The sequence below is a fragment of the Schistocerca piceifrons genome, chromosome 2 (genome assembly GCF_021461385.2).
Source record: "Schistocerca piceifrons isolate TAMUIC-IGC-003096 chromosome 2, iqSchPice1.1, whole genome shotgun sequence".
NCBI classification, from domain to species: domain Eukaryota; kingdom Metazoa; phylum Arthropoda; class Insecta; order Orthoptera; family Acrididae; genus Schistocerca; species Schistocerca piceifrons.
Genome location: NC_060139.1, coordinates 49,816,128 through 49,888,216, shown reverse-complemented (window position 1 = coordinate 49,888,216; position 72,089 = coordinate 49,816,128).

The following is a 72,089-nucleotide window of genomic DNA, read 5'->3' as shown; positions in this document are numbered from 1 at the left end:
TAAAGGTATGTTCTCAAAAACTATTATGATCATTATTGAACAGCCCTCGTAGTAATGGATGATCGTTCTCCGTTGTTGTTGTTGTGGTCTTCAGTTGTGAGACTGGTTTGATGCAGATCTCCATTCTACTCTATCCTGTGCAAGCTTCTTCATCTCCCAGTACCTACTGCAGCTTACATCCTTCTGAATCTGCTTAGTGTATTCATCTCTTGGTCTCCCTCTACAATTTTTACACTCCAAGCTGCCCTCCAATACTAAATTGGTGATCCCTGCATGCCTCAGAACATGTCCAACCAACCGATCCCTTCTTCTAGTCAAGTTGTGCCACAAACTCCTCTTCTCCCCAATCCTATTCAATACCTGTCTTCAATACTGTAGACTTAGAGAAAGCTTTTGACAATGTTGACTGGAATACTCTCTTCCAAATTCTGAAGGTTGCAGGTGTAAAATACAGCGAGCGAAAGGCCATTTACAATTTGTACAGAAACCAGATAGCAGTTATAAGAGTCGAGGAGCATGAAAGGGAAGCAGTGGTTGGGAAGGGAGTGAGACGGGGTTGTACCCCTCCCCGATGTTATTCAGTCTGTGTATTGAGCAAGCAGTAAAGGAAACAAAAGAAAAATTTGGAGTAGGTATTACAATCCGTGGATATGAAATAAAAACTTTAAGGTTCGCCGATGACATTGCGATTCTGTCAGAGGACTTGGAGGAGCAGTTGAACGGAATGGACAATGTCCTGAAGGGAGGATATAAGATGAACATCAACAAAAGCAAAACGAGGATAACGGAATGTAGTCGAATTAAGTCGGGTGATGCTGAGGGAATTAGATTAGGAAATGAGACACTTAAAGTAGTAAAGGAGTTTTGCTATTTGAGGAGCAAAATAACTGATGATGGTCGAAGCAGAGACGATATAAAATGTAGACTGGCAATGGCAAGGAAAGCGTTTCTGGAGAAGAGAAATTTGTTAACATCGAGTATAGATTTAAGTGTCAGGAAGTAATTTCTGAGAGTATTTGTATGGAGTGTAGCCATGTATGGAAGTGAAACATGGACGATAAATAGTTTGGACAAGCAGAGAATAGAAGCTTTCGAAATGTGGTACTACAGAAGAATGCTGAAGATTAGATGGATAGATCGTTGTCCAAGAAGTGGATAATTACGTACGTGGAAGATCACCCGCAGATTATAAAAAAAGCAGTTATGAACAGATTTTGAGTAAGTCCGCACAGTATGACCGTGTAGTTCATAAGTAGAACCAGGAATATTCAAGGGAGGATAAGGAGCATTTGTTACAGTAACTGGAGTTTGCGCGTTTCAGGGATGCGTGGCAGTGACTTACTACGATATGGACGTCAAATTGCGCGCGCCGTTGATTACAGTGATTTGGAGGGAAGCACTGGATGGTTATATAACGCCCATCACTGCTACAGAATTGGAAAACGTAAGATAACGGAATTTCAAACAAAGCGTCAATCTAACGTGGCACATCCAACTTATCCCGCCGTTCAGTAAGGAATTTATTTTCAACTACCACCAGTCAAGATTAGAGGGGGAAGTACATATGAAAGGAAAACTGGAAATTAGAGGTACCAAGAGTGTTGTGTTTGGATCAACTAACACCAATACATTAACGTATTCGTACAAAATATGCTCACTGTTAATATGGAAGGTAATTTGTCTGAAAAGTTATTTATTGTGCTGCAAGAAGTTGGAGGTGCTCTACTATTCTTTTTCGTGTGCGTGATCTAGCAAGGGCAGCAGGGAATATTTAAACACTGGAAGAAATAGTGGTAAAATGGGGGTAAGCACCGCTTTTGTCCAACAGCTGGTCAAAATAACTTGTTTTGCTTGACTGCTGATCTGCGTATAAAAATCATACTGCTTTAGAGCACACTGTCTCTTCCCTGAAAGGTATGTGGCATTGCAGTGCATACCACCTGAAACCGCCAGACAAAATCAGGCTATAGACGTTTGTTTTTAATACGCTTACAAAAGGTATCATCGCAGTATCTGCAGCTACGCCTTAAACAGTTTTACAATAAGTTCCACGACAGCCTATTTTGCTTTCGGTTGCATCCCATCACATTCCATCAGTCCTCATTACTCCGACACACCTATGTGATTCTATTTACATTTTTTAAGAGTGGATACCCAGCTGAACCGCCTGCCCGGTTTGTAACTCCCAAGGAGTTCGCCTTCAGTCATGATGGTGCGAATCCCGCCATTTTTCATTCGGTGTTCATGCTGCAAGTTGCTTTGAACATTTCTTGAATGTCGACTTTGTCCATTTTGTGAAGTGCAATACATACATCCCATAGAAGGTTGTTCTCTGCACCTCGTGGACACTCATTTTCTGTCGCTCTCCTTCATTAGCAGCCTATATTTTTCCTGTCATAATTGTTAACACAACAGTTTCAAACGAGCTGTACTAAAGACTGAATTTGAGACCTCGCACTTCAAGTGGTTCCTTGGCAGTTCCTTATCATACTGCTAACCAAGTGGTCCGCATCATGTTGTTTTAGAATGTATAACAGTGTGGTATGGCAGTGTGAACCGGGGACTTCTACATGTACTATGACCACTGACATCTATTTGTAAACAAACAAAAATGTACATGACGTGATTTACTTTCCTGAGGTGGTAATCAAACCTTTGTTACCGCTCGTTCACTTCATAGAAACTGGGTGTGTCATTTACATGTTTTCTGTGTTTCTGCTACTAGCGGTTTAAGGAACTGAGGTCTTCTTAACTTTCTACACTTCTTCGTAGCACGGTAAAAGTACGTTATTCGGATTTTCGGAAAGTATCAATAGGACAAAGAGGAGACATGAAGCAAATCATATCAATTTCGCGTCCGCCACGCACGACCTGTGAGAATTTTTGGGCGCATTGTCGTAAGAGGAAAAGCATAGAGGAACATGATACATATTGCAGAAAAGTCATTATGAATTATGAGAATTCTCAGAATAAAATTATGCCTAAAAAAAAAATTCCCAGAAATCTATATAGTAATATTCTTACCATACCTGCAGGAAAAAAAAAGTGTTCTCGCAGATAATTTAATCGGCTTCTCGAAGGTTTCTGCTTTATACAACGTATAACACTCTTTCCTCTAACAGAACTGTTAGTCCTGTCACGGGAATAGCCAAATATAACACTACTAGATACTGCTAAGCTAGGATTAGACCTATCGTGCTTGATGGAAAGGTGTTGGACTGTTTTCTTTTCTCGAAACATTCCTATCGAAAGGAAACAGGGAAACAGTTGTAATTCAAACGGTAATCGAAAAAAGGTTCTATTAGTAGTTATGTAAACCGCAATTACGTACAAGGAATCGGTCGCCAGCCTAAGAAGGCAAAATTGTGCCAAGTACTAGCACCGTTGACAAGCAAGATAAGTACTAAGACGGACTTAATCTGATACTGAAATTCTGGTTTACTGGTGAGATACAAAGCCGTAGCTCCATTTAGCAAATAATGTACCAGTGGTTTGACATGAATTACACAGGAGGATTATTAATACGTTTAGCCAACAAACGGCTCTCAGTAACACTTACTTTCTGTACTTTAAAGCGAGAAGCTAATGGTCGTTATAGGTAAATGATTACTAATAATGGAGCACTACTAACCTGGGAAAGAGTTGTTTGTCCGTTTAATTATTGGAAATCACTATCATTGAAATATTTTTCATGTAATTACGTTCTCTGTTCCTGTTATATTTGTATTCTCAAGGCACATTCATTTCCTTAGACTATGTAGCTTAAATGAAATATTTGGTGCCTGGATTTAGTATACGGTGTGATTATAATTAAACTTTACGTATTCAACACGTTATAACACGGAAGCTAATTACCGTACGAGTACCAAAACTGGTAGTATTAATGTCCAGAATATGAGTTGCATGATTTCAATGCGCTACAGTGCCCCATCCGGTTCCAACTAAGGGCACCACGTGCCGTGATCAGTCAACGCGATCCATAGTCTCACATTCCTGACCAGTCGCAGTGGACTTATTGACGTGTCAACAGGAGCTTGGAGAAAAGGATCAAGGCATTATTTATTTGTGAATGTCTGTATCAAAACAACAGTAATGCTGCAACTGCAGTTCGAGAATATCTGCGGCTGAAAGATTATTGAAGGGTCCTCTTTCTCCACCTGCTGTGTGGAGCATGATGAAGGAGTTCGAATAAACTGGAGAACTGGGCGTCGCTCCGGGAAGAGGCCGACGACGGGTTGCAACACAAGTGGTTGATGAAAAGGGTGTTGCTATGGCAGAAAACGCTGCACGCAATTCCCGATCGTCACGCAATGCGCGTGCTGTGTCACGACAATTGATCATCCCATGATCCACTGTACGTAAAGTGCTGCGAACCATTCTCAAATGGTACGTCTACAAGATCCGTGTCGTACAGATACTTGCATCACAGGACGCACAACGACGTGTTGGCTGCGCCCTTAACTTTCTCGCAAGAATTGAAGCTGACGACGGCCTGTCCTGGACGACCCTATGGACAGACAGAGTTCATTTTTCTGTGACGGGTGAGGTGAAAACGCAAAATAGCCGAGAGTGGGGATCTTCACCTCCAGTCACTGTGCATGAAGTTCCTCTGTAAAATGAACGTGTTGCTTCACGGGTACGATCATCATTGGCCCATTCTTATCTGAGCAGGTTGGCGCTCAAAAACCAAAGACGTGCAGTGTGACTATCCAGCGTTACTGCAATATGCTTCCGCAGCATGTCATACCTGCCACACAGGAGAGAGACACATTGGTCTCAACAGTTTTCGCGCAGAATGGGACCCGACGGCACGTCGCTCGTGAAATTCACCTGCTTCACCAAAACAATTTGGAAACGATCGAATTATCAGCCGATCGTTTCCCAATGCCTGGACGATCATCTGATCTCGCTCCTTGTGATATCTGGTTGTGGGGCTAGCAGAAGGACAGGGGAAGGCCAGGGTGGCCGAGTAGTTCTAGGCGCTTCAGTGTGGAACCGCGCGACCGCTACGGCTGCAGGTTCGAATCCAGCCTCGGGTCTGGATGTGTGCGATGTCCTTAGGTTAGTTAGGTTTAAGTAGTTCGAAGTTATAGGGGACTGATGACCTCAGATGTTTAATCCCATAGTGCTCCGAGTCGTTTGAAGGACAGGGTCTGCTAGGGGAACACTCACGCATGTGCTGAAATGAAGCGTAGCATATCAAGAGAGAAAGCCAGCACACCTACGGACATGTTTCGTTCTGCTGTGCGCTTCAGTTCCTTCTGGACACTGATGGACGCCATATTGAGCTCCTTTTGTAGCAGTAGTGGTACTGGCATGTAATGGTGTGATGTACCGTAGCAGCATATTGAAAATGTTTTAACTGAATTGATTCCACATTATTTCTCTTCCTCATGTCCTTAATATTAATACTACCAAGTCTGGTACTAGTACGGTAACTAGTTTCCGTGTTATAACGTGTCAAATAGACAAAGGTTAGTTATAACCACCAGGTACTAAGAATAGGTGTAGCCAGTTTCTTTTATAGCACACACATGTTAAGAGAACTGGCACGTACTCTAATTAATGCTGATATTATAATACAAAACTTAAATCTGGCTCAACAATTAGCAGGGGGGCCCAAAACCTAATCTGTCAGTAGACTCGGGTCAAGACTGAATATTTTAGTTAAACACCATATGAGAAACACTATTAACTGTACACACATGAAATTATGAACACTGTTACTTCCGAACCTGCACAATAATTAAAGCTCATGCTGGCCCTCCAAGTATGCTAGCCAGTAACTATCATGGATCAACATCGTTTTTGCATGTGACTTTAATTCTGTACTGAGATTTCAATGAGAAAGCTCTTTAAACTGAATACTTTAATTCTTGTCTTAGTAATTGTTCTTTGATCAGGCTTTAACTATAATTTTAAAAGAATACTTGGAGAACTTCTTGTGCTCACTAAATAATAACGAAATTTTCTGCTCCACGAAGCTTATTAACTGTCGTGAAAGTTTACTGAAATGACGTCTCAGCCCAGTAAAATAGGAGAGTCAGAAATATCGTAGCACTTGGAATAGGACACTGTCTACATAAATGACTAATGGCAAATACTGGAGCTCAACACAAAGTTTAAAGGACACAAACTTATTATTGAAAAGGAAATGACATAAATGGTCCATGCAATTATACAGTATCCATCGGATTGTTTGAGATGAAGATGATGGCAGTGCCGATCTCTTGTGGTTTTTTTTAAAAAAAAAAAAAAAAAAAAAAAAAAAAAAGGCAGTAAAAGTATCCGTGGCTTTTGCTGTGTAATAAGCTCAGAAAATTTTCTTCTTAGCGTCGGGTTTTCGTAGTACAAAGCTAATAAAAGTATGCCATGAATAATAAGCCAAATTACTACACATCCGAGGCTGTATTATGTGATGTTACTGCTCTTCTTGCCCTGTTCAGTTCAGAATATGCGAACGCTGCCTGCTAGTCACCGACCGACTCTTGCCACAAAGGAGTCTTCCACTTCGACTGGCATATCCACATTTTCTATTCCCGCCAAGCCAGTTCCGTTGCGGAGGGTCTTCCCTCAATGTTTTACATAATTACAAACATACATGCCCTATGAATGAACGAGTATTTCAAGTAAAGTTTTAACATTTCCATTCTTTCACATGTAATGCTTTTGAAATTACACCCAAAGATTAATTATATGGCCTAAATAATTAGTAAAACATTTACATAGATGTTACATAGAAGTGCACGGTTATACAGTAGACCATTCAATAAAAACAGACAAAGAAGTTACATAAGACAATTATAGATAATATCGACAGTAGTGTTACAAATATTCCTATCGTTAGTTTCGGCTGAATCAACGCTTAGTTTTCTTTAGATATACTACGCCACTAGATAATTCCATAATACAACCAGGTGTAAAAATAATTCCATAATACAACCAGGTGTAAAAATATGTGAAATGAGGCAGTCCTCTTGTTTTTAAGGCAACAAAATGAGGGATGCTTCTAACGGCCATTAGCGCTAAACCGAGTTCCTCGGTAACTTTATCTGACTGTTTTCTACATCAACGTCATACTCCGCAAACCACCTAATGGCGGAGGGTACTTTTGTACCACTAACTGTGCCTTCCGACCCTGTTTCAGTCGCGGTTAGCGCCGGGAAGGAATGATTGTCGGTAAGCCTCTGTACTGGCTCTAATTTTTCGAATTTTCTCCTGTTGGTCATTATGCGAGACTTTTGTGGAGGGAAGTGATGCGTTGTCTGACTCTTCCGGAAAAAGAGTTCTTTCGAAATTTCAGTAGTATATCTCTCCGTGATGCACAACGCCTCTCTTGTAGCGTCTGCCAGCGGAGTTTGTTTAGCATCTCCGTAAACGCTCTAGCGCCGGATAAACGACCCGTGACGAAACGCACCGCTCTTCGTTTGATCTTCTCTACCCTTCAATCAATCCTACCTGGTAGGGATCAAAGATAGATGAACAGAACTCAAAAATCGTTCGAACAGACGCCTTATAGACCACTTCCTTCGTGGATGAGTTACATTTGCTTAAGATTCTCGCTATGAATCCTAGTCTGGCATTTGTTTTTCGCACTATTTATGTGGTCATTCCACTTAAGGTCGCTCTGGAGTTATTCACAGATATTTTACGATGGACACTTTTCCAGCGGGTTGTCATCAATAGTACAGCTGTACAATAGTAGACCTGCCCTATGTATGCGAAATATGTTACATTTATTTACGTTCAGGGAAGACTGCCAGAGCCTGCGCTTTATCAGGTCTCTGGAGGACATGCTGCAAATCGTTTCTATCTTCTGGCGTTGCTACTTTGTTATACACAACTGCATCATCTGCGAACAGCTTTAAAGAGTATCCGACGCTTTCTACTAGAACATAAGTAACGGTCATATCACACTTCCTTGAGGTCCTCTTGAAATTACCGTTACGTTTGTCAATTTTGTTCCGTTATGAGCGACGTTCTGAGCTCTAATTGCAAGGAAGTCTTGAATCCAGTCCCAAATCTGCAACAATACAGGAAAAGCTTGAATTTTTTTCACTAAATGCCTTCCTGAGGTCAAGGAACACGGCATCAATCTGAGCGCCCTTACCTACTACGCTGTGCATCTCATGGAGGAAGAGAGCGAGCTGATTTTCGCACGATCTCTGTCCGCGGTATCTACATGTTGATTTTTATAGTGGAGACTTTCATTCTCCAAAAGCGTCATAAATCTTGAGCATACAACATGTTCCATATTTCTCCAACAGACTGAAATTAACGATACATGTGGAAAACCTGGAATGACGTGCTCTTTCGTCCAGTCGCTAGGTACCCTTCGATGCTCAAGCGATCAACGATGAACTAGTGCTAGAAGGGGGAGCAAGTTCTTCCGAATAACCTTTGTAGAATCTTATAGGTATCCATCTGGCCCAGAACCCTTTCCACTACTAAACAACTGTAGTAGTTATTTGTCATTTCGACGTTCGTACGACGATTTAAAGGAGGGACGGTGTAACGATTTTCCGCTGTGAGAAAATTTCGGAAGACCGAATTCAGTATTACGCCCTTTCTCTGGTATCATCTGTTTCGGTGCCCTTGTGGTCCCTACTGAATAAATAGGAGACAATGATCTACTTACTGATTTTGGATACGACGAAAACCTCTTAGGGCTTTTACTCAGATCGGTTGACGAAGTTTTCAATTCAACTTATACTCATTTCTGCTTCTTTCAGCTTTTGTTTGTCGGTTAGGTTTTTACTTCTCTTGAATCCGTAATGAAGTTCTCTTTGTTTACGTAGCAGTTTTCTGACACGGCTATTAAACCATGGTGGATCTCTCCCATCACTTAAAAACTTACTCGGTTCATACTTGTCTAGGGCTTACTTGACTATGCCTTTGAATTTTTTTCCATTTGTTCTCCACATCTTCGTCCTCAGCACTGAGTATTTGATGCTCAGCTACTCTGAAATTTGCATCCCGTCACTCAAGATAAGGAAAAATATCTTCTTACCTTCCTGATCATTTTTTGCAAGACTCGTTGCCATAGACGCTATCACAGCCATACGATCACTGATACCTTCCTCTAACTCATTCGGTTAGTTCAAGGCTTTTTGTTGTCAGACGGTCTACGACGTTACCCTCACGTGTTGGTTCTCTAACTATCTGTATTTAACTTGTTACCAAACTAGGACCCCAAAGGGATTAACACATACTGTGAATTTTATCCATAGTGGATGTTGTTTCACATAGTATGTGACCATTTACCAGGCCTAGCAGGTCATTTATGTTTGTTTGAAATCCCATGATAAGACGCGTTGGGAGATTAAGACTTGAAAAGTTATGGGCCAGTTATACGCCTGTTTGTCTATTACCTGACATCCCTCCAGTAAGATTGAGTTTGGATCATGGATTAATATCCTCGTTTCATCAACAAACATGACTGTTTGTTAACAGTCCTTTAAAGTCATTAGCTCATTTACGTAGGTTAAGCACGATACCGATCATAACACCCCCCTTCCGTCTAATGTTCCCTCACTCTACGTTAGTTTAATGACCATGGGACACCGTCTGTCAGTTAGGTCTACCTTATGTAATGATGGTTAGGCTTCATGACTGGAAGAGAGATGCCATCCATACTTTAATGGTTCCAGCGAGAATTCTGCGACACATATCAAAAGGTCAGAAAATACACTAACACAATTTGTTTCTTAGCCCTGGCAGGATTTCATTTGTGAGGTTTTGTGTGGCTTTCTCAGTAGATAACCCTCGAAGGGAGACAAAATAACAGCCAGTTAACAAGTCCTGCGGTTAAATGAGTTAGTATTCCATCATAGCTGAATTTCTCAAACAATTTATAAAGACTAAAACTATTGAAACTGATTAATAAGTTGAGACAGGTTGTTTATCCTCAGTTTCATAGGTTGTAATGCTCTTATGAAGGAAATTGAGATTAATATATTGATTAATACAATAGTTTAAGGACTAATTCCAATAATTCAGTGCAGGATTTACACATTCTGGAAGAAACACCACTACAGCCAACACAATAGCGTTTAGGAGGGCGATGGAATTTCTAACCTCCTTTGACGTAGTATTTTTTAATGTCTGTAGTTCCTGCTGCGATTGCACAAATAAATACAATGCGTCTTTAATTAGTTGTTAATAGTATTACTCGAGATACATCCAGCAAAATGAATGCTGTTTGCTGTTTTGACACAGGCCTACGCGTTTCTCTACTATTTGTTTACGAAGCGTGCTTACTTGCCTGTAATACATGTATGTTGCGTGTATACTGTAAAATGCGTTTTATAGTGTTTCCTGGACGTTGCTATATTACAAATGTTTCATTATTGTCTCACTGTTCGGTAAGAAACAAGTTTTTAGAGAGCAAATTTCGATGAGTTAGATCACCGTTTGGTTCTATGTACGAAGTTTTGAGTTAGTACCAAAAGACGTCGGGGTTAAATTGGGCCTTGCTATCCTCCGTACATCAGGGTGACCGACTTTTGGCTTCTGTGAAAAGGCTTCATTTAACTGCTTCACTTCCGCAACGTTTTTATTACAAACGTGTGTTAGCGGTGTGTGTTTACTGGTCATAGTGTGCCAACTGTCGCTGTGTGGTTCACGGTCGCCTTTTGTTTGCGTTGCTGTGTATACATGCAGTTTCGTATTCATTTGTTTGTTGGTGCGTGAAAAGGGAATTTGAAATGTAGTAATAGAATTTTTTTGTATTGTGTGTTTGTGCTCTTTTCATTGGCATGGATGTGTTAATTAGTGGAAAATGTTCCTCCTGTGTGCAATTTCCCAGTGGAACAGGGAGTGCATCAATGAAACCAAAGGAGGCTCTTCCACTGTCCTTGTGGTGGATCGAAAGGTATAGATGTATATTTAGATGTATATGCAAATGATAAATCAAGTGGCCATACTGAATGGCAATTCCACAAAACACGAACAACTTTGCTGACCCGTTTCAGGAGGATTGAAAACAGACACCATTTACGGCGTGTCTGACCTTAGGGACGGGGTCTGTTACTATCACAGACAGAGTCTGAATACACGGCTGGTATATTTGAAATGAACAGCAAAGTTTCTCCAGAGTCTTTGAAATGAACAGCAATGTCCCTCCGGAGGCATCTGACCACATTTTGTATGAGACCCTGTGGAATGATCCATTCTAAATAGTGCTGGAACAACTTTCAACAATGACAATTTCAGTCCACATTTTGCAGGATATTCTCAAATCTTTTCACTGTAGCTGTATAGACAAGCCCTCCCAGACCTTCTCTGACTTAGATATTTTTTCGGCTGTGGAAGCTCCTTTGAAACATTTCGACAGTTTATCATCGCAACCACCGTTCGTAAACGTAAATTGACTTTTGTAGCAGCAGACCAGTGGGTTTGACAACGTAAGCCACGTTTTATATTTTGAAGGTCGCATCATAGAGGAGCACGAATCGCCACTTTATGGATCTTAGCCATCATTTCTGCCAACATCTGCATTTCTGACCTATGAAATGACTCAGTTCCCGCCCCATTGTTCACTACCAGGATTTTTTCGACGTTAAACAACGTATTTAGCGAATTCACCATGGTCAAATACTCGTAGTTAACGATGCTGAAATGTTTGTCTTCATTGTCTGACAATGTAACCGCTAGAATTTTGTAAGGAAACTGTGCAAACATTTTAGGCTTTAAGATGAAAGTCATCGAAAATAATGTTACAATAAATGGTCTCAGAAAAAGCAAGTGTACTTAAAAGTAAGTAGCCTATAAATTTTCTCTTAGTGAGTCATTAAATAAATGTTGCTAGGATCTTGTTGTATTGCGGTGACTCGATTTTACACATTTCGCTGATCGAATACAACTTTTCTCTGACAAGAGTTACTGAGCCCCGAGTAAGAGGTTTCCACCAGAAGGGTCATTGGAGGTGGTCAACGATAATCGAATCCGGTATCGCCACAGTGTGATTTCCACTACACCACTGATGTACAGTTCTGTTCTACTCAGCCGGCGGGTTCTCCTCCGTATATTGGCAAAAATGCACTCCTTGGTAATGATCTACCTCGCTATGGATCATTTAGGGGGCGGTGTATGAACGTTTCTGATTTCATTTACCTGCATTTACGGCGTGCGGTAGTGAGGTAATGAGACAGTGGTAGTGTTTCAGTCTCTCGCCGTCTGATAATTTAACAACTTCATTAGCACTAGAACAGACGCAGAAATGACATTCACTTCTCATTAATGCAATCCGTGCCTTTGCGTTTCCGTTAAATGGCTATTGAATAGCGCTGTTCGTGTCCCCATTCATCACAGTGTAATTTTCCTAATCTGATCAGAGCAGCCAGAGAAGCGATATCTGACAGCGGTGTGATAATTTGATGAAAGGCTTCGAAATGGAATTTCTCCGCTCTCTGACGCACTCACCGGATATACATGCTATTGTTCTGGGGGATGGCTTGCCAGTAGAGAGATAGGACAGCCCAGCGAAAAGAGATGCATTCATTGGCACCTTCACAATCCACCATCATTTGAGCCTCACGCATTTCTGCTACAGAGGATAGGCATAACTGGAGTTTAACGTCATTTCTGATAAAACTCTGAGATTTATGTGGGTTTATTAGAGATGGCATTAGTACGCTCATGTTGAGGTAAAACAGAATACCTTGAACCACTAGACGTACGACGTTCATATTCACAGGACCTGTACATTAGTATATTCTGCAGATATTATTAGCATCTGAATCAAGACGGCCCTCGGATTCGAGGTCAACATCGTTTTGCGGTGCAACACCATCTACCGTGAAAATGTGCATGAGGCTCTTGTTGTCGCCATAAACCGAAGGTAATGGAGCAATGTGATCTAAGCAAACGCGCAGGATGCCTCGCAGCGGTATGTGAGAACCGCATCGTCAAATTAGTGAGTTTGGAAGAGGGCACATTATTGGCATGAGAAAATCTGAGACATCCATACGGAAATTTTCTGCTCGAGTGGGACAAAATGTTTTGGCAGTGCAACGGATGTGAGGGAAATGGTTCACGAAAGGCCATGGAACTCGACGAGCTGGGTCAGGTCGAACAACACAGACTACCCCCAGAGAATATCGACATCACATCCGAATGGTATTGCAGGACACATCTGCACCCTCCTCGGCTCTCGCTTAGTGCAACAATGTAATACATCGTACACTATCAGGTGTGACATTGCCATGGGTTACATGGGCGTCGTCCACTTCTCAGTTTACCTTTGACGAATGTGCTGAAACATCCTAGACCGAACTGTGTATGGAGCTACGTCATTGGGGACAGTAACACCCGCATTTCGTTTCGCCACAGACAGGAGCATCGGTATCACAGTGACTGCATTCGCACAAAACAAATAACGCCAACTCAAGGTCATATGATTTGGAATGCTATTGGATGTAGATGAAGATGAAACGCGAGATACAATACTGCGTGAAGAGTTTGACAGAGCACTGAAAGACCTGAGTCTAAACAAGGCCCCGGGTGTAGACAACATTCCATTAGAACTACTGACGGCCTTGGGAGAGCCAGTCATGACAAAACTCTACCATCTGGTGAGCAAGATGTATGAGACAGGCGAAATACCCTCAGACATCAAGAAGAATATAATAATTCCAATCCCAAAGAAAGCAGATGTTGACACGTGTGAAAATTACCGAACTATCAGTTTAATGAGTCACAGCTGCAAAATACTAACGCGAATTCTTTACAGACGAATTGAAAAACTGGTAGAAGTCGACCTCGGCGAAGATCAGTTTGGATTCCGTAGAAATGTTGGAACACGTGAGGCAATACTGACCTTACGCCTTATCTTAGAAGGAAGGTCAAGGAAAGGCTAACGTATGTTTCTAGCATTTGTAGACTTAGAGAAAGCTTTTGACAGTGTTGACTGGAATACTCAGTTTCAAATTCTAAAGGTGGCAGGGGTAAAATACAGAAACCAATTTGTACAAAAACCAGATGGGAGTTATAAGAGTCGGGGGACATGACACGGAAGCAATGGTTGGGAAGTGAGTGAGACAGGGTTGTAGCCTCTCCCCGATGTTATTCGTCTTTAAAGAATTCACATTAGTATTTTGCAGCTGTGACTTATTAAACTGATAGTTCGGTAATATTGAGCAAGCAGTAAAGGAAACAAAAGAAAAATTCGGAGTAGGTATTAAAATCCATGGAGAAGAAATAAAAACTTTGAGGTTCGCCGATCACATTGTAATTCTGTCACAGACAGCAAAGGACTTGGAAGAGCAGTTGAACGGAATGGACAGTGTCTTGAAAGGAGGATATAAGACATCAACAAAAGCAAAACGAGGATAATGGAATGTAGTCGAATTAAGTCGGGTGATACTAAGGGAATTAGATTAGGAAATGAGACACTTAAAGCAGTAAAGGAGTTATGCTATTTGGGGAGCAAAATCACTGATGATGGTCGAAGTAGGGGGGATATAAAATGTAGACTGGCAATGGCAAGGAAAGCGTTTCTGAAGAAGAGGAATTTGTTAACATCGAGTATAGATTTAAGTGTCAGGAAGTCGTTTCTGAAAGTATTTATATGGAGTGTAGCCATGTATGGAAGTGAAACATGGCCGATGAATAGTTTGGACAAGAAGAGAATAGAACCTTTCGAAATGTGGTGCTACAGAAGAATGCTGAAGATTAGATTGGTAGATCATATAACCAACGAGGAGGTATTGAATGGAATTGGGGAGAAGAGGAGTTTGTGGCGCAACTTGACAAGAAGAAGGGACCGGTTGGTAGGACATGTTCTGAGGCATCAAGGGATCACAAATTTAGCATTGGAGGGTAGCGTGGAGGGTAAAATGCGTAGAGGGAGACCAAGAGATGAATACACTAAGCAGATTCAGAAGGATGTAGGTTGCAGTAAGTACTGGGAGATGAATAAGCTTGCACAGGATAGAGTAGCATGGAGAGCTGCATCAAACCAGTCTCAGGACTCAAGACCACAACAGCAACAACACTGGGTACCACTACAAATCACAATTGGTGCATGTCCAGGGCGCTGCGACCAGTGTCACCTACATGAATGACATCCTGCTACCCGTAGCCTTACCATTCTGCATGGGTTCCTAGACGCCATTTTTCAGGAAGGCAATCCACGAGCATGTCGTCGCAAGACCACGTGCCTTCTTGATGTCACAGAATGTTAGCCTTATGCCTTGGACAGCCAGACCGCCAGTCTGGTTGCCAATCGAAAATGTGTGGGATATGCTAAAACGATGGGAGAAACGCTGTGACCCAGTCCCAAACACCACAGATGAGTGAGATATTCACTCTGCATCGGAGTGTGTGCTAATGTGAAACTTCCTGGCAGATTAAAACTGTATGACGGACCGAGACTCGAACTCGGGACCTTTTCCTTTCGCGGGGAAGTGCTCTACCAACAGAGCTACCCAAGTACGACTCACCCCCTGTCCTCACAGCTTTAGTTCTGCCAGTGCCTCGTCTCCTACTTTGCGCACTTGCCCGCGAAAGGCAAAGGTCCCGAGTTCGCTTCTTGGTCCTGCACACAGTTTTAATCTGCGAGGAAGTTTCACCACAGATGAACTTTGGAACCAGGTCAATGCAGCATGGACGGATACACTACAGGACTCCACTCGCCCATTATACGAGTTGATGCCATCACGCACGGAACAAGTTATCAGCTCCCATTGCGGATCGTGTACCTATCAGGCAACTGGACACATGCTGAACTGAAGTGACTGAAATGCTAATAATTTCTACGGAACATACTACTGTACATGTCCTGTGATTATGAACGTCCTACTGCTAGTCGTTCAAGGTGTTCTGCTTTTTTTCTGAACATTAGCTTACTAGCACCCACAAATCATGCAAAATCACAAATCCACAACTGCGGATTTCCTTGTGGACGTTGGTTGCCCAGTTGATAGTCCCCATAGAAAAATTATACATGACTGTGTTTAAACTGACACACAATATTTTTTTAGCGCAACGCAATCTGACTTTCAGTAATCCCTACAGGAGAATGGCCCTGATTAAATTAACCTATACGTTTCACAAATCGCTTACCTCACAAAAATCTTCGTTACTCGAACTACTGCAATACAGCGAGCGCTACTACAGCCAGCTAAATAAAAGATTCAAACTATGGAAGGCACCAACTACTGATAGGCATAGTTAGCAAATTAAAGATTTTAATAGAGAACGAACAATGTATTTACCTTAATAGTCATAATATACATAGCAGTTCATGACATCCATTCTTACAAATGTACTGTTTCTGATGGACACACCTCCAGATTATCCATTCTCAAAAATCGGCCGTCTCACTTCCCCACAACCACCATTGCTGGCGGCTCGCCTCCAACTGCGCAATGCTACGCGCTGTTCACATCCAGCTGCCCAACACTACAACGGCAGACAACAATGCCAACTAGCCACAGACTGCACACAGCACAGCCAGTGATTTTCATACAGAGCGCTACGTGGCGTTACCAATAAGAAAACCTAAACAGCCTACATACACAGTGTCGTAGGTCCACGGTACTTTCATATTCTGAGGTGAAAAAGGTCATGTCACAGCGTCAATATAAAGTTGAAATTCTTTTTTTGTCGACGTAGTGCAGCAGCTCGACAGGAAATGGGCCCAAAAAGTCGTTGGAAGCCCCCTGCAGACATACTGAGCCAAGCTGCCTCTATACCCGTCCACAACTACGGAAGTTTTGCCGGTTTAGGATTTTGCTCACGAATTGACATTTTAGTTATCACCCGTAAATGTTTGATGGGATTCAAGTCAGCCGATGTGTGTTGCCAAAAAATTCGCTCGGGAGAAACTGTGGTCAGTGACATGACATCGTTGTTTGGGATCACGAAGTCGATGAATGACTGCAAATAAAGAAGTTGAATATAGTCATTTCCAGTAACTGATCGTTTCAGCTGGACTGGAGGACCCATTCGAGTCTATGTAAACACAGCCCACACAATTATGGAGTCACCAAAAGATTGCACAGTGGCTTCTTGACAACTTAGGTCCATGGCTTCGTGATTCTGCGCCACACTCGAACCCTCCCATCAGCTCTTACCAACTGAAGTCGAGACTCCCCTGACCAAGCCTCGGTTTTCCAGTCCACTAGGGTCCTACAGATACGGTCACAAGCCCAGAGAGACGCTGTAGGCGATGTCGTGCTGTTGGCAAAGGCACTCGAGTTGGTCGTCTGCAGCCGTAGTCCACTAATGTCTACTTGCGCATCACTGTCCTAACAGACATGTTCATCGTACGTCCCTCATTTATTTCTCTCTTATTTCACGCAGTTTGTTTCCCTGTTATCATCGACAACTCCTCGCAAACGGCACTGTTCTCCGTCTTTAAGTAAAGGCTGTCAGCCACTGCACTGGAATTTTATATATGAAGATAGTAACTGTTCTCATTGATGACCGTGCAGCTTCTCTAGAATAAATGATAATTAATTGAAACACTCAACTGCCGACCGGTGTTGTTGATATACCTCGATGGGGTCAGCTGAAAATGTGTGCCCCGACCAGGACTCGAACCCGGGATCTCCTGTGCGCGAGTAATGAGTGGATGGGCAAATATCTATTAGGTACATTACATATGTTGAATTGTGGACAGTTGGGAATGTGGGTCTCACGGGAAGCGTGCAAGGGATAAGACCGTGCAGTCGCGTTATTCATCTGTGTCCTGGGTGGCTCAGATGGATACAGCGTCTGCCATGTAAGCAGGAGATCCTGGGTTCGAGTCCCGGTCGGGGCACCAATTTTCAGCTGTCCCCATCGAGATATATCAACGCCTGTCGGCAGATGAGGATTTCAATTTATTATCATTTAACCTCGAATTTTGTATTCACGGTATTCTCTTGACAGTGGATCTCGAAATACCGAATTCCCTAACGATTTCCGAAGTGTAATGTCCCATGCGTCTAGCTGGTTACTACCATTCCGCGTTCAAAGTCTGTCAGTTCCCGTTGTGAGGCCGTAATCACGTCGGAATACTTTTCACATGAATCTCTTGAGTACCAAAGACAGCTCCGCCAATGAACTAACCTTTTATACCTAGTGTACGCGATACTACCGCCATCTGTTTATGAGCATTTCGCTATCCCAGACTTTTTCACCTGAAAGGGATCTGTGATTCCACGAACATAGATATTAGTATCCAACACCCAGGTCGATAGCAGACAGGAGTCGATTGTCGAGCGCTGCTGGAGGTAGTGAGATTAGTGCCGAGTGAAAGCAGTGCTAGGAAGACTCGCAACAAAAAAAAAAAAAAAGGCAGTCGAGATGAATATGGTGTAAATGGCGGATGTGCCGAGTCAGGAGTAAATTGTAAATTCACCGGAGTGCGACAAATGAGTGCGTCCCCTTATCGTCGTGGAATTGACCATCATCAGTACCGATTCACGAGTGATATAAAACCAAAAGTGACAAGTGCCGAATTACGTGTTTCGCGTCAACCGCATCGGCCAGCAACAAGCATGGATTGCAGTGAGGATTGTTGTGAATGTTAACCATCATCATTGCGTGGCGAAGTACTTAAAATAAGCAACCAATAAAAGATATAACTGTAATTAAATGTGTAAGGCGAAGGTAGAAACTGCCTCAGAATTTGCTTGTTAATAGAAAATACATATCAATTTGTATAGCGCGACCTTTCTGGTCTTTAATAATAGAAAAAAATTCAGTCATTAACTATTCCGTCTCAGAACAGCTGCACTCTGTTGAAATACCCCCCGCAACCACAGCAGAAGAACCAATGGCCTTACATCCATTAAGCACACGGTCATATATTCATAATAATTAACTGTTTGGCGGCTTCGGTAAATCACACAAAACCCAATAAAGGATATAACTGGTATGTTTCACACCTCTGTGTACGTTTGACGTAAACTTCGTAAATAATAGACAACAGCTTTGAGCTATGTTTGAGTTTTATAGTGCAGCTCAAAAAATAGTAATGAGATGAACTGAATACATCCCCAAGCCAGCGTGCTACATACAGAAGGCTAAACAATACAGCACAATCTTGGAACATATGCACTTCTGTTATGCATCAGTGGATCGTCAATTTCGTAAGTGGGGGGTGGGCGGGGAGGGGGGGGGGATAAAAATTGTAAAGAGAGGCCAAGGGATAGACACAGCCAACAGGTTCAAATGGATGTGTTTTGCAGTAGTTACTCGCAAATGAAGAGGGTTTCAGAGGATAGGGTCGCGTGCAGAGCAGCTTCAAACCAGTTTTCGGATTGAAGACGACAACAAATGTTACCAAAGTGTTTGCTTATTATGCCCGTTGCTATTCTGCAAAGACTCCCTCTAACTACTCACCCTTAGTTCAGGCTGCTTCATCTATTCTAGAGGCATCTGACGTCACTACCATAGCGTCAAACAAGCTACCTGTCTTATGAATCAAATTAATGTAAGCTAGTTGACGATAATTCGAGTACTACAGTGCATCTAAATGACAGCTTGAGATCCGCAAGTATAATAACCGGTTCTGTTCACATGCAGACTGTGTTTGACATATGTATGTTGAACCACATTCAAAGGGAGCTGGACAGGCTGAAGACACACTGAAACCAAAACCATTAGAAAAATCACAGTATCATTACAGTTAATGTATCTGTGATGTTTATACACTGAAGCACCAAAGAAACTGGTATAGGCATACGTGTTGAAATACAGACTTATGTAAACAGACAGAATACGGCGCTGAGGTCGGCACCCATATATGGTATAAGAAACCAAGTATCTGAGTAGTTGTTACATCGGTTACTGCTGCTACAATGGCAAGACATCAAGATTTAAGTGGTTTGACCGTGGTGTTATAGTCGGAGCAAGAGCGATGGTACAAACACATATCCGTGTTCCAGAAGAGCTTGTTACAATTTAATACGCTATATCTTCATAATTATGAGTGGAGCAAAATTTAGCAGCTACAATGAAATGAAACCGAGGTACTGTGATCCATGTGCTTCAACAATATCACAATGGACAATAAACTGACTTAAGTATAACGGTATCAGTTTTTACAACGTGAATAAAGATTTCATAATTATGAATTTGGTACAAAGTAGCTGCGAAAATTAGCTGTGGGAAAACAGTGATGAGGTAACCGTATACAAACATGAAGATTTTGAAAATAGATACTAAAACTCGCTTCTTTTCAGAGGTAATACAAACACGCTGTTAGGGGTATAAGTGCAAAAACTTAACATGTACCCACTTCAGAGCGTTTGTTGCTTCTTCTGTCCGCCGTCATGTAAATTACTACCTAACGTTTTCCACAAGGTCGTAACTGCATCTCTAAGTGGACTACGATACTACGATTGTCGACAGAGACTAACAGTTTAGCGTCTATACGTCCACACTTCAACACCTGATCTGCTTCACAAGGGAACAATGAAGATTAACGACTACTGGCATATTTTATTTGGAAGTTGTAACGTTACCCGTATTTAGGCTAGCTAATAGGGCACCCAGTATTGGTAAGACATGAAGTGGCTTATACAGCAAAGCGTTGGTGGACAGCCACAGAGCCGTCAAAGCGCCTCATCGAGTCCAGAGGCAGTGACCACTGGTGGGGACCGCAGTTGTGGGCAAAAAGGCTTGGCCGGAAATTGGAAAAATCCCCAACCTGGGGATTTGGACGGCTGTTACTCGTATTGTTTCCGTGCAGGAGATGCTCCAGGCAATCTTAAAGATGGCTAAATTACAGCTCTTTGAAATTAGACAGTAGTTCACATCAAGAACTAAAACACATCTGAATGCACCAGCCATCTCAGATAAATGAAGCGCATCCAATAGCACAACTGTATTTCGATATTTTTAAAACCACAGAAGTTAATATAATAAACATTTACACAATTAACCGCTGAATTAACAACTTTAAATCGCTTCATGCGATTTCAACAAACGATATTCTCTGAAGAGACAAAGAAACTGGTACACCTACATCATATTGTGTTGGGCCACAGTGAGCATGGAGAAGTGCCACAACACGACGTGGCATGAACTCGACTAATATCTGAAGTAGTGCTGGAGGGAACTGACACCATGAATCCAGAAGGGCTATCCATAAATCCGCAAAAATACAAGGGGTACTCTGAACAGCACATTGAAAGGCACCCCAGATATCCTCAGTAATGTTCATGTCTGGGGGGTTTGTCATAACTGAGGCGGAATAAGGGGAAACAGCCCGCATTCGCCGAGGCAGATGGGCCTCGACAATAAACATCGGAGCGGCTTCGTGCCTGGGACCGCACGCCTTCCCGCTCGGGAAGCATCGCGTTAGACTGTGCGGCTAGCCAGGCGGGTTGATGTACATTCATCTGCATTTACGTGATTACTCTGCTATTCACAATAAAGTGCCTGGCAGAGGATTCAATGAACCACCTTCATGCTTCTCTCTACCGTTGCACTCTAGAACGGCACGCGGGAAAAACGAGCATCATCATCATCATCAACATTTAAGACTGATTATGCCTTTCAGCGTTCAGTCTGGAGCATAGCCCCCCTTATAAAATTCCTCCATGATCCCCTATTCAGTGCTAACATTGGTGCCTCTTCTGATGTTAAACCTATTACTTCAAAATCATTCTTAACCGAATCCAGGTACCTTCTCCTTGGTCTGCCCCGACTCCTCCTACCCTCTACTGCTGAACCCATGAGTCTCTTGGGTAACCTTGCTTCTCCCATGCGTGTAACATGACCCCACCATCTAAGCCTGTTCGCCGTGACTCCTACATCTATAGAGTTCATTCCCAGTTTTTCTTTGATTTCCTCATTGTGGACACCCTCCTGCCATTGTTCCCATCTACTAGTACCTGCAATCATCCTAGCTACTTTCATATCCGTAACCTCAACCTTATTGATAAGGTAACCTGAATCCACCCAGCTTTCGCTCCCATACAACAAAGTTGGTCGAAAGATTGAACGGTGCACAGATAACTTAGTCTTGGTACTGACTTCCTTCTTGCAGAAGAGAGTAGATCGTAGCTGAGCGCTCACTGCATTAGCCTTGCTACACCTCGCTTCCAGTTCTTTCACTATGTTGCCATGCTGTGAGAATATGCATCCTAAGTACTTGAAACCGTCCACCTGTTCTAACTTTGTTCCTCCTATTTGGCACTCAATCCGTTTATATTTCTTTCCCACTGACATTACTTTCGTTTTGGAGATGCTAATCTTCATACCATAGTCCTTACATTTCCGATCTAGCTCTGAAATATTACTCTGCAAACTTTCAATCGAATCTGCCATCACAACTAAGTCATCCTCATATGCAAGACTGCTTATTTTGTGTTCACATATCTTAATCTCACCCCGCCAGTCTATTGTTTTCAACATATGATCCATAAATAATATGAACAACAGTGGAGACAGGTTGCAGCCTTGTCTTACCCCTGAAACTACTCTGAACCATGAACTCAGTTTACCGTCAACTCTAACTGCTGCCTGACTATCCATGTAAAGACCTTTAATTGCTTGCAAAAGTTTGCCTCCTATTCCATAATCTCGTAGAACAGACAATAACTTCCTCCTAGGAACCCGGTCATATGCCTTTTCTAGAAAAACGAGCAATTAAATTTTTCCGTGCGAGCCCTGATTTCTCTTATTTTATCGTGATGATCATTTCTCCCTAAGTAGGTGGGTGCCAACAGATCGCAATCGGAGGAGAAAACTGGTTATTCAAAATTTCATGAGAAGATCCCGTCGCAACCAAAAATGCCTTTGTTTTAATGATTGCCACTCCAATTCACGTATCATGTCTGTGACACTATCTCCCCTATTTCGCGATAACACAAAACGAGCTGCCCCTCTATGTTCTTTTCGATGTCATCCGTCAGTCCCACCTGAACGGGTCCCACACCGCACAGCAGTACTCCAGAATAGGGCGGACAAGCGTAATGTAGGCAGTCTCTTTAGTAGACCTGTTGCACCTTCTAAGTGTTCTGCCAATGAATCGCAGTCTTTGGTTTGGTCTACTCACAATATTATCTATGTGGTCGTTCAAATTTAGGTTATTTGTAATTGTAATCACTTAATATTTAGTTGAATTTACAGCCCTCAGATTTGTGTGACTTATCGCACAATCGAAATTTGGCAGATTTCTTTTAGTACTAATGTGAATAACTTCACACTTTCATTTATTCAGGGTCAATTGCCACTTTTCGCGCCATACAGATATCTTATCTAATTATTTTGCAAGTCGTTTTGATCATCTCATGACTTTACAAGACGGTAAATGACAGCATCTTCTGCAAACATACTAAGACGGCTACTCAGATTGTCTCCTATGTCGTTAATATAGATCAGGAACAATAGAGGGCCTGTAGCACTTCTTTCGGGAACGCCGGGTATTACTTCTGTTTTACTCGAGAACTTTCCGTCTATTAGTACGAACTGTGACCTTTCTGACAGGAAATCACGAATCCAGTCGCACAACTGAGACGATACTCCGTAGGCACGCACTTTGATCAGAAGACGCTTGTGAGGAACGGTGTTGAAAACCTTCTGGAAATCTAAAAATATGGAATCAATTTGACATCCCCTGTCGATAGCACTTATTACTTCATGAGTACAAAGAGCTAGTTGTGTTTCACAAGAACGACATTTTCTGAATCCGTACTGACTATACGTCAATAAATCGTTTTCTTCGAGGTACTTCATAATTTTCGAATACAGTATATGTTCTAAAACCTCCTGCAAATCGACGTTAGTGATATAGGCCTGTAATTCAGCGTATTACTCCTACTTCCCTTTTTGGGTATTCGTGAGAATTGAGCAATTTTCCATTCTTTAGGTACATATCTTTCTGTGAGCGAGTGGTTGTGTATAATTGCAAAATATGGAACTATTCTATCAGAAAACTCTGAGAGGAACCTGACTGGTATAGAGTCTGGACCAGAGGCCTTACCTTTTGTTGTGTACATAGTTCCGCGTACTCAGCGCGTACACAACTTTCCCAACATCTTTCCGCTAAGCACAACAGCGCAGGCGCAGCGCTCGTCCGTCTCCGCACTACGAGATTGCGCTGTGTTAGAGACGGACCAAATTCTGCTTCCGTCGATCCGCGTATTAATATGTAACGCAGCCAATGATATTTCTGCTAACGTAGAACCTTTTCACCTCGCGGATCACACTCGCGCAGTGATACCTCAACGCTCGAGGTATTACAACGAGTGTACAGACCTCCGATCAGTCAGTCTGCCTTAGTCTGCATTAGTCTTCATTAGTCTGTAGTCAAGTTTCAGTCTGCACCTATTAAGATTATCATATTCCTGTACATAGCCATGAAGATAAATGTATAGACACTTTGTCAAGAATAAGATTAACGTACCAAGACCAAAGGAACTTCCGATTGTCATTTGTAAATAGCATCCAAAATCAAGTTGAGTAAGGTTTATGATTGTTATTATTTTAATAAATGTGTGTGAAAATTAATCAAGTTCTGTTTAAAGTTGGTCACCGTCAATCTGCTACTCTAAGCGCGCAAGTCGCATTTCTATCGTCTGACCTAACGGCAGAAGATAAACACGCCACGATAAGACCACGAGACATATTGCTGACACTCGCCTACTTCGCTAGAGCGACAAGTCAAATAATCTGACGGTGTGTGTTCCGAAGGTCTTACAGTACGCACACCACACCTTTATTAAGTGATTTAAGCTGCTTTGTTACACCGAGGATATCTACTTCTATGTTTCTCATCTTGGCAGTTGTTCTTGATCGGAATTCAGTAATATTTACTTCGTCCTCTTTGGTGAAGGAGTTTCGGAAAACCGTGGTTTCTATTGTTAGGAGACGTAGAATGTTTCTTTTTTTGACTAATGTCTTATTCGTTTATGGACATCTGATGACTCTTTAATCAAAGGTTAACAGCATAACTACATGAAGAAACTTCGTTCCGGAAGTCGATGTTACAAGCTTACAAAAGCTAATGAATATTTTGTAACGTAACGTTCGAGTATAATGTAATAACGTGTTGGGCACAGCAACATTTAATTAATGTTTGATCGCACAATAAATTGATAAACACTAAAATTGCAGCACCAGGATGGACAGCACTGTAGGATCAGGTGCGCCTGGCTGTACGTTGCCGTGTTGTCGGTTGTTGTGATGACCTACGCTACCGCCCATTAGGTGACTCTGTTGTCATGATCTCGTGCTTTTCGCTGATCCTCCCGTCCAGCACGCTGGTGGCGGATCAGAGATTTCGACGCTAAATCAGCTCCTGCCCCAGCTGGGTGTAGTTATTATAGACCCCTGATTTGTTCATCAGCAGTAGTTGTTGTTCCGGACTCGAAAATGGCTCCTGGCAGCTCACAAGGAAGAAGTCATCCTCGCCCAACAATTTAATGGAGATGTACCAGAAAACTGGAACATTCTTGGTACCTAACAGAGAATGAACTACGAATGAGATGGACGCCTTCGATCCTTCTGTTGAGTGCCTATTGGCCCGTCGTTGATTGATTGATGTGGGAGAGGGTACCAAACAGCGAGCTCATCGGTCCCATTGGATTAGGAAAGTATTGGAAAGGTAGTCGGCCGTGCTCTTTCAAAGGATCCGTCCCGTTATTTGTTTGAAGTGATTTAGGGAAATCACAGAAAACCTAAATCAGGATGGCTGGACGTGGGTTTGAACAGTCGTACTCCCATGCCATACTCGCATCGCAGCTGTGGGAAAACGACGAAAGCGAGCAACAGCATCGCAGGAACAATAAACCAAAGTTGCGATAGACCACGGTTTTGCGCTGTCAAATTCCAACACGCGCTGTTATTTTCCTGTTTGCATGAGACATGACACGATCTTCCCTCAGACAGCGAACATGCAAATGTTACTTCTGAATTACAAACTCTCCGAAAGAGCTGTAGTTGGACACAGGGTATAGAATGCGTATCTGCTGTATACCTGGTATAGTCAAGTGACAACTGCACTTCATGCCAGTTTAATGTATCTTGTTCGTTGCCTTCATTGCGCTACTGTTTTAATGGTGAACATTAAGTTTTGGATTGTGATACCCCTATAAACCACATCAGGTACCACCTCAAGTAGGTACGATACAGTAAGGGCGAATGTATCTTATTGTAGCGCATTGACTTCCATTCGCAAGCTGGCCGGGGTGGCCGAGCGGTTCTAGGCGCTACAGTCGGGAACCGTGCGACCGCTACGGTCACAGGTTCGAATCCTGCCTCGGGCATGGATGTGTGTGATGCCCTTAGGGTAGTTAGGTTTAAGTAGTTCTAAGTTCTAGGGGACTGATGACCTTAGAAGTTAAATCCCATAGTGCTCAGAGCCATTTGAACCATTTCTTTCCATTCGCAAACATTTGTTTTTCAGGAGAACTGTATTGTATTACTGTCTTCGTTCACTGGATTACAGGGGTAGAACGTCGTGTTCAATAGCATTATAAGTATCCATTTCTTGTTATTCGAGTAGATCTTGTTGAAATTTCGGTGATTTGTGTACTACAAATCACTTACAGAGTTGAATGAATAAGCATTTGTCACTGGGAATACCTACGTCGCACGAAAGAAAGCAGACGTTAACTACAGAAATCTCTTGTGTTCCTGACGACCGTGTGCATTAGATACGGTCCAGATACATCTCTAAAAGAGCAGGATGTTTTATTTTCCCCGAGGAATATACAAACAAGCCTCTGCTTGTAATACAACCAAAGTCGCATGAATAAGAATGAGACGCAAAGTGACCCACTCGCTCACATACTTCATGAATAACAAAACTCTGCGGCGACCACTGACCTACAAACTGCAGTACATTTCCTGGGTTACTCTCACTCCAGTTTCGAAGCTTGTGTATTCTTATGTCACATTAATACGATGCTAAACCTTTTAAAATTGCTGGTTTTAATTATTTACTGCGAAAAATCTATTGGTCTAGTTGTTCATCTAGCACTAGTATTACATTAGCTTGTATTTAAAATATTATTGCTACTGGGACCGTAATGATTTTCTCCACTTGACAAATAATAGCTATTAATTGTGTCTCACCTCGTTTAATGAAGGACGCTGACAGGGTACGTGGATTTACATATGCAGGTACGACACCTAGATATTTGCTTTTATCAGAGCATCATTTTAAATTGTCGCTTCCCAAATTATCACTCAAAAATTCCCATAGATTTTACAGCACACCAATCTGTCATGTATTCTAGTTAACGTTCTACTAGCGGAAATGGTACGTTTTGCTGACGATAATGTTAATAAATTTGATTAGAGAGAGCGAGAGAAGAGATTGCTAGTGGTTTTTTTCCAACGAAATATAGAGTGCTTCCCTGAAAATGGAATCTTCCTAAACATCGAGGAAACTCCCTACATTCAATTCTGTAGAACAAAAGAATCATGCTAACAACAGACGCAGCACACAGAGTCAGAAAATAGGTTAGAATGCATCAAATTTTTGGCTGTAGTTACTGATGAGGATTTGTATTGGAAGAAGCGCTCTTCCTGTAATTGCTAGTCTTGGAATCAAACGAATCAGTCTTCTGACATGTTTAGGATATTTACACAGTAATTCCCAATGGAATAATTTTGTAGGGCAGAATACTGATAGCACAATGGAATAATTAAACTGAGTGTAATAGGGACATGTGGGTTTGTTTTATAAATGGAAACAACTACAAGACTAAAACCACTAAATGACTACTACGTCCATTTACTCGTAAGCCTAAGGGAGTGTCTTTATTTATATCTACGTCTAATCCTCTTTGAATAAATACTGATTGAAGGCATTTAGATGTTTAATCATTTCAGAGTAAATTTTAGGGATACACAATACGAGAAATTATAAGATACTAATAAAATTCTTCCATCACCACGTAAAATATGACAAAACTATCTACGTTTCAGCTACGATTTTATGCTGTCATCATCAGGTTTACTACCTGTGAATTGTGACTGCAGCCTTATATTTCTTGTTTGGAAATGGTTGGGCGTTCTGATTCGATTCATGCTGGACGGCCGCCCTGCCATCACGACAGCCTCTTTCTGTTTTCCGCTTGGTGTTAAGTGGGTGCGAAACTACATTATAGAGTAATTAAAATTGTATGGACCTGGAACAGTTGTGTACATCATCTGACCACGACGATTCGATGTGTTGCCCAAGTCAGAAAGGCTGTCGAGGTACCAAAGAAGCCGTCCACACCAACTGCGACATTGACTATAGCAGGTATCTCCCATCTGTCGCCTTCGTCACAGTGGAAAAAGATGAGTATTTTTGGGCCGCAAAGTTTAACAGTAACATTAATCGCTGAGAAAAAGATTATATAAAATTATTCACTTTATCATAAGATTTAATAAACGGAATTTTGTGCGACTTTTTTTTTATCGATCTCGTGAATAGATACTCACTTCTTGGGTCGCATTGATACTTGCTTGGGGCCGCATGCAGCCCGCTGGCCGGGGTTGTTCATCCCTGCTCTACAGTCTCTCGCGGATTTGGTGGTCGTTTATTGCAAGCTGGCTGGACAACTATGCATGTGAAGACGCCCCACTACGGGCCTTCAAGGCGTCAGGTCCCAGGCGTCACGGCCGCCATGTTAGCAGCACTACCTGAGCGATCGAAGCTTCCTCAGGATGCACCGATGACAACCAATAAAAGTTAATATCAGATTTTCCCATCATGAATCACCTGTCACCCAAGCAAAACATTGATTTTACCGCACGTGGGCTGTGACTGCTGCTGCGGCAGTCCACAATCCATCACCCAAGTGGAAGCCGCCTGCACTATCATCCAAAATGAGCGAGCAAGGTGGTGTAGTGGATAGCCCACTCGACTAATATCCAGGAGGTCGACGGTTCAAAACCGCGTTTACGAATTCCGATTTACGATTACCGTGATATTCGTAACTAGCTCCAGGCAAATGCTGTCATGGTTCATTAGAAAGAGCACGGCCGCTTTCGTTCACTGTCCCTGAAACGATCCGAGTTCGTGTCTAATGGCCTCGAAGTCGAGAGGACGTTAAAACTTTACCTGCTTGTAGCTGCTGCAGTGGAAGTTCATAAAATGTGATCGCAAACCTGGAAGGATTTTATTGAAAGGAGCTGCAGCTGCGAACTCCAACACCCTTGTGTTCTTATTTTTATTGCACATGTTACTGTAGCTGCGTATAGGAACTACCTGTGAAAGATGCATTAGCTGTTCTCAGTATCTCAGTAAATAGGAGCACAAACGAGATACTGTATTTGTCTGGCTAATACTATTATCGAAAACTGATAGGTGGCTTCTATAAGTGACAATATGATTTTTTTAGTTTATAATGATCAGCGACTAAAATTTTAAAAAATTATAAAATTTTTAATAATTACAGTTCCAATGTTCATCTGCAGTCAATGAGAATAAATATCATCTGTCTTTTGCAAGTAAATTTTTGTTTTGCTTTCAACCACTCTGATGTCACTTCAGTGTGTCAGGCATCATCATTTGTGTATAAAATGAAATCGTTTGAGCTTACACATCCACCTGGTAGGGAAAGAAAGCATGGTAACTCCGTTTTGTTAAATATTACAGGAGAAGCAAAAACAGTTTCTCAAAAATAATGTAATGTGACACAGATAAAGTTGCTACAAATGCATCTATATAGTAGAAGCCTAGTTATTGACGGATTAGAGAAATACTTGCACTTCCAAATCTCTCTTTGATATTGGAATTATTGGTTACTGGAATTACCAGGTTTTCACAGACAGATGGAGTTACGAGGTTTCATTGCCTACCATGGATATTTTCGTATAAGGTATGTAGCAATTCAGATGTTCTTATCATTTACAGTTATGGGATTGCGGCTGACCACTTTTATTTTTTGGATCTGTAGGTCTTCTCCTTTCTTTATGTATTTTCAATTAAATTACAGGCTATGGGTTCCGCCTTTTTGCAAACACAGTTCTTTTCTTTTTACCCAAACATGTTTCAACACCTCTGTCCCGTCATCAGTGGGATTTGATTTATTGAAAAGGTGATTTTACATTATATGGTTTTGCAGTACCAACTGTAAGGTGTCGTGCACTGATAGCTTGTGTTGCCTTCTTGGGACTTGTCCTTTTTTTGCGTTCCGAGAACACTGTACACGTATATAATATAATTTGTTTAATTCCTTTCTTTTTAAACGCCTTTTTACTTCGCAAAACGCGTCATTGGCTTGTGTAGAGAGAGTGAGTAGGTGAAGTGCTCGTGGGGGCATTGTGTAGGTGCGTGTGTGTGGGGGGGTGGGGAGAGGGGGCAGGGGGGGGGGGGAGGGGGGCAGGGGGGGGTGGCGAGTGTACAGATGGGAGACTATATAGGGAGGTTATTAAAATTCAGTATCAGTTACAGAGAACATTTTATGACATCGATGAATGAATATCATCACTCTACATATGCAGAACTTGTAATAGGGAAAATTTGTAACAATATTCCGCAGTCCACCAGAGGATGTGTGGCAGAGGTAACTTCTGATACCACTAAATCATACCTCATCTCTCATTCCCCGCTACACTCGCGAATGCTACTTGGGAAGAATGCTTGTTGGCAGGAAGTAATATGTTGCCCGAGTCTTCCGGGAAAGAACTGTCTCAAAATTTTGGTAGTAAGCCCCTCCGAGACACACAAGAGTCTGCCACAGGAGTTTTTTGACCATCTCCTTAACATTCTCGCTCGTATTAAGCAATCCCATAATGAAACACGCCGCTCTTCGTTGTATCTCCTCTATCTCTTCTATCCGTCTTACCTGGATATGGTCCCAGAGTGAAGCACTGTAATCAAGGTTCGGTCGAGCTAGGGCTTTTTAAGCCACTTCTTTCGTGGGTGAGTTACATTTCCTTAAGCTTCTTCCTATAAATCCGAGTCTGGCATCTGATCTCCTACAATTTGTTTTGTATGGTCATTACCGTAAGGTCGCTCTGGACTGTTACTCCTACATATTTTACGGTAGACACTGTTTCCAGCTATTTATCATAAATAGCGTAGTTACACAGAGTAGCAGATTTTGTTTCCTATTTATGCGCAATATGTTACATTTATTTACGTTCGAGGTCAGCTCCCAGAGTCTATACCGTCCATCAATCCCCCCGGTAGCTGAGTGATCAGCGCGACAGACTGTCAATCCTAAGGGCCCGGGTTCGATTCCCGGCTAGGTCGGTGATTTTCTCCGCTCAGGGACTGGGTGTTGTGTTGACCTAATCATCATTTCATCCCCATCGACGCGCAAGTCGCCCAAGTGGCGTCAAATCGAGACTTGCACCAGGCGAGCGGACTACCCGACGGGAGGCCCTAGCCACACGCCACTTCATCAATCCTCTGGTAGGTCATTTTCCATATCCATACTGTCTTCTTGCGTTGATACATACTTGTAGACTACCGCATCGTCTTGGAACAGTGTTAAAGAGCGTGCGACTATTCTTACTAGATCATTTACGTACACTATAAAAAGTAACGGTCCCATCACCCTTTCTTCGAGGAATCCGGAAATTACTCCCTGTTGATTCTGTCCAGTTAAGGGCGACATGTTCAGTACAGTATGCAAGAATATCTTGATTTTTGTCGAAAATCTGGATGGATTCTCAGTAAGGTCATGTTTCTTGCACTATATGGCGTTGCGGGATGATGTCAAATGCCTTCCCGAAATCAAGGAAACCAGCATCGATCCGAGCACCGTAGCCTGCAGAACTATGGATCTCATGGATAAACTTCGAAAGCTCTCCATTTGCGGAGTCCATGTTGATTTTTATTAAGAAGATTTGCGTCCTCCAAATACGTCATAATTCTTGTGCACAAAACGTGTTTCATAATTGTACAACAGAGTGACGTCAACGATATAAGCATACAATTATGTGCATCTGTCCTACGACCCTTCTTGAAAACCACAATGACCTGCGCTTTCTCCCTGTCTCTAAGTACCCTTCATTGCTCCAACCAACTGGGATAAACTACTGCTGGAAGGGGAGGGGATGCAGGTTCTAGCGCATAATTTTCTTAGAATCTTATGGGTATCTTATCTGGTCTTGATACCTATCGACTAGTAATTGATTGTAGTGTCTTTCGTATTCCGCTATCGGTAATCTCAATTTCTGCCATTTCGACGTTAGAAGGATGACTGAAAGGAGGGACCATATTACGATCCTTCGCGGTGAAACAATTCCGGAAGACTGAACTCAGTATTTCTGTGTTATCTTCTGTTTGCCCCCCCCCCCCCCCCCCCCCATGAACGATGGACCTTGCCGTTGGTGGGGAGGCTTGCGTGCCTCAGCGATACAGATAGCCGTACCGTAGGTGCAACCACAACGGAGGGGTATCTGTTGAGAGGCCAGACAAACGTGTGGTTCCAGAAGAGGGGCAGCAGCCTTTTCAGTAGTTGCAAGGGCAACAGTCTGGATGATTGACTGATCTGGCCTTGTAACATTAACCAAAACGGCCTTGCTGTGCTGGTACTGCGAACGGCTGAAAGCAAGGGGAAACTACAGCCGTAATTTTTCCCGAGGGCATGCAGCTTTACTGTATGATTAAATGATGATGGCGTCCTCTTGGGTAAAATATTCCGGAGGTAAAATAGTCCCCCATTCGGATCGCCGGGCGGGGACTACTCAAGAGGATGTCGTTATCAGGAGAAAGAAAACTGGCGTTCTACGGATCGGAGCGTGGAATGTCAGATCCCTTAATCGGGCAGGTAGGTTAGAAAATTTAAAAACGGAAATGGATAGGTTGAAGTTAGATATAGTGGGAATTAGTGAAGTTCGGTGGCAGGAGGAACAAGACTTCTGGTCAGGTGAATACAGGGTTATAAACACAAAATCAAATAGGGGTAATGCAGGAGTAGGTTTAACAATGAATAGGAAAATAGGAATGCGGGTAAGCTACTACAAACAGCATAGTGAACACATTATTGTGGCCAAGATAGATACGAAGCCCACACCTACTACAGTATTACAAGTTTATATGCCAACTAGCTCTGCAGATGACGAAGAAATTGAAGAAATGTATGATGAAATAAAAGAAATTATTCAGATTGTGAAGGGAGACGAAAATTTAATAGTCATGGGTGACTGGAATTCGAGTGTAGGAAAAGGGAGAGAAGGAAACATAGTAGGTGAATATGGATTGGGGCTAAGAAACGAAAGAGGAAGCCGCCTGGTAGAATTTTGCACAGAGCACAACATAATCACTGCTAACACTTGGTTTAAGAGTCATGAAAGAAGGTTGTATACATGGAGGAACCCTGGAGATACTAAAAGGTATCAGATTGATTATATAATGGTAAGACAGAGATTTAGGAACCAGGTTGGAAATTGTAAGACATTTCCAGGGGCAGATGTGGACTCTGACCACAATCTATTGGTTATGACCTGTAGATTAAAACTGAAGAAACTGCAAAAAGGTGGGAATTTAAGGAGATGGGATCTGGATAAACTGAAACAACCAGAGGTTGTACAGAGTTTCAGGGAGAGCATAAGGGAACAATTGACGGGAATGGGGGAAAGAAATACAGAAGAAGAAGAATGGGTAGCTTTGAGGGATGAAGTAGCGAAGGCAGCAGAGTATCAAGTGGATAAAAAGACGAGGGCTAGTAGAAATCCTTGGGTAACAGAAGAAATATTGAATTTAATTGATGAAAGGAGAAAATATAAAAATGCAGTAAATGAAGCAGGCAAAAAGGAATACAAACGTCTCAAAAATGCAACATGGACGATAAATAGTTTGGACAAGAAGAGAATAGAATCTTTCGAAATGTGGTGCTACAGAAGAATGCTGAAGATAAGGTGGGTAGATCACATAACTAACGAGGATGTATTGAATAGGATTGGGGAGAAGAGAAATTTGTGGCACAACTTGACCAGAAGAAGGGATCGGTTGGTAGGACATGTTCCGAGGCATCAAGGGATCACCAATTTAGTATTGGAGGGCAGCGTGGAGGGAAAAACCGTAGAGGGAGACCAAGCGATGAATAGACTAAACAGATTCAGAAGGATGTAGGTTGCAGTAGGTACTGGGAGATGAAAAAGCTTGCACAGGATAGAGTAGCATGGAGAGCTGCATCAAACCAGTCTCAGGCCTGAAGACCACAACAACAACATCTTCTGTTTCGGGGTCTGTTTGGTCACTGAGTGACTGAATAGATAATTTCAAACCGCTTATTGATTCTACGTAAGACCAAAACCTCTTAGGGGCTTTAGTCAGATCGGTTGACAAAACTTTACTTTCAAAGTCATTGAAAGCTTCTCTTATTGGTCTCGTTATGTTTATTATCGCTTAGTTCAGCTTTTCTCTGTCTGCTAAGTTTTGATTTCTTTTCAATCTGTGATGAAGCTCTGTTTGTTAACCCAGCAGTTTTCTGACGTTGCTATTAAACTACGTTGTGCCTTTCCCATCCCTCAAGACCTAGCTCGGAACATACATGTTTAAGCATACTAAACGCTGTTTTAAATTTTTTCCATTTGTCCTCTACGTCTTCGTCCTCAAAACTGAATATTTGATGCTGACTACTCTGATACTTAGCGATTTGTATCCTGTCACTCTTGCTAAGGAAAAATATTTGCCTAATTTTCTTAACATTCCTTGTAATACCCGCAGCCTTAGTTGCTATCACTGTCCTATGATTCCTGATAGCTTTCTCTACGTTAACTGAGTCAATAATTCAGGTCTGATTGTTGCTAGGAGATCTAAGACGTACCGTTTTCCTGTTGGTTCTGTAATTACGTGCTCGAAGTAATTTTCGGACAAGACATTCAGAATAATTTCAAACTAATCCCTGGTTCTGGCACTAGCTTTGTTAGCATGACTCTCCCAGCATTTGTCAGGTGAGTTGAAGTCGCCCTTTATTACAACAGTATGATCAGTAAAATTACTAACAATCTTCTGCAAGTTCTTACTGAAGCGGTCAGCCACTACAGTTCTTGACCCACGCAGGCTATAAAAGCATTCAATATCCATACGTAACTTCACCCAGGTTAATAGACCACCACACTGAGCTGAAACCTGGTATGGCAAACTTACGAAATAATAAAAGGAAAGAGCATGCTAACTCTCCAGGAATATTTTTCACGTAGAGAGACATAATGAAAAACGAATATATGGGCAATAGCTCAGTAACCATGAAAGCAGCAAGAGACGGATGAATACAGGTTCCTAGTTTACCACAAGTAAAATACACTATGTGATCAAAAGGATCTGGACACCTAACTGAGCCAACTGAGACGGCCGTTGTGGCCGAACGGTTCAAGGCGCTTCAGTCTGGAACCGCTCGACCGATACGGTCGCAGGTACGAATCGTACCTCGGGCATGGATGTGTGTGATATCCTTAGGTTAGTTAGGTTTAAGTAGTTCTAAGTTCTAGGGGACTGATGACCTCAGATGTTAAGTCCCATAGTGCTCGGATCCATTTGAACCATTTCGAACACCTAACTGAAAATGATTTACTAGTTAGTGGCGCCATCCATCGGTAATGCTGGAATAAAATATGGTGTTGGCCTACCCTTAGCGTTGATGACAGCTTCCACTCTCGCAGGCATACGTTCAATCAGATGCTGGAAAGTTTCTTGGAGGATGGCAGCCCATTCTTTATGGAGTGCTTCACTGAAGAGGGGTATCGATGTCGGTGGGTGAGGCCTGGCACGAAGTCGGCGTTCCAAAACATCCCAACGGTGTTCTATAGGATTCAGGTCAGGACTCTGTGCAGGCCAGTCCATTACAAGGATGTTATTGTCGTGTAACCACTCTACCACAAGCCGTGCTTTATAAACAGGTGCTCGATCGTGCTGAAAGATGCAATCGCCATCCTCAAATTGTTCGTCAACAGCAGGAAGTAAGAAGGTGCTTAAACCATCAATATGGGCCTGTGCTGTGATAGTACCACGCAAAACAACAAGGGGTGCAAGCTCCCTCTATGAAAAACACGACCGCACCATAACACCATCGCCTCCGGATTTTACTGTTGGCACCACACACGCAGCCAGATAACATTCACCAGGGCATTCACTATACCCACACGCTGCCATCGGATCGCCACACTGTGTACCGTGATTCCTCACTCAATAAAACATTTTTCCACTGTTCAGTAGTCCAGTGTTCACACTCCTTACATCAAGCGAGGCGTCGTTTGGCATTTATTGGCGTGATGTGTGGCTTATGAGTAGGCGCACGACCATGAAATCCAAGTTTTCTCACCTCCCGCCCAACTGTCATAGCACTTGCAGTGGATACTGATTCAGTCTGGAATTCCTGTGTGATGATCTGAATAGATGTCTGGCTATTACACATTACGACCCTCTTCAACTGCCGGCGGTCTCTGTCAGTCAACAGACGAGTTCGGCCTCTAAGCTTTTGTGCTGTACCTGTCCCTTCACGTTTTCACTTCACTATCACATCTGAAACAGTGGACGTATGGATGTTTAGGAGTGTGGAAATCTCGCGTACAGACGTACGACACAAGTGACACCCAATGACATGAGCACCTTCGCAGTCCGTGAGTTCCGCGGAGAGCTCCATTCTGATCTCTCACGATGTCCAATGACTAGTGAGGTCGCTGATATGGAGTAAATGGCAGTAGGTGGCAGCACAATGCACCTAGTATGAAAAATTACGTTTTTGGGGGTGTCCGGATACTTTTGATCACATATTGTATATACATGATGTGGGGAATTCGGGTAGGGTGTGAGAGAGGGGTGCCAGTGACATATACAGAGTGTTTCAGATCAAGTGTATGCCCCTGTAACTTACAAAATAATAGATGGCATGAATATTTATCGAGACAGGACCACATAAGAAACGTTACACTTTCTACAGGGTTAAGAAGATAGGTTAGTGATTTAGTCTCCAGAGAGTTAAAATTTTTAAATGACCGTTAGTTTTCTCTATGTTGTAGCTGGTATATTTAAATCAGCTGTGTACAAATCAGTTTAAATCACACACTTGTCTCGTTTAGTTTGGGAGCTAGAAACCTTAAAAATAATAAGGGCTGTACATAATACTTGGCTGTGTGTGGATGGACGTTCTGGTGGCGAAATGTTGATGTAAGTGATGTGTTTAAATGTGTGCCCATGTTGGTGAATGCAGAACACAGCGTGGTGGGATGTAACATCGACGGTGTCAAGGAGCGACAACCTACATCGATGCATCTTTGAATTTATCAGGGGCTGTAGGTTCAGAGACGTAATCGCGATTCTTTAAATATCCCCAGAAAAAGGAATCTACTGGTTTTAAAAGGTAGTGACTTCGTGGATCATTCCTGAGCACCACAAAGCTACAACCATGTTCCAGGGAACAATTTTTGCACAAGATCGCGCTTAGAATGGACTGAATAACCATCATGCTGGATCCATATACGGCCTCCATTGTGAAGATGGACATTTTCAAGGAGACCACCAACACTGTCGACGATAAATCTCGATACGTCTCACCTGTCGGTGTACCTGATAAGTAGTGTCGACTGAAGATTTGACACCGAAGATTCCACACCACACGTTAATGAACCACCGTTGACAATCGACAGAACGTACGCACCTGTGATTTTATAACACTACCATCTGCTGTTATAATAGTACTATGCCGATAATGTTACACCTGTGAAAGGATTTTTGTGACCGTGACTGTGTGTAATGGGAACGTAGTGAACTATTTTCCGATTCTGGAAAGATTGTTACTGAGAGGAAACAATAGCGAAACAATCAGAATACTAACGAAGGTTCTATTAGTATTCAAGCAAAATGTAATTACGTAACAAGATACGGGAGCGAGGCTAATTAGGCAAAGTTATACTCAATACTGGCATGATTCATAAAGAAAGTTATCTTGGGTTGAGTTACTGTTTTGCTGATAGGATACTACAGGACAGTAGCTCAATTTACCGAGTAATGTTCCAGTGTGTGTGTGAGTTCTTAAGGGACCAAACGGCTCAGGTCATCGGTCCCTAGACTTACACACTACTTAAACTAACCTATGCTAAGAACAATACTCACACCCATGCCCGAGGGAGGACTCGAACATCCGGCGGGAGGGCCGCGCATTCTGTGACATTGTGCCTCGAACCGCACGGCAACTTCGCGAGGCAATGTTCCAGTGAATTGAGGTATACTAGAGAAATAATAATATGTTTTGGGGAACAACTGGCTGCCAATAACACTTACTAGCTGCACATAACAGTAGGAAAATAATGATGATTGTAAGTAAATGATTACTAATGGTGTACACTATTGACATAAACAAGAGGTTCTTTTGTCAGTTTCGTTATAGGGAATTATTACCATCGAAACAGTTATGAGTTAACGATTTCTTTTCTACTGGTTATTATTTGCATTCTCGAGCAATGTTCACCGTCTTACATTATTTAGGTCAAATTGAATATGTGGCACCTGAATCTAGTATAGTTTGGATAATTGTAGCCAGTTGCTTATTTTTGATAACATTTAAATTTGGATCTGCAACCAGCAGGGGGACACAGAAATTAATTTACAGGTAGATTCAGATCGTGGCTGATCACATTAGTTACAACTCAAAGTGGGAAACACTGTTAACTACATTACACATGAAATTGTAAACACTATTACTTCATTAAAACAATCTTTCAGATGAATGCTTTGACATCCTTTCTTGAGAACTACGTGAAGTATTTCAGAACATATGCTCAATATATAATTATCTTAACTTTTATTAAGAAAAACATTTTTTTCCCATTTCAGTAAAACAGGGTACTCGGATCCATCATAGCACATGTGGTAGGACTCTGTCTAGGTAAATCACTAAAGATCAAATACGTTGGCCCAACACAAAGTTTAGAGAACTCAAAATTACTTTTGAGATAGAAACCATATAACTGGTCCATGCAATAACACAGTAATCATCTGATAGTGTGAGATGAAGGTGGTAACTGCGTCGATCTCCTATGCTACTCAAAAACGGGCGGTAAGAGTATCCATTGCTCTTCCTGTGTGACGAGTTCTGAAAATTCTCTTCTTGGTGCCGGATTTTCATACTACAGAGCTAAACAAAGTATGTAGCAATAATATTCCGCATTACTTCTGCATCCGAGGCTTGTATAGTACACTGAAGAACCAAAGAAACTGGTACACCTTCCTAATATCGTGTAGGACCCCTGCGACCACGCAGGAGTGCCGTAACACGATGTGACTTGGACCCGGCTAATGTCTGAAGTAGTGTGACACTATCAATTCTGCAAGGCTGTCCATAAATCCGACAGAGTACGAGGGATGGAGATCTGAACAGCACATTGCAAGGCATCCCACATGTGCTCAATAATGTTCATGTCTGTGGAGTTTGGCGGGCAGCGGATATGTTTAAACTCACAAGTGTGTTCCTAGAGCCACTCTGTAGCAATTCTGGATGTTTGGGGTGTCGCATTGTCCTGCTGGAATTTCCCACGTCCGTCGAAATATACAATGCACATGTATCGATGCCGGTGATCAGACAGGGTGCTTACGTACGTGTCACCTATCAGAGTCGTATCTAGACGTATCAGGGGTCCCAGATCACTCCAACTGCTAAAGCCCCACACCATTACAGATCCTCCACCAGCTTGAACAGTACCCTGCTGACATGTGGTGTCCATATCCATACACGACCATCCACTCTATACAAGTTTAAACGACATTCGTCCTACCAGGCAACATGTTTCCAGTGATCAACAGTCCAATGTAGGTGTTGACGGGCCCAGGTGAGGCATAAAGCTTTGTGTTGTGCAGTCATCAAGGGTACACGAGGGGGACGTCGGCTCCGAAATCCCATATCGATGATGTTTCGTTCAATGGTTCGTACGCTGACACTTGTTGATGGTCCAGCATTGAAATCTGCAGCAATTTGCGGAAGAGTTGCACTTCTGTCACGTTGAACGACTCTCTTCAGTCGTCGTTGGTCCCATTCTTGCAGAATCTTTTCCCGGCCTCAGCGATGTCGGAGATTTGAAGTTTTACCGGATTTCTGGTATGCGCGGTACACTGTGCAATGGTCGCACGAGAAAGTCCCCACTTCATCGCTACCTCGGAGACGCTGTGTCCCATCGCTCGTGCTCCGACTGTGGCACCACGTTCAAACTCACTTCAGTCTTGATAAGCTCGCATCTCGTGGTCGTGCGGTAGCGTTCTCGCTTCCCACGCCCGGGTTCCCGGGTTCGATTCCCGGCGGGGTTAGGGATTTTCTCTGCCTCGTGATGGCTGGGTGTTGTGTGCTGTCCTTAGGTTAGTTAGGTTTAAGTAGTTCTAAGTTCTAGGGGACTTATGACCACAGCAGTTGAGTCCCATAGTGCTCAGAGCCATTTGAACCCAGTCTTGATAACCAGCGATTACAGCAGCAGTAACCGATCTAACAACTGCGCTAGATACTTGTCTTATATAGGCGTTGTCGACCGCAGCGCCTTATTGTGTCAGTTTATGTACGACTGTATTTGAATACGCACGCCTATACCAGTTTCTTTGGCGCTTCAGTGTAAAATAATGCAGTTCTTCCCGCCTCTCTCAGTTCACAAGACGCGCTCCCGTTACCTGCTAGTCACCGACTGACTCATGCCACATAGGTGCTCGGCATTTCAAACGCCACATCCACCTTTTCTGTTCCCGCCTAGATCTGTTGCGGAGAGACTTTCCTCCAAGTTTTACAAGCCTACTTTCCCTATGCGTGAACCAGTATTACAGTTACAGTATTAACTTTTACATTCATTTGTAGCACACTACTTTTGAACTGATATTCATAGATTAATTATAATTGCATAAATTATCATACATAAAGAATAAAACATTTACAGCGATGCTACATCAAAGAGCATGATTATACGGATGTCGTAATAAGTAAAAATAGATAAATATTTTAGATGACTGCACTACATGTAAGAGCCTGACAGAGAATTCATCGAAACACTTTCACAATAATTATCTGTTACTCCAATCTCGTATAGGTCGGCTTCAACAAAATATTTTCGCACTCAGAGGAGAAAGTTGGTGACTGGAATTTCGTGTGAAGATTCCGCCGAAAGGAAAAACGCCTTTCTTTTAATGATGTCCACCCCAAATCCTGAATCAATTCAGCGACACTCTCTCCTCTGTTTGCGAGAATACAAAACGTGGTGCCCTTGTTTGAACTTTCTCGATGCACTCCGTCAATCCTATCCCGTAAGAATCCCATACCGCGCAGCAGTATTCTAAAAGCGGATGGACAAATGTAGTGTAGGCAGTCTTTTTAGTAGATCTGTTACATTTTATAAGTGTCCTGCTAAGAAATGCAGTATTTGGTTAGCATTCTCCACAACATTTTCTATGTGTTTCTTCCAATTTAAGTTGTTCGTAATTGTAATTCCTGGGTATTTAGTTGAATTTACCGCGTTTATATTTGACTGATTTACCGCGTAACCGAAGTTTAACGGATTCATTTTAGCAATCATGTGGATGACCTCACACTTTTTGTTATTTGTGATCAATTGCCAACTTTTGTACCATCATATACCTTTTCTAAACTGTTTCACATTTTTTTATCTTTTGATGACTTTATTAGTCGATAAAAGACAGCATCATCTGCAAACAACCTAAGGCGGCTGCTCAGATTGTCTCCTAAATCGTTTATATAGAAAAGGAACGGTAAAGGGCCTGTAACACTACCTTGGGGATCGCCTGAAATCACTTTTGTTTTACTCAATGACTTTCCATCAGTTTCTAAGAACTTTGATCGGTCAGACAGGAAATAACGAATCCAATCACATAACTGAGACGATATTCCATTAGCACGCAATTTTACTACAAGCCGCTTCAGTAGTACAATGTCAGAAGATTTCTGGAAATCTAGAAATACAGCATAAAGTTTCAGATTACGACGAGTCCCTGCTCAATATTTTCTGATTAGTGATTCATCGAAGAACATAACAATTAATGAGGTGAGGTGTCCATAGTGAAATTATTCGTAGACCAATCGCAGAAAGTAGCTCTCCGTCTGTAATCGTTCACATACACACCTGTGACGGGGACAGACGGTACGGATGAAACCTGTGAGCCCGTACTATCTTCCACACAGATGTAATTCTCTGACAAGTGACTGCAGCAATGCATCATAAGCTGACAGGAGGATCCTGAAGTATTTGCACGTTAAATAAACACCTCCCTCTCCTCACTTCTTGCCGCCACGCCTTCTCAAATTACTTGTTTCCCGAAGTCGTTATTCAGCACGTAAGAACTTAATGGCTGCCGAGGCTCTTCGCCAAGGATACCTTACCCCTACGGCATGGCTACTTCATTAGTACCGTGCGGCCTTCGCCGAGTATCGGAAACATGTCATCGTTCTCGTTATATGAGCTTGCATTGTTTATTTCGACGTCGGAATCTGTGGCACACTGATCCCCATTTGTTGGTTCGGTCGAAACTGCTATGTATACAGCGGTATAATGCGACGGTAGGCAGTCTAACCGAACATCACGTGTGACAGTACATCAAGGAAATTTGTCGCTCCGTAGTTCCGGCAACGTTACATCGCGTCGGCTGGTCGTTCAGAAGGCGGATCATGTTGTGCATTCAGGAACATAGGTAAACATCTGAATACCTTATTTACATCAACATTCCGCCACCAGAACATCCATCTGCGCACAGTCAAGTACTACATTGAGATGTCAAATGTCCTGGGATAACTCCTAATATCTCGTCTGACCTCCTTTCTTCCGGCATAGCTCAATAAGGCATGGACGCAACAAGCTGTTGGAAGTGTCCTATAGAAATATTGGGCCCTGCTGCCTATGTAGCCGCCCATAACTGCGGAAATGTTGCCGGTGCAGGGTTTTATGCACGAACTGAACTCTCGATTATGTCCCACAAAAATATTCGCTATGATTCATCTCGGTTGATCTGAGTGGTCAAATCATTCGCTCAAGAAATTCAAACAAATAGCGAACAACTGCTGTCTTTAAGATTTCCATCCTAGTTTGGGAATGTGACTTCCCTTAGTGGGTGCAAATGGTCTCCAAGTAACCGAACATAACCATTTTAAGTCAATGATCAGTTCAATCAATGATGTGTTTGATTTGGACCAGAGGACCACGTCCATTCCATCTCACACCATTATGGAGCCACCACCAGCTTGTACAGTACCCTGTGGACAGCTTGGGACCATGGTTTGCTGGGGTCTGCACTACATTCGAAACCTACCATAAGCTCCTAACAACTGAAATCGGAGTCATGTGATCAGGTAACTGTTTTCCAGACTTCTAGGGTCCAACTGACGTGTTCACGAGCCCAGAAGAGGCGCTGCAGGCTGTGTCGCGCTGACAGGAAAGGCTCTCGCTTCGGTCGTCTTCTGAGGTAGCTCATTAACGCCAAACTTCGCCGCACTGTCCTAAAGGATAGGTTGGTCGCACAACCCGCATTGATTCCAACAGTTACACTACTGACCATTAAAATTGCTACATCAAGAAGATGACGTGCTACAGACGCAAAATTTAACCGACAGGAAGAAGATGCTGTGATATGCAAATGATTAGCTTTTCAGGCATTCACACAAGGTTGGCGCCGGTGGCGACACCTACAACGTGCTGACATGAGGAAAGTTTCCAACCGATTTCTCGCACACAAACAGCAGTTGACCGGCGTTGCCTGGTGAAACGTTGTTATGATGCTTCGTGTAAGGAGGAGAAATGCGTACCATCAAGTTCCCGACTTTAATAAAGGTCGGATTGTAGCTTATCGCGATTACGGTTTATAGTATCGCTACATTGCTGCTCGCGTTCGTCGAGATTCATTGACTGTTAGCAGAATATGGAATCGGTGGGTTCAGGAGGGTAAAACGGAACGCCATGCTCGATCCCAACGGCCTCGTATCACTAGCAGTCGAGATGACAGGCATCTTATCCGCATGGCTGTAACGGATCGTGCAGCCACGTCTCAATCCCTGAGTCAACAGGTGGGAACGTTTGCAAGACAACCATCTGCACGAACAGTTCGACGACTTTTACAGCAGCATGGACTATCAGCTTGGAGACCATGGCTGCGGTTACGCTTGACGCTGCATCACAGACAGGAGCGGCTGTGGTGGTGTACTCAACGACGAACCTGGGTGCACGAATGGCAAAACGTCATTTTTTCGGATGAAGCCAGGTTCTGTTTGCAGCATCATTATGGTCGCATCCGTGTTTGGCGACATCGTGATGAACGCACATCGGAAACGTGTATTCGTCATCGCCATACTGGCGTATCACCCGGCGTGATGGTATGGGGTGCCATTGGTAACACGTCTCGGTCGCCTCTTGTTCGCATTGACCGAACTTTGGACAGTGGACGTTGCATTTCAGATGTGTTGCGCCCCATGGCTCTACCCTTCATTCGATCCCTGCGAAACCCTACATTTCAGCAGGATAATGCACGACAGCATGTTGCAGGTCCTGTACGGGCCTTTCTGGTTAGAGAAAATGTTCGACTGGTGCCCTGGCCAGCACATTCTCCAGATCTCTCCACCAACTGAAACACCTGGTCAATGGTGGTCGAGCAACTGGCTCGTCACTATACGCCAGTAATTACTCTTGATGAACTGTGGTATCGTGTTGAAGCTGCATGGGCAGCTTTACCTGTACTCCCCTTCCAAGCCTTGTTTGACTCAATGCCCAGGCGTATTAAGGCCGTTATTACGGCGAGAGGTGGTTGTTCTGGGTACTGATTACTCAGGATCTATGTACCCAAATTGCGTGAAAATGTAATAACATGTCAGTTCTGGTATAATATATTTGTCCAAAGAATACGCGTTTATCATCTGCATTTCTTCTTGGTGTAGCAATTTTAATGTCCAGTAGTGTATTTTACACAGTGCGGCTTGCCTGTTACCGCTACTTTATGGAAACGGCGCTGCTCTCGGCCGTCGGCTACAGCGCTGTCCATGCTGAAATATAAAGCCGGAAGCTTGGTTCTCTCGGCACACTATTGACATTGTGGATCTCGGAGTATTGAATACCCTAACGATTTGAGAAATGTAGTCTCCCTTGCATCTAGCTCCAACTCCCATTCCGCGTTGAAATTCTATTAATTCTCGTCGTATGGCCATAATGACGTCGGAAACCTTTTTTACTTTAATCACCTGTGTAGAAATGACAGCTCTGTCAATACATTGCCCTCTTATACCATGTGGAAGTGATACTACCGCCATCTGTATACAAGCATATCGCTGTCCCTTGAGTCAGTGAATGTACTGCAAGTTGCATCCACCCCTACCACTCTGAAGGTTTCTAGCTCCCTAACTAAACGTGACAGAAACGTAATGTAAACTGATTTCTACACAGCGGGTTTAAATACATCAGCTACGTGACTATATTAAAAAATCGTATCTCGTTGCTGTAATTCTCTGGAGAAAACTTTGATAAACAACGTTTAGAAATCCGCAGAAAGTGTAACGTTTCTTAAGTGGACCTATCAATAAATATTTCTTCCAATTATTATTTTGTAAGTTACAGGGGTGTACACTTCATATGATACATACTGGAGATATGAATTTTCAGCAGGACCATGCACAAGTGCACAGCAGATATGAAATACAGCCAGTACTAAACGTGTGTTCGACTAATGCATACACAAGAGCCAATAGTTTCGCAAAAAGCCTATAATTTGAAGTACAAAAAAATACATGAATGTGCTCCTTTGAAGAACTGCGTATCTGAACAATATATTTGTGCATAAACAATTTTCTTGTATAGACCGCTGACAATCCCTGACACAGCTAAGTTCAAAACAAAATAAAGAGTCAGATGCAGTGTGTTTCCTGTTGAAGACAAGGAACTAAGTGCTAAATGATAAAAGTTCTCCGAAGCTAGTAGCTGCATATTGAAGAGTAAAACGCCGTTGAATTCGTCTCTTTTAGAACTACGATAAAGCCAGCAGTAATTATTGTAATTCTGTTTGTAAAAGGAAAGTTAATGCCGATATCTGTATCCTTAATATTACTGTGAAGAAGATTGAATGAGGACTTACTACGATTCATTTTGGTGAAAACAGAATTACAATATCTTGAACGGATACATTTGAGGTGAATAGCTTAGCCGAAACACCCTGTTTACTCATTTTTATTATCTATAACGAATGCGATTACAACAATTTGAATTACTCCTCAATTTCGGAGAAAGCCACCTCGCAGTATTATGGAGGTGAATTACCTGATCTGCGTATTATATGCGAGTACCATTCTCATGATATCCCCTACTGTACACTACAGAGCAGCTTTCTCTGGAGAGACCGTAATCTGGTCCCTGAATCTGTTCCGCTTTCTCACTGCTGACAGCACATTTCCATTACGACCTCGGAGGAGAGAGACAGCCCTTTTCGTGATATTTGTGCAGTTGTCCACACTGTCTTGTGTGGCCAGAGCCGGAACAGCTTCTGTCGGCTTATATACACACTAAGGCACTTCGCAGTGAAACCTCGCTTCAACACCAGTCCAACCTGTCTCGTGTTCCGACTAACACGCAAGCTTTCCATGGTGACAAGAAAAGGGCCGTCTTCCTGAACGTAAATAGCTCTCGATTCTAAATTTCACAATTCTCATAAGGGATCTGAAGGATAATGTTCAATAAAAGACCCAGACAACAAACTCTTCGTGTCTACTGCACATAGATTATGTTTCCGTAACGCTTGTTTACTTGGGAGAGACAGAGAGACATAGAGAGAGAGAGAGAGAGAGAGAGAGAGAGAGAGAGAGAGAGAGAGGGAGAGAAATGTAGAATATTCTATGTGTTCTGTGTGAAATAGGATTCAGATCTGATCGGCCTTTAGTGAATACGCGAAATCAATTTACGTCTTTTTTTAAACTAAAGAGAAAAAACGAAAATGTGGAAAGAACTATATTGTGCAGTTTTGTATTCTCTCTCTATAATTTACAACTCCTGTTCTGCTGGGCAAGTTTTTCTTTATAAATTTTGCCAATATAATCCCTCAGCATAGCTGGAAACATTATTTCAGACATCACAGCGTTTGTTCAAATGGCTCTGAGCACTATGGGACTTAACAGCTACGGTCAACAGTCTCCTAGAACTTAGAACTACTTAAACCTAACTAACCTAAGGACATCACACAACACCCAGTCATCACGAGGCAGAGAAAATCCCTAACCCCGCCGGGAATCGAACCCGCAAACCCGGGCGCGGGAAGCGAGAACGACAGCGTTTGTTATAATGAATAAAATGCACCGACTGCGTCGCTATTTGTGTTACTAGTGATGACTTGTTTCCATCTGATACTTTTCAAATGTAAGTTGGTGGAGAAAAGTCAGCCACGACATTGCGAAAAATGTCATACGTCGAAAACTGTAAATAATACTGACAGTAGTACTACAGACAATATTAAATGTCATGAACTTATTTATGCGGGATGCTGCCAGGTTCTGTTTGTCAGTAGTAGTAAAAATGACATAAAACTAACGTAAAAATACGGAGGATGCTGTGGGGAAGATTGTCACTCACGTGAGATTATCTGTGACCAGTACACCAACATACGGTAATGGGCATTCCTCTATCATAAAATGAAACGAAATAATAAAATGAAAAATACGTTAACCGTATACATTTCAGTGTGTGTGACGCATTACAAGACAAAAGTAAAATTACAAATGTAGGAAACAAACTCACAGGAAAATGAGCAGTGTACAGTTTCGTGTGTGTTTATACGTTTCCCAAGAAAGAAAGTGCGAAATCAATTATAACATTTGATTTGCGTTATTTGATTACTACATATTTAAAACACAACTTGAAGAAATTATGTTTATTGTAGAGACCTAAAAATACTTAGGATCTTTATTGAAGATAAAATTAGAAGAAAATGAATGCGGTTACGGAACGGCTATGTACCCTCTAGCTCACAAATTTAGGATATCTGCAGAAGGCAGTGCCACACAACTTGGCGCTACACAAAACTGGCGCTAATAGAATAGGCACATAGGGGACACCCACGACACAAATCTGTAAGTCCACGGTATTGGTGGTGGTGGTGGTGGTTAGTGTTTAACGTCCCGTCCACAACGAGGTCATTAGAGACGGAGCGAAAGCTCGGGTTAGGGAAGGATTGGGAAGGAAATCGGCCGTACCCTTTCAAAGGAACCATCCCGGCATTTGGCTGAAACGATTTAGGGAAATCACGGAAAACCTAAATCAAGATGGCCGGAGACGGGATTGAACCGTCGTCCTCCCGAATGCGTGTCCAGTGTGCTAACCACTGCGCCACCTCGCTCGGTACGGTATTGGTGATAAGTTGAGGAAACGGTAGCGAAACCCATGTGCTACAAAATGCCACTGTTTCCTGTGCATATATACCCCGACATCAATATGGGATATGATCACCATGCACACGTACACATGCCACACAACGGGTTGGCATACTCTGAATCAGGTGGTCGAGCAACTGCTGGGGTATAGCCTCCCATTCTTGCACCAGTGCCTGTCGGAGCTCCTAAAGTGTCATTGGGGTTTGAAGACGTGCAGCCCGGCGTTGTCGCCGAGGGCTTCTAGGCGCATCAGTCCGGAACCACGCTGCTGGTGCGGTCGCAGGTTCGAATCCTGCCTCGGGCATGGATGTCTGTGTGTCCTTAGGTTAGACAGATTTAAGTAGTTCTAAGTCTAGGGGACTGATGATCTCAGATGTTAAGTTCGCAGTGCTTAGAGCCATTTGAACCATTTTTGAAGACGTACAGCGATACGTCGGCCGAGAGCATCCCACACTTGCTCGATGGGGTTTAGGTCTGGAGACAGGCAGGCCACTCCTTTCGCCTGATATCTTCTGTTTCAAGGTACTCCTCCATGATGGCAGCTCGGTGGGGCAGTGCGTTATCATCCATCAGGAAGAAGATGGAACCCACTGCACCGCTGTAAAGGTGGACATACTGATGGAAAATGACGTCCCGATACACCTGACCTGTTGCAGTTCCGCTGTCAAAGACATGCAGAGGTGTACGTGCACCAATCATAATCCCACCCTACACCATCAAACCACGACCTCCATACAGATACCTTTCAAGGATATTAAGGGGCTGGTATCTGGTTCCTGGTTCACGCCAGATGAAAACCCGGCGGGAATCACTGTTCAGAATATACCTGGACTCATCCATGAGCATAACCTGGGACCACTGTTCCAATAACCATGTACTGTGTTCTTGACACCAGGCTTTACGGGCTCTCCTGTCACCAGAGGCAGTGGAATGCACCTTACAGGTCTCCAGGAGAATAAACCATGTCTGTTCAGTCGTCTGTAGACTGTGTGTCTGGAGGCAACTGATCCAGTGGCTGCGGTAAGGTCCCGAGCTAGCCTACCTGCAGTACTCTGTTGCCGTCTGCGGGCACTGATGGTGAGACATCGGTCCTCTTGTGGTGTTGTACACTGTGGACGCCCCGTCGTGTAGCGCCTGGACGCGTTTCCTGTCTGCTGGAATGGTTGCCATAATCTTGAGTTCCCACTCTGTGTCACACGGAGGGCCTGTGCTACGACCTGCTGTGTTTGACCTGCCAACAGTCTTCCTAGTATTCTACCCCTCATAACGTCATCAATATGTGTTCTTTGAGCCGTTTTCAACACACAGTCACGATTAGCACGTCTGAAAACGTCTGCACACTTACTCGCTGCACCGTACTCTGACATGCACCAACACACCTCTGCGTATGTGGACTGCTGCCAGCGCCACCGTGCAACGACCGCAGGTCAAATGCACCGCATGGTCACACCCGGAGTGATTTAAACCCGCGAACTTACCACCAGAATGTTGTTTCACCATGTATCAACATTATCCTTAATTTATGAGCTTGGTTGTATTTCAGCAGATAGTATTACTACATATTACCAAAGATGTTGCAAGATAGTAGCATGGGGAAACAGAGTGGCCATTATGATGTTCATACCATAGCAGGTTGAGAGACCACTGAGACAGTGGAGAGACCATTAAGACACTGTTCTGCTAATGTGTACCGCGATCTGTCCCGACTGACATAAGAAACACGTTCATGTTGGCGGAACGACGAAGCACATCGCGCATTGTGCATTTACTGGCGAACGTCGTGTTGCAGGAAAGTTCAACTTATTCATGAAGATTATTGTCAAGTTCTTTTCTATCGGCAGTATCAATTTCCAGCCCTTCAAGCGCATTCCGATACCGCCATTACAGTTCGATACCAGTGATTTCGTGGTTATATGTTAATAAATGTTTGGCTCGTGGAGATATTCTCAGTCTAAGAGTATATTAAATAAAGTGAGGGTTAAACGCTATACTCGCCCGCCCAATCAAATTTTTTTGGCGCTAATCATTTCTGTCATTCTTATGTACGTACAAATGTCATAGTTATTCCTTCCTGGGTTCTGTTTTATATGTCGTACTGAACAACTTAATTATGTGCTGAGAAATTTGGTGATTTTTTATATATATATATATATATATATATATATATATATATATATATATATATATATATATATATTAAAAACTTCGACGATCATTGTTGCTGGCATGTTTGTAGCAATTATTTCTTGTGTAAGGCTAATGTCAGAGATATGATTTTTGACAGAGAAACGGTAGTTATGTGCTCCCCTAGAGGATCGCATTTCAAATAATGGTATGCGACAGCTCGACGGGTAGTCACTAAGAGATTAGATTGAAAGCAGACCTCAGTAATAACGGTGATATTCCTATGGAAGTCTATCCGCCTACATCTAAAGACTTGCCATCTGGCAGAATATAAAATTATTTGAAACGACGGTCTGACTGCTTGTCTTGAGGCAGTAATAGTTCCGAAGAAATTCTGGTAGTATGTAAAGTACACAAGCGGCAAGACGCAGTCAATACCTTCGCTGCGCAGTGCCGATGGTACTGTTACCGACGACTGTGCCGCTAAAGCGGAGTTATTGAACGCAGTTTTCCGAAACTCCTTCACCAGGGAAGACGAATGGAATATTCCAGAATTTGAAACACGAACAGCTGCTAGCATGAGTTTCTTAGAAGTAGATACCTTAGGGGTTGCGAAGCCACTCAAATCGCTTGATACGGGCAAGCCTTCAGGTCCAGATTGTATACCGATTAGGTTCCTTTCAGATTACGCTGATACAATAGCTCCCTACTTAGCAATCATATACAACCGCTCGCTCACCAATAGATCTGTACCTACAGATTGGAAAATTGCGCAGGTCGCACCAGTGTTTAAGAAGGGTAGTAGGAGTAATCCATCGAACTACCGACCTATATCATTGAAATCGGTTTGCAGTAGGGTTTTGGAGCATATAATGTATTCAAAGATTATGAATCACCTCGAAGGGAACGATCTATTGATACGTAATCGGCATGGTTTCAGAAAACATCGTTCTTGTGCAACGCAGCTAGCTCTTTATTCGCACGAAGTAATGGCCGCTATGGACAGGGGATCTCAAGTTGATTCCGTTTTTCTATATTTCCGGAAAGCTTTTGACACCGTTCCTCACAAGCGACTTCTAATCAAGCTGCGGGCCTATGGGGTATCGTCTCAGTTGTGCGACTGGATCCGTGATTTCCTGTCAGGAAGGTCGCAGTTCGTAGTAATAGACGGCAAATAATCGAGTAAATCTGAAGTGATATCAGGTGTTCCCCAGGGAAGCGTCCTGGGACCTCTGCTGTTCCTGATCTATATAAATGACCTGAGTGACAATCTGAGCAGTTCTCTTAGGTTGTTCGCAGATGATGCTGTAATGTATCGTCTAGTAAGGTCATCCGAAGACCAGTATCAGTTGCAAAGCGATTTAGAAAAGATTGCTGTTCGGTGTGGCAGGTGGCAGTTGACGCTAAATAACGAAAAGTGTGGGGTGATCCACATGAGTTCCAAAAGAAATCCGTTGGAATTCGATTACTCGATAAATAATACGATTGTCAAGGCTGTCAATTCAATTAAGTATCTGGGTGTTTAAATTACGAACAACTTCAGTTGGAAAGACCACATAGATAATACTATGGGGAAGGCGAGCCAAAGGTTGCGTTTCATTGGCAGGACACTTAGAAGATGCAACAAGTCCACTAACGAGACAGCGTACACTACACTCGTTCGTCCTGTGTTAGAATATTGCTGCGCGATGTGGGATCCTTACCAGGTGGGATTGACGGAGGACATCGAAAGGGTGCAAAAAAGGGCATCTCCTTTTGTATTATCACGTAATAGGGGAGAGAGTGTGGCAGATATGATACGCGAATTGGGATGGAAGTCACTACAGCGAAGACGTTTTTCGTCGCGGCGAGACCTATTTACGAAATTTCAGTCACCAAATTTCTCTTCCGAATGCAAAAATATTTTGTTGAGCCCAACCTACATAGGTAGGAATGATCATCAAAATAAAATAAGAGAAATCAGAGCACGAACAGAATGGTTTAGGTGCTGTTCGGAAGTCGAATGGTAGAGAGATAGTGTGATTGTGGTTCGATGAACCCTCTGCTAAGCACTTAAATGTGAATTGCAGAGTAGTCATCTAGATGTAGATGTAGACAGCGAATACATACATAGTAGTATGACCATTATGGCGGAAGTACATTCTCATACCAATACCTGAACAGCAAACAAACTCAATAAACCTGTGCTTGATATCGAGGGCGAGTTGACACAAAGATACTTACTGATTTCTGTTTATCAATCCAAGTAATTACAAACCTCTACATGGAGCAAATAACACAGGCCAACAAGTAAAACAAAGTAAAAACAAGTAATTTGTCACAGCATTTGCGCTTATATGTTCTTCATTGTATTAGGCTTTGGTTGCTAAACAAAGCTTTACGTGCACCGAAATACTGCTCCGAACAGTGCCGAAATTATATGTTACATACTTTCATGTTGTGAGATATAATTAGTAGTAAGAACAATTTTTTCTCCTAATTAATTCATCAACGAATTAGAACGAGCTCACCACTAATAAAACCTTTAAGCTATTATTACACTTTAATACATCAATACCTAAATTAATGTTGGTAGCTAGTGAAAATAGGTGCTCACGAGTTATGGACACTTTACTGGATCTTAAGTCTTTATGATCATTGTTGTAAGTACTGGTAAAAACACCGTGAACTACTTGTCTGGAAGAGATATACACCGCTTTTTACAAACGTATCTTGCGTACACGAAGAAACATGTTAGTACACTCAGTTGTCTGAACAGGTTTCTTTGACACGTTCTTCAATTCATTTAGTATTGCACTCTGTTTGACGCGAAAAAATTCCACCAATATATTATTTCCTCTGAGAATATAAATTACTTACACCTACGTATCACATAATGTGCATTCCAAACGAAGACTGTTTTCGGCTCCACTAAACTAAATTTATTACCAACTACAGTTTAGATTTAACACTGTCCAACTCTTCTACCTCTGTTTCTCATATTTTATGCTTAAAACGGCTTACATCCATACAGTGAGGCTTTTTTAGTGTCTTAAAGATTGTGTCGATAAGCTTTCTTCAGCAGTACTAGGCCGTCATTTTGTTAACGTAACAGTATTGTCTTTATTTGAAAGACTGATATTTTAATTATACCTTAGCAGATTATTTCACTTAACGCAACCACCTGATTTTTGTAAATATAACGTACTGTCAACTTGCAAGTCCACAGAAATTTTAAAACCGGAGAACTCATCCGTTATTCACAAGGTAATATATAATATTCACGCCATGTTAACCAAGAAATTTGAATTGCGCGGTCCACAGTTCTCCTTTATTTGCTTCCCTTTTGGAAATTCTCCAATAAAAACACCAAAGCCCTTCAGAATTCATCTGTGGACTGCAATACAACCAAGGAGTTTTTCTCTCTTCCTAAGTTTACTGCATAACCTGATGCCTGACGGACTACAGTCGGGTAAATGAAGAATCGAGGGTGAGTGCGGCTAGCTCCATTTCCTGTAAAGGGCTTCACTAAAGGGATTCGATGGTTCATATGTGCAAGTAACATGTGAGTTTACTCAGGTTTTAACAGAGTGTTGTTCATATTCGCGCAGGTACGACTCAAATACTGGCTATCGGCGGCATGGTTTTGAAGTGGTGTTTCTTGAGCACGGCGTTGTATGGACGTAAAACGATACACACGGAAAAATCGTTAAGGAATTAGCAGCCATCATCTGAGATGCACAGCAAAAGAAAAATGTTAAAGAACAAGTGGGAAATTACGACATAAAAACGAACAGGTGCCTGTTTGAAAATAATGTAGGGCACTGAGAAAGTTAATGAAGATTTACTACAAAATATATTGCTTGTAAACAAATACCTCTATAATACTTATCAGGAATGGCCGAGGAATCTATAAAAATCTGCGTAGGAAATTTAAAGAAGCAATTTTTATTGAAACCTCCAAACGTGTTTTTGGCCGCAGCATATCGATTCAATATAGGAAGATCCGTAGCGTTGAAAAGCTCGCCACAACGGAAGAATCTATAGGGGGATGACGTGAAACCGATAAAATAATGTTGATTTTAAAACTATCGTTATTATATTAGTTTGGCGACATCCCCCCATATATTCTTTTGTTGTGGCTATCTTTTCAACACTACGTACCATTCTATACTAAATCGATAAGCAGCGGCCCATAGTGGATACATAATATCACCAGATTTTTGTACGTGTGTGTGTCTTAATAACAAATGGTATAATTATCTTTGTACATACAAAATGCATTTGAATATTCATGAAATTGTTACACCAAAATTGCACCCATCAGTTCCCGTGCTTTACCTGGATTCCTTGACAAAATGCGTATGTCACTGTAATCACCACCACCGTCGCTGCCACCTTCATCATCACCAAATTATTTATCTTCTTTTAAAGCTATACATTCGGATCTGACCTTATTTCCGTAAGAAAATGAGCAATGTAGGAGTTTCTGCTGCTGTGCTGATGTAACAGTTACAACTAACGTTTTGCACATTCTGTGTAGTGTAAATACATTGATAAATATGTATAAGTGACATTATATCATCAGGAGCGGTGTACTCCGTATATGAAAAACGCACGGGACGTATTTCTAACGTGCAGACGCAGTTGACTAACATGCCAATACGAAAATGTTTCTACGTAGTAAGCATTGTAACAATGTGTAGCTCGGTTTGAGTGACAGACCTAACTAATGTGGAAACCATCACATCACAACGCTCACAAAAACAAAGGATGCCCAAAAAGAAGTCAACATAAATACACTAGCAATACCGTAGAAGAATGGCAGATGAAGAGCTGTATTCAAAAGATCACCAGTACTAAAGAAGATAGTAGGACTCAACCGGAAGTGCTGCGAGATAAAATAAAGAGAATATTACCGAGGGGACACCACACCAACAAAATACGTATGGGAACTACTAAGCAGGAAGAAAACGTGTTTCGCCAAGGCAGAATCCTAAAATCCGTGTTGTATTGTTTAAGAAAACACGGACGGAAATAGTGAAGATTAAAAAACAAGAAAAAAAATCCACCTGAACATGAATTCAGGAAAGTCATTCAGTGGCCTTCAGTTAAGAAAAGTTTGATATTTGTACATATGTGTTGCTGCTATTCTCACTTCCAACTACTTACTTCTCAGTAAGTAGTGCTGTACAGTTTAAAATTGAAGCGGACCGATTTTAAGTTTGCTGTGTGATATTGGTGAGAAAGGAGATAGTTTACACTATATAGTGTGAAAAATAATAATCAGTAAAAGGTTGACGGTAAAAACTGAGATTTAACTACTAACACAACTCATTCCTATTGAGAAAGGAATTTTGTCCTTGAAGACACGGGGCTAATATTAGAAAAAAATCTAGAAAAGTATATAATCAGATATGGTTTAAATATTAAGAAGCATTAACGGATAAGAGTCTATATAACTTGATTAGTGCTGAACTCAATTTTGCTGTCATGTCTGTTGGCACCTTATCATATTTGCTGCTCTTCACATCAGCTAGTTTTAAAAACGTTTTAATATACACAACGGGTGCGTTCTTCGCAAAATACCTGATTTTAAGTGCTTCTGTGTGCCAGAACACTTCCCAGCGTCCGAGTAACTTGTCACCTGATGGTGTCAGATATCTGTCTGTGAAAATTTAAGTATTTTCAATCAAAAACTGCACTCCTGGAAATGGAAAAAAGAACACATTGACACCGGAGTGTCAGACCCACCATACTTGCTCCGGACACTGCGAGAGGGCTGTACAAGCAATGATCACACGCACGGCACAGCGGACACACCAGGAACCGCGGTGTTGGCCGTCGAATGGCGCTAGCTGCGCAGCATTTGTGCACCGCCGCCGTCAGTATCAGCCAGTTTCCCGTGGCATACGGATCTCCATCGCAGTCATTAACACTGGTAGCATGCCGCGACAGCGTGGACGTGAACCGTATGTGCAGTTGACGGAGTTTGAGCGAGGGCGTATAGTGGGCATGCGGGAGGCCGGGTGGACGTACCACCGAATTGCTCAAGACGTGGGGCGTGTGGTCTCCACAGTACATCGATGTTGTCGCCAGTGGTCGGCGGAAGGTGCACGTGCCCGTCGACCTGGGACCGGACCGCAGCGACACACGGATGCACGCCAAGACCGTAGGATCCTACGCAGTGCCGTAGGGGACCGCACCGCCACTTCCCAGCAAATTAGGGACACTGTTGCTCCTGGGGTATCGGCGAGGACCATTCGCAACCGTCTCCATGAAGCTGGGCTACGGTCCCGCACACCGTTAGGCCGTCTTCCGCTCACGCCCCAACATCGTGCAGCCCGCCTCCAGTGGTGTCGCAACAGGCGTGAATGGAGGGACGAATGGAGACGTGTCGTCTTCAGCGATGAGAGTCGCTTCTGCCTTGGTGCCAATGATGGTCGTATGCGTGTTTGGCGCCGTGCAGGTGAGCGCCACAATCAGGACTGCATACGACCGAGGCACACAGGGCCAACACCCGTCATCATGGTGTGGGGAGCGATCTCCTACACTGGCCGTACACCACTGGTGATCGTCGAGGGGACACTGAATAGTGCACGGTACATCCAAACCGTCATCGAACCCATCGTTATACCATTCCTAGACCGGCAAGGGAACTTGCTGTTCCAACAGGACAGTGCACGTCCGCATGTATCCCGTGCCACCCAACGTGCTCTAGAAGGTGTAAGTCAACTACCCTGGCCAGCAAGATCTCCGGATCTGTCCCCCATTGAGCATGTTTGGGACTGGATGAAGCGTCGTCTCATGCGGTCTGCACGTCCAGCACGAACGCTGGTCCAACTCTGGCGCCAGGTGGAAATGGCATGGCAAGCCGTTCCACAGGACTACTTCCAGCATCTCTACGATCGTCTCCATGGGAGAATAGCAGCCTGCATTGCTGCGAAAGGTGGATATACACTGTACTAGTGCCGACATTGTGCATGCTCTGTTGCCTGTGTCAATGTGCCTGTGGTTTTGTCAGTGTGATCATGTGATGTATCTGACCCCAGGAATGTGTCAATAAAGTTTCCCCTTCCTGGGAAAATGAATTCACGGTGTTCTTATTTCAATTTCCAGGAGTGTAATTTGATTATTTGCAGTTGGTTTAAGAAAAGAAGACTTTTGTATTAATGAATTCTCTGGTGATATGTTGAAGTGTATATAATTTCTACAGACAACGATTAAATAGCAAGTATGACGACGCGTGTATTTAATCTTGACGCAAGCTACTTGCGTTCAGCGGCAGATTATCGCCTACGGCGGCACCAGTGACGCCTGTCACCTAGGTTCTGAGACCGATTGCAGCTCTTCCTGAGACTCGCGGAAGTGGTGATGACAGATACAATCCTTACGTCTCTGCAAACCTGCCGATTTGTACTTACCTCCCTGCATGATACGTATCACTGTCACCACGATGTGTTTGTTTCTTTAATCCAGTACAAAGCTCTCACTTTGGCAGAAAAAATGTTTTCAACGAGATTCGTTGCCTTGGAAATATTTGGAAACAAGTTATTTCAACTGCGAGCTACATCTTGACATTATTATAACTTTGACATTAATCATTCTCATAGGTCTCTTATACTGGGTGGTGCAGTGCAGCTACTCGCTTAGGTCCAGTGTAGCTATAATTATCGTATGGCAGCGTAACTTCGTAGATATGCTATTGCCTTAATGCGGAACCGATATACGCGGTAAAAACATAGTTCCGATTTCGGCCAACAGGATCATATCTGGCGCTGTGACTGTAAGAAAGATGTACTGAAATCCAGAATGAGATTTTCACTCTGCAGCGGAGTGTGCGCTGATATGAAACTTTCCTGGCAGATTAAAACTGTGTGCCGGACCGAGACTCGAACTCGGGACCTTTGCTTTTCTCGGGCAAGTGCTCTGAGGACGGGGCGTGAGTCGTGCTTGGGTAGCTCAGTTGGTAGAGCACTTACCCGCGAAAGGCAAAGGTCCCGAGTTCGAGTCTCGGTCCGGCACACAATTTTAATCTGCCAGGAAAGTTGTATGTACAGAAATGTTTCCATACATAGTGGATCAGGAATGGGACGTCGGCAGTTAATGTCGAACAAGAGAGAAAAGTATAATGTTCATTTTATTGCCAGTTACTTAATTTATTCAATATGAGCACCAGAGACATCGACGTTCTGCATCCGTAAAACGACGTGATCAGCAGTTGCTCGAAGCACTTCCGGTGACAAGTGGGCAATATGTTCTTGTATAGAGGCATTCAGATCAGGTAGAGACGGAACGTGTTCCTGATAAACGCGTTCTTTTAGATATCCCCAGAGCTAAAAGTCACATGGACTCAGATCAGATGATATTGCAGGCCATGTATCTGGAATATCTCTTGACATAACATGCTCGTGGAAGATTGCAATAAGCAAAGGTTTCACTTGGCGAGCGAGATATGTTGCCCCACATTGCCTCAAAACAGTGGTTACACACAGGTGTACTCTTCCAAAGCAGGCATCACATGCTGAACAAGGAGGTATCGATACGGTACTAATGTCAAGGTACCCTTGAAGTGCCCTCTGGGTGTAAAGAAGAACGACCAAAGATAACGATGCTTGGTGATCCAAACCACACAGTCACCTACGGCAAGTGTAATGGCTCTTTGTGTCAAACATGCCGTTTAATAATGCCCCAGATTGTGTATTCACAGTACCCTGTACACAATATTGCCCGGCTACATGGCATGAAATTCGATCCGTGCCAGAAACCGAACACTTAATTCAGAAAGTTACTGTCGATCATGAGTTTCAGTTTCTGCAATGTCTGCATCTTGTACTGGTGCCTACGTAAAATTGACAGCAGCACTTTTCGTACTGTTGACCATGGGACAGACAATATTCGTTACACAGGACGAGCACTAGCACGTGCTGCATGATCAGTTACAGCAGAAACATCATCATCATCAGGGATAGGACGCATTCATCTACTAGGGGCCACACCAAGCTTGGAATTTCGATTGTCAGAGTCATCTTCCTTAAAGTCATCGTCTTTAAAATAGTTAATGACATCGCAGCTCTCCTAAGGCCATTCAGTCAGAGATACTCTACGAATGCAGCACTGTAATTGCTGCAGTTCACATAAAACAGTTTTACTAACAGCGCACGGTTTCAAAAATGGCTCTAAGCGCTATGGGATTTAACATCTGAGGTCGTCAGTCCCCTAGACTTAGAACTACTTAGGGGAACTCGAGGCGGAACGGGATACTTAATGTTTAACAATTTCTGTAAAATAAGGGAACACAAGGAAACACTTCTTAAAGTGATAAAAATCACCTTGTAGTGTAACCTAACGTACCTTATTTTAAGGTCACTTAAAACAATACATTCTGCATTTTTTACAATTTTTCAAAGAAAGCCTCAGCCCCACCCACGGGACAGAATGGGATAAGGGTATTTTTTGTTAAATTATTGCATAAACGTTGAATTTGAATTACAAATATCGTATTAAACAATGACAAAATGTTGTATAACAGGCAATTCAGACTAAGGAATGTGTAATTTAAACAATTAAAAAGTCATTCTTCAAAATAAGAAAATATTTTAATGTCAGTCTGAAAAATGTACAATGCTTAATAACCACCAAACCACTAACTACTAGTCTTTTCGACGATAGTCACAAATCAGTATTTCCTCTTCATCTTCACTGTCTGTGGCAGCACATGAATTGTGTGCCCACCCTGGCATGCGACTCAGCCCTCATTAGAAACGGAGTAGAAGTCCCCACAGAAGAGACACTCAGCATCCTCTCTCTCTGATTCTCTCTTCTCCATCATCTTCTTCCTTATATTTTCTTAAGGTCTTTGATGCCCTCTGTTTTTTTGTTTTATGTTTTGTACAGTTCGGTATTTCTGCCTTAAGTTGCATTGCACCTGACGTCTCTGTCCAGACATTGTTTATATTTGTGCACCCTCCTCCTTTCTGTAGTCTTTTTTTACGTGTGACAGCATTCTGCAATTGCTTCTTATAAGGACAATCTGTTAACATTACCGTTTTTCCTTTTCGTCTTGTAGTCCGCCGAGTGTTTTGACAGATTAGACACTATCCCATTCTGCCCCGTCCCGTTCCGCCCCAAGAGCACTATTGAGGTTGACAACTTTTGTGGAGTGTAATAACTGACGTATTTAAACGCATTAAATAACTCAAGTATAACAAATGCCATGCACTTTAAGGGAATGTGTCATTTTAAGATATACAATTAACAATTAACAGCTTACCTGGCGTTGAAATTCACCAAACTTTAGAACAACGCAAGCGGTAAGGTGACGGACAACAATTCACTTACATGTCGCACTTCAAACTAAATCCAAATGGTTGCCCTCACTCCCTTCAATTCGAAGAAATAGTTACATGCCCATACAACAGGTTGCAACACTGTCCAGTCTAGAAAAGACCAGTTTCCCATTGTGTCCCGCTATCCCGTTACCCTATACCTAACTAACCTAAGAAATCACACACATCCATGCCCGAGGCAGGATTCGAACCTGCGACCGTAGCAGCAGTGCGGTTCCGGACTGAAGGGCATAGAACCGCTCGGCCACAGCGGCCGGTGTGCACGGTTCCTCTTCTCGATAGCCGCATTGATCAGTCACGTTATGGCTTTTCAAATGACGGCGTGGATGTCATACCATCATACAAACAGTGTACAGCGCCAGATTTGGGTCCGGGTGGCCAAAACTGAAACTAAATTTTATACTGCATAAATCGGTTAATGCATTAGCACATGTATCCAATATCGCTGCCATGCGATAATTGCAGTCTACATTTGACCTGCGTGATTAGTTGCACTTTAATTGTAACAAGCCGGTACGAAATCGCTGCCACTTCTAGGAAAAACGTTCAAGGTTTCTCCTTCAGCTGATACACTGGCGTTAAGCTTTGGCAATTTGCTACGCTGTGAATAAGGTCTATAAAAAGCTGTGCTGCAGCTTTTAAACTGATAGCACTTAAAAGTTCGACTTAATCCTTGAGTGTAATTAATTGTTTTTATTTCTCTTTCTCTGTCTCTAGAGCTCCAGATTATTGCATCTAGTCTCTTTTCTTCTCTTAATCTCCCAGTGACGTTTTTCGATCACCGTAAAAGTTAATGGTGTCATATAAGTTGCAGGTTACGTACTGATTTCTTGTTTTTACTCTCTTATACGGGCGTTCTACCACTTTTATGACAGAAAGTGGCCGTTACGCAGTGGCAACCTTTTTCGGTAACGATCACTCTTGGACTGAAAAAGGTGAATGATAGTAATACTAGATAAGTAATCGAGTTCTATTTCCGATCACGTAACATGTATAGTCATAAAAAATTTCGTTTCTGGTTTATGCCACATGTCAGCACGGTATCGCGTAGCGGCCACGCTGAACGATAGTTAACAATGTATTGAATCTCTTGTTTACGTAGCACAGCTGTGTAGTTCTAAACTAAAATTCCGGAGTTCCTTCTGTTTTTCTCTTTTCTTTTCGGATTTAATGAATTATGATGTGTTTTGTTTCGTCAGCTCTCCCTGTTTGTAAAGATCTTGCAGTGACTGAATTCTGCTGTATGCATTATATGGATTTATCTCACCTTATCTCAAGATAACTGCGGCGAAGTTAAATCCGCCTGCTAGGCGGTTCTACAAACACTGAAATTCCATTACCCCTTATTAACGAATCAGTTCGTACAGTTATTATTACTTTTGGGATTATAGTTGTGACGTTACTTGATCGCTTTCTTCTTTCTGTCCTTGACCGCGCATCTTAGGTTTAGTGGATTAACACAAGAAGTTTCGCGATAAATTTTTATTGGTAGCCCAGCGCCGGACTGGCGCATCACGTCGTAAATAAGCAGTAACGAAAGATGAGCTATGAGAGAAGTGGAAACCAAAGAGAACTGGTTAGAGTTTCTTATAAAAATGTGTTATGGGGCCAGAATGCGATGCAATAACGATCCAAAAGCTTCAGCAAACACTGGTTGTGTAAACGACGGCCGTTGTTAAACCGATTCCGTACCTTATGAATTTCTAGGCGCTCTTGTTTTGGTTACGAGCTGCTATAGCAGTAAATAAGAAGAAAACCACAGAAACTCGTGCTTTGAGAGAGACATGCACGGACAAAACTTCGCTGATGTCTTTTGCACTTATAGAATGGAAATAAGAATGGAAAGCGATCAACCGTCACGAAATATATTAGTATAAAGTGTGACACCCTTCTTTTGAACCGTAACGAGATATTGCATTAGTATTAAAAACGATATGAAAGCGTAACAATAGGAAAAAATAGTAAAGTATGCCGTCTGTAGCTCGGAAAAAGCACTTGAGGAAACTTATCATACATATCCTTGTTCTTCCAAAGTAAACTGACACTAGTAAATGAAACAGAAGGGTATTAAACAGGTTCATATCGGTTAGAGTAAGACGCTGGCTGTGTAACAAATATCTGGGTGTAACTTTTGACGGAGCACGACGGGGTCAGGGATTTTCTCTGCCTCGTGATGGCTGGGTGTTGTGTGCTGTCCTTAGGTTAGTTAGGTTTAAGTAGTTCTAAGTTCTAGGGGACTGATGACCATAGATGTTAAGTCCCATAGTGCTCAGAGCCATTTGAACCATTTGAACCATTTTGACGGAGCACGGTCAGTTACAGTCGTAGGGGCTCGTGTCATTGGGTCAAGGGTGTCATTACTTGGTTACTTTCCCGTTTGTTCTGAGTTGGCAACCATGCCAACTGTCTTGGAGTTGCAATGGGTGAGAACAATGCTCAATAAAACGCAACGCTACCCGAAGAAAAAGGAAGATTAAGCATTATTGAATGCCCACGCGCGAAAATTTACTTTCGAACTCTGGAGCACTTTGCACTGGCAGAACAATAACGAAACGTCAATCACTCCGTCACCCCTAGTAAAGGAAACCAGCTCAAGCGTTGGCAATAGCTTGCTCATAGGCACGAGCGAAAATGGCATGCATGTTACATGACCCATCCATTTTTCAACGACAGACGAAAATATTCAAATTCAGCATTATGAAACTTCCGGAACGAGAAATGTATGTAACATGATGGAGCTATGACTACTTCGTCGTTGTTTACTACATGCACATATACAACTCTCTGAAGCCTTTGCTCGAAAACGGAGACTTGGCATTTACACACATAATAATTTCATATGTCATGAGTTTGTTAAAGAAATTATCATAAAACAGTGTAAGATAAGAAAGTATACATCACAAATATGTTACTTTGCAATAGGGCACGAGTATATTTGGTTTTGCTTTACATAAAAGTTAAGTATATGATACTGCAGGCTTTCTCAGCGAATTTCGATGATAAAATCCTCTCGGGTTGACAGCCGAGTCAATGTGTTGTTTTCTAGCAACGTTTCACCAAGATTCTTACTTGCCATCTTCAGGCAAAGAAGGCAAGTAAGAAACGTTGCTGAAACGTGGCTGGAGAGCAACACATTGACTCGGCTTCAACCATACAAGATTTTATCACGAAAGTTAAGTGTTTGTCGTACACATCCATATTACCAACCAAATAACAATACGTTACTTTCGGCGGAAATATGGGAAGCGAGGAGTTCTGTCGCCACTTACCCTACCCTCGCATTAAAATTATCTCACCTGTTAATCTTCTGCTACCTCGACTGTCGAAACATCGGAAAACTTCCTATACGGTCGGGAATTCGATTGCCGAGATAACCTGATTTATGAAGTAGACAAGGGGAGGGAGGGGAGGGGTAGCCTACAGACCAGTAAAGGGCGGACTACTGTAATAAAATGTGTTATATTCTTCATGTAACAAAGACAGGGGAGGCAGTCTAGTTACGAAAACTGATATTTTGCTAGCCCAGAAATTTGGACTGTAGGGCGATCCGCTGGCATGCAAAGCAAAATGAACGCGAAAAAAAAAAAAACAAGAATAGGAGAAATAATGATAACTTATCCATTCCTTATAGACAGAGTAGGAATTCGGAGTAGGAATTATTATCCATGGAGAAGAAACTTTGAGGTTCGCCGATGACATTGTAATTCTGTCAGAGATTGCAAAGGACCTGGAAGAGTAGCTGAGCCGAATGGAAAGTATCTTGAAAGGAGGATAGAAGATGAACATCAACAAAAGCAAAACGACGATAATTGAATGCAGTCGAATTAAATCGGGTGATACTGCAGGAATTAGACTAGGAAATGAGACGCTTAAAGTAGTAAATGAGTTTTGCTATTTGGGGAGCAAAATAAGTGATGATTGTCGAAGTAGAGAGGATATAAAATGTAGACTGGCAATGGCAAGGAAAGCGTTTCTGAAGAAGAGAAATTTGTTAACATTGAGTATTGATTTAAGTGTCAGGAAGTCGTTTCTGAAAGTATTTGTATGGAGTGTAGCCATGTATGGAAGTGAAACGTGGACGATAAATAGTTTAGACAAGAAGAGAATTGAAGCTTTACAAATGTGGTGCTACAGAAGAATGCTGAAGATTAGATGGGTAGATCACATAATGAGGAGGTATTGAACAGAATTGGAGAGAAGAGAAATTTGTGGCACAACTTGACTAGAAGAAGGGATCGGTTGGTAGGACATATTCTGAGCCATCAAGGGCTCACCAATTAAGTATTAGAGGGCAGCGTGGAGGGTAAAATTCGTAAAGGGAGACTTAGAAATGAATACACTAAGCATATTCAGAAGGATGTAGGTTGCAGTAGGTGCTGGGAGATGAAGAAGCTTGCACAGGATAGAGTGGAATGGAGAGCTGCATCAAACCAGTCTCTGGACTGAAGACCACAACAACAACAGAGAGTATTGACCAGTGGACCAGCGACGCATCTCCGTAATTTAGAATGACGAACGAAGGTAATGATTCGTGAGTAATCATGTAATTCGAGTACGCAGACCGGAGCAGCGGAACCAAACTACCGCTCTAACAATGATGGTATCGTAATGCTTTCTCGCGATGCAAATCGCTTATTCACATCTTAATCACGAACGGATTTGCTACAACCATTGTAATGCTAATGTGTCGACAGTAGCTGCTCATAACAGCGTATGATTGCTTCCAAGGTGGTGGAATCCAACAAATCTATTGCGAAAAAAGCGCTACTGCTAGTGCAACGAACTGAGATAGAGAGAGTGTCTCTCAGCAGTATGCTTCTTCCAATACAGATAAGTTCCTGCGGCCTACTTTGCTGGGAGTGTCCATGCAGATGGTTGTTGCCGAGGGGCAGTTCGCCTCGCGCATTATGCAACCGGGTAGCGCCAGTTCTTTGACTAGGGAGGTTTCATTATCCCCGTGTGCCGCCGTTGCCTTTGGCTGAATTCGGAACTGACAGCCACCGGAACGTTTCCATTCATTCCATCTTATTCCTTTATGAACTTAACGACTCGCGATCAAGAAAATTGCCCGTCCCTAGATAATCTTCCACTTTTACAAGCTATCGGTGGTGTCAGTAGGCTTATGAAAATTACTTTGGTTGTGTAAATAAGCAGATTAAATGCACCAAACTTTTAAGTAAACTACTTACTAGACAGTGACATCTACCACTGAATTCATATTTGCATTGGCAATCCGAATCTGTAGTTGGAAACGCATTTATAATTTACTTTAGCTCTCTCTCTCTCTCTCTCTTCGTAATGGCAGTGAGTTGAACGGCAGCTGATACATTTCCACGTGCTCTGAACGTCTCTGTAAATTATAATCACAAACATATGATACTGATAAATGCTGTTGTGTTACCTTTAGTTTCGATACAATTGTCTCACTGTTTTTCATTATTACTATTTTTAATCGTCTACAGCATATCCCATCGATACACTGTATTACATTTTCTACAGCAAAATGTATTCCAGGGATAGAGAAATAGACCGTTCCTCATTTAAAGCTATCCAAAAACTAACGACATTAAATAAATATAATAAGTATCATAAAGATCAGAGTGATGCTGTATCGATATTTCGATTCAACATTTATGAGCGTAGAAATGGAAATCCTTTTAAGTGCTAAATGTCACGTTTATCTGGATAATCAAAGAACAATGTCTGTCTTTTCGTACATGACTTTTTAGTGTAAAGAAAACTGAGAAAATATTCTGATACCACATAATTATCCTCATCACTGCAGAAAACAATGAAGTAAAACAGATAATTTATGAAGAACGTTGTAAGAGCCACACTAGGAAACTGACTTGTTAAAATGACAGTAAGAAAGATTTTGTTTCAATTGCTAATTAATACAGAAAAATTACTTTTTATTTGTGTTATTAGAGGTATAGGAATACAGCAGTAATGTTTTAATTAACAGAACTGTAATAAAGAAATAACATTTCTCATTTCTGTTACAATTTTTAAATGATAATTACAAAATTAAATTCAAGGGAAGAAATCTTTCAGCACCGACTACTGTTTGTCTATAGCTCCATTCTTAAGATTAGATATAGCAACGTTTATTGTAAAGATCCCTGTGCAGCTGAGGTAGATATGTTAGTATCGTCAATAGATCTTCCTCTTTTACAATTGATAAACAAGGCTGGTCCATTGCTGCTTAAAACGACATGCCCACTCTCTAAAAACCTGTGTATCACGTTTTCAAAATAATCCAGGATAAGTGGAGCAGACCTCGACGTATTACACTGTGAAGCGAAGCACGTTGATTGTCACAGAGCAACAGCGTACCCAGAACACAACAGCACTGCAAACCACTTTTGTGAATGAACGGCATATAGAACGTTTTCCATGACAGTGAACAATGTTGTTTTCCAAAGCCTCTATTGTTTAATGTAGGAATTTCGGTTACAGTAACCACATGAACATTACACAGGGTTTCATGTGGTGGACAACGAGAATCCGCAGTGAAAGTTCCTTGTCGATTAAGACTAAAGATTATTGCTGGTATCAATTCCTTGTGTTGTGATTAAGCCATTTCTCCGTAATATCCTTTCTTTCAATAATGCTAGTGCAGATAAGTTTGCAAGTGAGCTTCAGTGAAATTTAGAAAGTACGAGGGAGCTATTGTCTCAAATGATAACGTGAGGGTATGTCGTTAGTCGTGCCTGGGTAAGAGTACCGTCTTTGAAACGCACTCATAGTTTTAGTCTTCGATGAAAGATTAGAAACAGTCTACACTACGCTGCAGAGAGGAAGAAGTATTCTTTGTAAGTTAAGAATAACAGACGTCGCAGAATGGAATTCGTACAATCACTCTAAATGTGATATCCGAGAATGTATTGACCAGTACTGATAAGAAAATGACCCTTATTTCTTGACAATAGTAGCTGTATATGACATCATCTTATTATGACACCGTGATGTTACCAAAATAAACACAATAATTCGAAGTGTTATTGCATTTGCTGGGTGCGCTGACTTGCAGTTTCGAAAATCCACTCCATCGGAGATTCTGTGGTTCAACTGAACTACTTTATGAAAGTATTAACGTGGCATTTTTAGTTCGTTAACAACATTATTGGGTTTTCAGCTAAGTATAAGATTTGCGTGTAGGCAGCACGCTTCACTGCGGAAGGCAGACCTGGATCGAATTATTTCTTGCAAATCATGAAATCCCCGGATGCTGTATTATGAGTTAAATCCTCAGAGAGAGAGAGAGAGAGAGAGAGAGAGTCCTTACACGAAGTGTTGTGATGTTATAATCATACTTCATGTACAGTGAAGAACCACAGAAACTGGTACACCTGCCTAATATCGTGTAAGGCCCCAGCGTGCAGCAGAAGTGCCGTAACACGACGTGTCATGGACTCGACTAATGTCTGAAGTAGTGGTGGAGGGAATTGACACCATGAATCCTGCAGAGCTGTCCAAAACAGTAAGAAAGCGAGGGGGTAGACATCTCTTCCGAACAGCACGTTGCAAGACATCTCCGATATGCTCTATAATGTTCGTATCTGGTGAATTTGGCGGCCAGCGGAAGTGTTTAAACTCAGAGAAGTATTCCTGCCACTCTGTAGCTATTCTGGATGTATGGGGCGTCGTATTGTCCTGCTGGATTTGTCCAAGTCCGCCGGAATGCTCAATGGACATCAATGCAGGTGTTCAGACACGATGCTTACGTACGTGTTACATGTCAGTGTCGTATCTATGCGTGTCACGGGTCCCACATCGCTTTAACTGCACACGCATCACACCATCACAGAGCCTCCACCAGCTTGAATAGTCTCCTGCTGACATGTTGGGCAGCTCTGACCGAGCGGGACAAGGCGCTTCAGTCCGGAACTACGCGGCTGCTACGGTCGCAGGTTCGAATCTTGCCTCGGGCATGGATATGTGTGATGTCCTTAGTTTAGTTAGGTTTAAGTAATTCGAAGTCTAGGGGACTAATGACCTCAGATATTAAGTCCCATAGTGCTTAGAGCCATTTGAACCTTTTGAACGTGTTGGATCCATGCATTCATGAGGCTGTCTCCATTCCCATAGACGTCTATCCACTCGATACAATTTGAAACGAGACTCGTCCGATCAGGCAACATGTTTCCAGTTATAAATAGTCCAGCGTCGGTGCTGACGGACCAAGGCGAGGTATAAAGCTGTGTCGGATTCCTAATATTCACGGTACACTCGTAAAATGGTCATACGGGAAAGTCCACACTTCATCGCTACCTCGGAGATGATGTGTCCCATCGCTAGTGCGCCAACTGTAACACCACGTTCAAACTCACTTACATCTTGATAACCGGCCATCGTGCCAGCAGTAACCGATCTGACAACTGCGCCAGACACCTGTTGTGTTATATAGGAGTTGGCGACCGCAGCCCAGTATTGGCTCTGAGCACTATGTGACTTAACATCTGAGGTCATCAGTCCCCTAGAACTTATTACTACTTAAACCTAAATAACCTAAGGACGTCACACACATCCATGTCCGAGGCAGGATTCCAACCTGCGACCGTAGCGGTCTCGCGGTTCCAGACTGAAGCGCCTAGAACCGCTCAGCCACACCGGCCGGCCTGCTATGAAGAGTCCTGCTATGAAAAGAAATGACACCTCTGACCATTATACCTGGTTGTCAAGCTGTATGTTAGGCGACAGTCCAGATGCGAAACAACATACGTCCACGACGTGCAAAAGGCCTCTTTGAAAGGTGACCAATGAAAATGATTGTGCCGGCCGTTGTGACCGAGCGGTTCTAGGCGCTTCAGTCCAGAACCGCGTTGCTGCTACGGTCGCAGGTTCGAATCCTGCCTCGGGCATGGATGTGTGTGATGTCTTTAGGTTAGTTAGGTTTAAGTAGTTCTAAGTCTAGGGGACTCATGACCTCAGATGTTAAATCCCATAGTGCTCAGAGCCATTTGAACCATTTGAACCACTGCCTGCTGCTAGGTTGAATGCCTCCTGGTGGTGTTGCCGACATGTGACACAATAAGAAAGAATGCAAACGGAGCTGAGAGGAGTAAGCGGTCACTATAGTGAAGATGCAGGCGGACATGCGGAAATGTACTGATACAGACGGTTTTGACAAAGGTCACATTGTTGTTGCGCTGCGGCTGGACACGAGAATCTCTCAAGCGGCATGTAGGAGGTCGAGGGTTCCATTCTGGATCAGGGCTTATTAGTTGTTGTTTCTTTATCACTAAAAGTAGACTGCCTGGTATGGTATTTGGCGTCTTAATCGCCAAGCAGAGGTTGCAGGGGATATTCTACAAAACATTTGCAGTTACATATTACGAACACTGAAATGGAAATAGAGTCATTTTCAAATGGTTCAAATGGCTCTAAGCACCACGGGACTTAACATCTGAGGTCATCAGTCCCATAGACTTAGAACTACTTAAACCTAAGTAACCTAAGGACGTCACACACATCCATGCCCGAGGCAGGATTTGAACCTGCGACCGTAGCAGTCGCGCGGTTCCGGACTGCGCGCCTAGAACCGCTAGACCACCGCGGCCGGCGCCAGCGCAGTACTCTACATGTTTAAATGTCTCTCTGTATTTGAATAGCCGTGCCTACACCAATTTCTTTGGCGCTTCATTGTATGTCTAAGTATTTAGTTTACAACACGATGGATCAACAGAGTACGAAATGACCTCGAATATGATTCGCATGAAGTTATTTTGCGTCAAGGGGATGCTCGTACACTGTCTGATCAAAAGTGTCCGGAACTTATTCGTAGACATTAATATGTTCTGTGTGCATCATTCGGACTTAATACAGCTTGAACTCTACTGAGTCTAGGGAGCCATGGCAGTTCATTCTTTATAATTAGTAAAAAGATAGTTTGGACCGCGCAGTTATTTATTAAAAATACGACTGGTTTCGGCACCTAGTGGTAGGCCATTTTCGTATAATATCCATCCGGCTGATGTTGATGACTCTTGGGACAGCTGTGCTGACCCCAGCAGCAAATCCAAGCAGGAGTGGTCGTTAGGAGCAGTTTTGCGACTGGGATCAGCACAGCTGTTCCAAGCGTTTTCAACGTCAGCCGGATGGTGCCTTGTTGGAAGATGTCCTTCTTCTAGAGCCCAAAACTAGTCGTATTTATAATAACTGAGTCTGAGATCGAGACTGTTTTTTTTTTTTTTTTACTAACTCAATCTAACTGACAGATCGCTGTTTTCTAATAATGCTATCTATAATTCTGAGTCTATACATCCCCAAGAGCCAAAACCAGAGACGGCAGTACTGCGGGACGTTGCAGTCTGGAGGTAAGTCGATGTTCTAATTCGTAACAATGGTGTTCCGTTGGATTCAGGTCCGAACTTGAGTAGGCCAGTTCATTTCAGGAATGTTACTGTTCCCAGGCCGTTACCCAACAGATGCTCCTCTACTTACACGCATGTCTGCACATACGCTTTTGACGATACCCAGGTGTACGAAATAAATCAAAACTAATTCGCTGAGTGCGAATTTCTTTGAATACAGTTGTGTTAGGTATAGAGGGTGGTCCATTGATAGTGACCGGGCCCAATATCTCACGAAATAAGCATCAAACGAAAAAAACTACAAAGAACGAAACCCGTCTAGCTTGAAGGGGGAAACCAGATGGCGCTATGGTTGGCCCGCTAGATGGCGCTGCCATAGGTCAAACGGAGATCAACCGCTTTTTTTAAAATAGGAACCGCCATTTTTATTACATATTCGTGTAGTACGTTAAGAAATACGAATGCTTTAGTTGAACCACTTTTTTCGCTTTGTGATAGATGGCGCTGTAAGAGTCACAAACATATGGCTCAAAATTTTAGACGAACAGTTGGTAACAGGTAGGTTTTCTAAATTAAAATACAGAACGTATGTACGTTTGAACATTTTATTTCGGTTGTTACAATGTGATAGATGTACCTTTGTGAAGTTATCATTTCTGAGAACGCATGCTGTTACAGCGTGGTTGCCTGTATCTTTGACGAACCCGAACTCTGAGGTGGATTAACGGCCTATTGCGAGCGATCGTCTTGAACTTTTCAGGCAGTTGTGGGGTTGAGTTGTTTTGGGTAAGGAGACCAGACAGCGATTCATCGGTCTCATCCGTTTAGGGAAGGATGGGGAAGGAAGTCGGCCGTGCCCTTTCAAAGGAACCATCCCGCCATTTGCCTGGAGCGATTTAGGGAAATCACGAAAAACCTAAATCAGGATGGCCGGACGCGGGATTGAACGGTCGTCCTCCCGAATGCGAGTCCAGTGTCAAACCACTGCGCCACCTCGCTCGGTCAGGCAGTTGTGCACAGACTGCCGAAGCTGTTGAGGCCACCGCTCGCGATAAGCGGAACATCCGAAATCGATGCCCAGTTCAACACAAACTTTCATGTGTTACTACTGGAAA